The 71,452-nt window shown below is 48.1% G+C and overlaps 1 protein-coding gene across 4 annotated transcripts; it reads right to left on the bottom strand.

Annotated features, from left to right (window-relative positions):
• Positions 1 to 22,514: 22,514 nt before the first annotated feature.
• On the bottom strand, positions 22,515 to 63,068 carry LOC123373371 (urea transporter 2-like). Of its 4 annotated transcripts, XM_045022383.1 has the most exons (11): positions 61,200 to 61,470; positions 44,513 to 44,583; positions 42,342 to 42,520; positions 38,938 to 39,097; positions 38,007 to 38,196; positions 37,278 to 37,406; positions 34,588 to 34,780; positions 26,607 to 26,754; positions 25,605 to 25,739; positions 24,068 to 24,117; positions 22,515 to 23,155 (listed from the first exon to the last, which is right to left on the bottom strand). In XM_045022383.1, exons 3-11 carry the CDS (start codon positions 42,513 to 42,515, stop codon positions 22,535 to 22,537), a joined length of 1,800 nt encoding a protein of 599 aa, XP_044878318.1. In that variant the 5' UTR covers positions 42,516 to 42,520; positions 44,513 to 44,583; positions 61,200 to 61,470; the 3' UTR covers positions 22,515 to 22,534. The 4 variants fall into 4 exon arrangements, with proteins under 4 accessions (XP_044878318.1, XP_044878320.1, XP_044878319.1 ...); XM_045022385.1 differs by lacking the exons at positions 42,342 to 42,520; positions 61,200 to 61,470 and adding an exon at positions 63,018 to 63,068; XM_045022384.1 differs by lacking the exon at positions 42,342 to 42,520 and having other exon boundaries at positions 61,200 to 61,466.
• Between the last annotated feature and the right edge of the window lie 8,384 nt (positions 63,069 to 71,452).

Here is a 71,452-nt window from a genome sequence, read left to right as displayed (position 1 = left end):
TCTGAAGTCAGTTAGGCACTTTTGAAATTTTTACCCTATGTTCTTTTTTATATAAATCCTCAAGCCAAGCTAAAGTATTTATAATAAAAGGAGGATTTTATAAACCAAAAACATAAATTCTGGAACCCTTCTGAAAATATGTGAGAGGCACATTCATGTTTAATGCTTTCCTAGCCATGCTACTTTTTGTGATAGCTAACTCTGAGTTCAAGAAACCTAGACGTTGTGTAACTATCATGTTTCACCTTAGAAATGGCTGTGTTTTAGTGGTCCCTGGATATAAATTGTATATCAGTTTATTAAGGATTCTTTTAAAATGCATTGGCATCAAAGACACTATATAATTATAGGACTGGAAGGGACCTTCAGAGGTCATCTAGTCCAGTCCCCTGCACTCAAGGCAGAACTAAGTATTATCTAGAGCATCCTGACAGGTGTTTGTCTAACCTGCTCTTAAAAATCGCCAATGATAGAGATTCCACAACCTCCCTAGGCAATTTGTTCCAGTGCTTAACTACCCTGACAGTTAGGAAGTTTTTCCTAATGTCCAATCTAAACTGCCCTTGCTGCAATTTAAGCCCATTGCTTCTTGTCCCATCCTAAGAGGTTAAGGAGAACAATTTTTTTCCTTTGATCCTTGTAACAACCTTTTATGTACTTGAACACTATTATGTCCCTTCTCAATCTTCTCTTCTCCAGACTAAACAAACCCAATTTTTTCAATTTTCTCTCACAGGACATGTTTTCTAGACCTTTAATCGTTTTTGTTTCTCTCCTCTGGACTTTCTCCAGTTTGTCCACATCTTTCCTGAAATGTGGTGTTCAGAACTGGACACAATACTCCAATTGAGGCCTACTCAGCGCAGAATAGAGTGGAAGAATTACTTCTCATGTCTTGCTTACCACACTGCTGCTAAAATATCCCAGAATGATATTTGGTTTTTTTGCAAAAGCATTACACTGTTGACTCATATTTAGCTTGTGGTCCACTATGACCCCCAGATCCCTTTCTGCAGTACTCCTTCCTAGGCAGTCATTTCCCATTTTGTATGTGTGCAACTGATTGTTCCTTCCTAAGTGGAGTGCTTTGCATTTGTCCTTTTTGAATTTCATCCTGTTTACTTCAGACCAGTTTGTCCAGATCATTTTGAATTTTCATCCTATCCCCCAAAGCACTTGCAACCCCTCCCAGCTTGGTAATGTCTGCAGACTTTATAAGTGTACTCTCTGTGCCATTATCTAAATCATTGATAAAGATACTGAACAGAACCAGACCGAGAACTGATCCCTGTGGGACCCTGCTTGATATGCCCTTCCAGCTTGACTGTGAATCTCTGATAATTCCTCTCTGGGAACAGTTTTCCAACCAGTTTTTCACCCACCTTATAGTAGCTCCATCTAGGTTGTATTTTCCTAGTTTGTTTATGAGAAGGTCATCTGAGACAAAAAGCCTTACTAAAGTCAAGATATTCCACATCTACCACTCCCCCCACATCCATGAGGCTTGTTATCTTGCCAGAGAAAGCTATTAGGTGAGTTACCATTATTACTGTCTACTTCATAGGTGTGTGCCAGGCTTAGTTGAACAATAATTCAAAGGTAGTCTGAGATCTTTGTATGAAAATCACTCTAGAAGTCCACGTTATGGATCTGATCCTGAAGCCCTCACTCAGGAGAGTTGTGTGTTTCATCGGACCACCTCACCGACTTTCAGGGGTAGTAAGTTGATAGGCATCTTATAAGTAGCTAAATCAGATCAAATTAAATGGATTATCTTAGGTAGATAGATACAGTGACCATAGGGCCCATCCACAATTGTAGGAGATGGGCCTTGGCTTGCTCCTCAGGGCAGAGAGTGGGACCATGTCTTCCTGTCTGTTTCTAGAGCTGTTTTTATTGCACAGTGGAGCACCGATCCCGATGGTGGCTTTCCGTGCCTATGCCTTCCTCCTCCCCTTCCCTCACTCCATGTAGGAAGTAGCATCTGGAAGGAGACTTTACATCAGCACTTACTTAGCTCAAGCTTGGACTCTGGATTCCACCTTCCCTTTCCCCTTTGCTATATTATCATTGGTTGCTGGCCCCCTTCATCCCACCCCTCTCCTACCTCCACATCCCATCAGCTGCCCAGCCTTGTTCTCCTGCCCATTTACCTCTCTCATATCAGTTTCTCTCTCCCTTTATCCACCCCCTCTCTTCCCAGCTCCCCAAACCACACAGTTTAATAAATATGTCTGAAACCACCAAGATTTTAAAGAATTATGCCTCGTGCCTAACTCCCCTCGGCACTGTGCTTGCTTGTCGTATCCTCTTCTGTCACCCCAACCTAGGGGGTGTCTTTCCAGATTGCAAGCTCTTAGGGGCAGGGACCATGCCTTCCTATGTGTTTGTACAGCACCTAGCACTGTGGGGCCTCAACCCTGACATGGGCTACCATGCATGCTCGTGCTCTCGCGCTCTCTAAAATAACAATATCTCATTACCACAAAAGCAAATTCCATGTTGTCATGAGTCAGGAGTCTCATTCCAGCCCAACTGTCATCTCTCTACAGTATTCCTACCCCTTATTTCCCCATGTGTGTATCTTCTACTTTTCCCCACTTCTGCTCTTCGCTCATACACTCATAGGTTTTTTTTTTTAAGGCCAGAAGGGACCATTCTGGTCATCTGGTCTGACCTCCTGAATAACACGGGCCATAAAACTTCCTGTTTGAACTAGAGCAGATCTTTTAGAAAAAACATCCCATCTTGATTTAAAAATGTCCATTAATGGAGTTCATGCTAACCTATTTCAGTCACAGCCCTGTGTCCAGCCAGCAATTCCATGTGCCTTAAATGATGTCCCAATTGGGACCCTCTGGCTGGAGCCTGCTCGTCGTTTGTTTACCCAACTTTATTGCAAGAAGTAATGTGAAACAGCATTGGCTGCCAATTCCCATGAACTTTCCTCTGCAGCCATTCCCAGGAATGAACTGGGCCATCAGTTCTTCGGTAACAGGTTTGAACTTCCCGGCAAGTCTCAAACTCTGCAATAGGTTAAATCAGAGGTGACTGTGTGGGAGGAAGAAGAGGGCACATGGGGGGGGGTCACATGCCCTCCACCCCGCAAGTTGCTGCTTGGCTTGTACCGATCATGCTTGCACGGACTGAGTGTGCTCAGTAATGTCCGCTGAAGCCGCTGCCCTCACTTTGCCAACCCCCTCCACCCACTGTTGGCAGGTACATGTGGTCTCTGGGTGAAATCAAAATCCCTGATACAAACAGCCACAAGCTCTGGGGAAATTGTGATCTGGATTGAAAGTCAGTGGCTTGGGCCTATCTCTAACAAATGCAGGATGTGCGCTTTAGCACCCAAATCCTCGAGAGAGCACAGACCCCAAGCTAAGAGGAGGGGATGGCGGGACTTAAGCCATGTTTATGTTGCATTGATTCCCACACACCTGCCTTCTTACAGAGGTTCTGAACGTGGGATTCCCGAGGATAGCCTCTTGGTTTAAAAGTTCTGGTGTCCAGGTCCTGTGAACTCATGCTCCCTCTGGATTAAATCCATCCACTGATGGGGAGCATGTAGAACAATCCCGTTTATGCTGCAGAGCCTCCATGGTACTTATGCACGGGTGGGTCTCCCTGGCTGAGTAGCCATGGAGGCAGTCCTCCATATTCCTTGCCTGCCTGGCAGGGGCATGGGCAGGCTACACCCTGACTTTGACAAGTTACGACAGAGAGGACTAGTGAAGACGTGTGGGGGAGGGAATGTCACAATTGGAGCCTTCCTTTCACAACTCTAATTCTAGGAACTGCCGATAACAGGAACAGCTATCCTGAAAGCTGCACTGCCAAAGGGGTGTGTGTGTTGTGTTGTGCATGCGTGCGTGCATGTTTCATCACCTCAGTGTCTGATTCCTTGAGTTCTTTGTGGGAGTTGAGTGTTCCTCTCTTTTACAGCAGTGCTGCTAAGGCATGTCTATGCCCTGTGCATGTCAGACTCCCTTTGATTTTACTGGGAGCTTTGCACCAGGAGGAGTTGCAGGATCAAGCCCACAAGGGCTGGGTAATAAACCTAGGGCAGTATCTGGACTGCAGGGTAAGAGCCCTGTTGAGCTTGTGCAAGGGAACTGGGTTGCAGACCTACCAGTACTGCAGGCTTCCTCTGTAGGCTCATGTAGGTCTGTGGGGAAGCCCATCCAGCTATGAGGAAATTGCTGCCCTCCCCCAGAAATGAATCCTGCTGTGGAGTGGCTACAATACAGAAGGGTCAGCTCTGTCCCCCAGAGCCCTGACTGGTGAGGGCACGGGCAGACAGGGGAGCTGGGCCTAGAGGAGACGGTGGAAACACCACCCACTGACTTCTTGCTGCCCATCAGAGGGGAGAAATCTCTCTCCAAAACAAGGACAGGGCACTGGCTGCAGGGCATTGGATTGGCTCTGGGTAAATTGGCTGGATCAGGGAGCAGGCTAGCGAGTGAACACAGATGCTAAGGTCTGAGCATATGGGGTGGTTGTTTGCTGTTGTCTTGGGGGGAGCAGTCCCAAACACAGCCTGAACCTGCGGGGAGGGGATTGACCAAGAGAACAGACCGGGGGCAAGGCTGCAGCTGGAGTCCAGGAGTCCTGACCAACAGGTGACCATGGGGGTGGAAGCCAGTCACTGGAGCCTGGACCAGACCTCGGCGCTCTGTGCTCATGCCTCAGGCAAGTGCCACCCACACCGCCTGCACATGCCATTTTATCGCGTGAGAGAGTTTTGGCTGGGGCTGGTCTCACGATAATATGAGACGTGTCAGTCCACTAGTGACTCTGGGCCCTCTGATTGGTTGCCCTCCTGGGGCAGAGTAACCAATCAGAGCTGCAGAAGGAAGGGCTCGCTCCCCATAGCAATTTGAAGTCAAACTCAGAGGGCAGAGCAGGAATCGCCCAGCAGCTCTGGGCAGTTCTGCTCCACCCCCATCCTTTGAGCAATAGGGACAGGATGGTTCCTCTGCTCCTGCCCCTCCTCCCCTCACTACAACACCCACCCGGGAAGGGGAGTAAATAGCCCCTGGAGCTGCCCCACCCTGGAAGGGGGGAGAGGTGTGACGGGATCCCCTGGGGGGCAGCCTGGGACACTCAGACCACTGTGCCCCTTATCGCTCCAGCCTGGGCTGTCTCTCACAATGCTCTGCTAGTGACAAGCAGCAAACCCCTCCAGGCCCTGTGATCACTCAGCCACCAGCATGTGGAGCTCCACACCCAGCTAGATTGCATGAATGCTCCAAGAACCATTCATGAATCAAAGAGAAAGGCACCAGCCAAATCCCCCTAGCTCCCAGCCTTGTACCCCAGGAATGTACTGTCGTGCACTGCTCAAGACGTGCAGCGCAAATTTATGAATAGGTTCACCACTTCATCAATGGAAAGTGGCTATACACCAGCCTTTGCAGACCTGAGCAGATTTACCACACACTTCAGGCCAACTCACTGGTAAAGAAGTTTATTGACTACAAAAGATAGATCTTAAGTGATTATTGTTATGTCCTAGGGGCAGCCGGTGTAGGAAGCAAGCACTTGAGGCCAGAGAGCAGACAGCTAACCAAAACCTCCATTTTATTTACAGACACAGAGAGCTCACTCAGCCAGTTGAAACCGGCGGAGCTAACCCATAATAATCTAACTCAGTTGCCATAGCAACAAAAACCATGACAACAAAATACACAACATATTCCTCCCCCCCAATAAGAACATCCCCTAAATAAAACACACACTAGACTAGAGAAGGAGGGTAGACTGCCTCCATTCCCGGCTAAACCCTGGGGATTATTTTGCCCCATAACCGTGGGTTCGCCCTAGCTAAAGATCCAGCCGATGAGGAGGCCTTCTTTCTCTAGGTGGATTACGGTGAACTTCTGGTGTTATTGCACCCGAAAGCACTAGGGGCTCAGGGTCCGCAGCACGAACAGGTGAGGAGGTGGTATCAGCTCGTGCTGGGCAAAGGGGTATCTCAGCCGCCGGCAGTAATGGAGGAGAACAGTCAGGAACAGGTGACTCGTGATTCGGTCCCTCACCAGAAGAGGTGAAGTCAGACCCCTCAACTGCAGATGGGTGCTGAGGACTGGCATGACCTGGCAACAGCTGATCTACATGTCGCCGCCAGGTAAGATTCTCTGCAGTCCGGACTGTGTAGGAAACAGGTCCTGTTTGAGTGATGACTGTGGCTGGAACCCATTTAGCTCTGGAAGTATAATTCCGAGCCAAAACTGGCTGTCCCGGCCTAAAGGTTCGGTCTTTTGCTCTGGGTGCCCGTCTGATGACTTGATATTGCTGCTGATGTTGCACAATTTGTCGGGGTTCAGAAGGTTTCAGCAGATCAAAGCAAGTGCGCAGCTGTCGTCCCATCATTAGAAAGGCCGGAGATGCGTGGGTCGTAGCATGAGGTGTGTTTCTGTAGGAAAGTAAAAAGGTATCCAGACGCTTTTGAATGGAGGGTTGTCCCCTTGCTGATTTCAAAGCATTTTTCATTGTCTGCACAAATCTTTCAGCTAATCCGTTGGTGGACGGATGATATGGTGCTGACGTGATGTGGTGTATCCCATTTGCCTTCATAAAATTTTGAAACTCCTGAGAAACGAACTGCGGTCCGTTGTCGCTCACAAGTTGTTCTGGCAGACCAAAACGACTAAAGAGTCCTCGTAGTTTTTGGATAGTACTCTCTGCAGAAGTGGACTGCATTATAGAGACTTCTGGCCATTTAGAATGGGCATCTATTGCCACCAAGAACATGCTTCCTTCAAGGGGGCCAGCAAAGTCAACGTGAATACGTTGCCACGGGTTTTCAGGCCAGTCCCATGGGTGTAGGGGTGCCCACTGGGGTGCATTCCTCACACCCTGACATGACATACAAGCTTTTGCCTTCTCTTCAATAGCGCTGTCCAGTCCAGGCCACCAAAAATAGCTTCGTGCAATTTCCTTCATGCGCACTATTCCACAGTGACCGGAATGTAGCTGTTCTAACATCTGTGATCTCAGTGGTGGTGGAATAATGACACGTCTCCCCCACAACAAACAACCAGATTGGACCGATAACTCCGTCCGCTTGGACATGTAGGGAACAAGGTCAGATGAGACCGGAGAGGTTTGTCGAGATTTTCCATGCATCACCAGGTCCATAACGTGGGACAATACTGGGTCAACGCAAGTTGCCTTCTTTATCTGAGTAGCAGTGATGGGTGTATTCTCTACCTGTTCAAAGTAGAATATTTCCTTTCGGGCACTATCTTGGTGTTTGACCGGCAAAGGCAACCTTGAGAGGCCATCTGCATTGCCGTGCAGAGTGGATTTCCGATATTTGATTTCATATGTGTGTGCTGAAAGTAACAATGCCCAACGTTGCATACGACTAGCAGCTAATGGGGGAATGCCTGTGTAGGGTCCAAAAATTGATGTCAGAGGTCGATGGTCTGTGAGAAGAGTAAATTTTTGCCCAAACAGGTACTGATGAAACTTCCGAATTCCAAAAACAATTCCTAATGCCTCACGTTCGATTTGGGCGTAGTTAGTTTCTGCTTTGCTTAGAGTGCGTGAAGCAAAAGCAATAGGTCTCTCTTCTCCTGAAGGCATAATATGTGACACGACCGCTCCCACTCCATAAGGGGAGGCATCGCAGGCCAATTGCAGTGGTAAGGATGGATCAAAGTGCGTTAGAACTTCAGAATTTAGCAATGCATCCTTAGCTTTGTTAAATGCAACATCACAGGCTTCAGTCCACTTCCAGGCCTTGTTCTGCCCAAGGAGCTCATGAAGTGGTTTTAGCAGTGTGGCTAACTGTGAGATGAACTTTCCATAATAGTTCAGGAGTCCTAGAAACGAGCGCAGCTGGCTTACATTTCGAGGTGGGGGAGCCTCCACAATAGCTTTAACTTTTGCAGGGGCCTTATGAAGACCTGCAGAATCAATGATGTGTCCCAAATATTCAACAGAGGGCTTGAAGAATTCACACTTGTCTTTGCGAACTCGTAGGCCATACTCTTCCAGTCTTTGTAGGGTAGCCTCTAAATTCTTTAAGTGATCCTCTTCATTTCTTCCAGTGACCAGGATATCATCCAGATAGCACTGAACTCCTGACAAGCCACACAAGATCTGGTCCATAGCCCTCTGGAACAGGGCGGGAGCCGATGTGATTCCGAAGGGTAGGCGACAGTATCGATAAAGCCCCTTATGAGTCACAATAGTCAACAGCTCTTGGGACTTTTCATCGACGTGCATCTGTAAATATGCTTGACTCAGATCAATCTTACTGAACTTTTGTCCCCCAGCCAGGCCTGCGAAGAGGTCATCGATGCGGGGAAGCGGGTATTGCTCTGCACACAACACTGGGTTGACAGTGACTTTAAAATCACCGCAAATCCGGAGAGAGCCATCTTTCTTCACTATTGGAACGATAGGAGTGGCCCATGAGCTATGGGTAACTGGTATTAGGACTCCATTGGTGACCAGGCGCTCCAGGTCTGCTTCAACTTTTGGCCTGATGGCATATGGCACAGTTCGGGCTTTCAGATATTTTGGTGGACTGCCAGGTTTAATGTTCAATGTCACAGTGATTCCCTTCATACTTCCCAAATCATCTCCAAAAACAGCAGCATGTTTCCTTAGTATAGGGGTTAGACTGGTTTCTTCTTTAGTCATCCGGTGCACTTCTGCCCAGTTCAGTTGAATCTTCCCAAGCCAAGACCTACCCATTAAGGCTGGGTAGTCACCTCTCACCACAAACAGTGGCAATTTAGCCGCCTGTCCATTGAGCTCCACCTTAACATCAATAGTGCCCAACATGGGCACAGCTTCACCTGTATACGTCTTCAGAACAGTTTTTGTTGCCTTAAGCGGAAGATGCTGTAGCTTTTCCTTATACACAGTCTCAGGAACCAGCGAGACAGCTGCACCGGTGTCTAGTTCCATGCGTATAGGTTTGCCCTCCAATAAGGGGGTTACCCAGTATTCATGTGAGCCCGCTGCCAAAGACAAAACATGCAGTGGCACTTCCTCTTGTGAGGAGGTGTCACCTTGATCATCCTGGGTCTGCTCTAGGGTATGCAGGGTTCCTCTTTTTGTCGGCCAGACCACAGGCCTCTTTTTCTTTTGTTTACAGGCATACTCAATGTGTCCCTTTTTGCCACAGTGTCGACACACCAGGTCCTTACACCAGCATTCCGATGCCTGGTGACCCGGCTTACCACAGTGGTAACATTCTTGACTCTGCACCGTTTTGTGGGTCAGTTCTTGTGACACTTTTTGCACCCTAGGGGATGCACCGATGTATTGTGCCTCCCTTGTAGCCAGTTCCATGGAGACAGCAATATCAACAGCCTTCTGTAATGTAAGCTGAGCCTCTGTCAGTAGGCGCTTCCGTATAGCTTCACTGCAGAGGCCACACACTAACCTGTCACGCAGGGCATCATTTAACATCTCTTTAAATTCACAGTGTTCTGCTAGCTTTTTTAAAATGGCTACAAATTGTACAACTGTTTCATCTTCCTTTTGGTCTCTTTTGTGGAACCTATATCTTTCAGCAACTACCAGTGGTTTTGGGGAGAAATGAGACCCCAGGATTTCCACAATGTCACTGTAAGATTTAGTCTCAGGCTTAACAGGGAGTAGTAAGCTGCGTAGCAGAGAGTAGGTTTTAGCCCCTACAACAGTTAAGAATATTGGCACCTTCTTCGCTTCTGCAATGTCATTTGCAATACCAAAAAGCTCAAAACGCTCAGTATACACATGCCACTGCTCTGTATTCTCATCAAAAGGCTCCAGGGGCCTGGTCAGAGTAGCCATGATTTTTAGTTTCACTTTCACAGTCAGTGCAAACAAGCAGCTTTTTTTCTTTGTTTGGTCTTTACCTTGACTTCTACTTCCTTCTGTTACTGGAGCAGCACCAGGATCCCACCCTCGTCGCCAGTGTTATGTCCTAGGGGCAGCCGGTGTAGGAAGCAAGCACTTGAGGCCAGAGAGCAGACAGCTAACCAAAACCTCCATTTTATTTACAGACACAGAGAGCTCACTCAGCCAGTTGAAACCGGCTGAGCTAACCCATAATAATCTAACTCAGTTGCCATAGCAACAAAAACCATGACAACAAAATACACAACAATTATAAGTGACAGGCAAAACATCAGAGTTAGTTGCCAAAAGAAAAGAAAATAGAAGCACGCAGTCTAAACTCTCAACCTATTAGACTGGGCAACATCTAGATTAAGCAGTTTTTCTCGCCCTACTGGTTACTGCAGTTCATAGTACACAGGTTTCACCCTTGAAACCTGGGCCAGTCCCCTCTGTTGAGTGTTCAGAGTGTCCTCGTTGCTTGCAGCATAGGTGGGGGAGGGAGAAAGGCCAATCATGTGGCCACTGTGTTCAGTTTTATACCCTCAGTCCCATGTGCTTGGAGAACACAAGTCCAGGCATAACTGGTGGGCATTGCTGAGTCCCCAGGCAAGGTTGAACAATTCCCCTGGTGTGGCCTTATGCAGGTGAGTCATTGAATTGTAGCTCCTTTGCTGGACAATGGCTGTTCAGCAGCCACCCGGGTGCTGGTTACCTCCCTTGTCATTGTTTCTGGAGAGCTAGTATCTGGACACCTCCCAAACTCACAGGGTATTTTAGTGACAACCATACAACACATTCTCATAACTTCATATGCGTTGATGATATACATATTTAGATAGAAAAAATGATTTTCAGCAGATCATAACCTTTCCCCTGATACCTCACACGGCCTGCTTGATATGTAAGATCAGTTACCGTGTATATAAATGAGGAATATGGGGGTTACAGAGCACTCCCCCAAGGTATAGAATGTCACAAGAAGACCCTGCTGCACCTCCCCCCTGACCTGGGAATGGGGGTGAAGAACCTCAGTAGGAGCAGAGGTGAGGCTGTCAGGGAGGGGAGGGCTGAACGGACGAAGGGCAGCAGGTAAGCTGATCAGAGAGAGCCTGGGTGGGAGCAGAATTATTTACTGGGCAGGAGATGGGCAGATGTGGGGGTGAGAGCTCCTGCAGCAGGAGCTGAAAATGTCTTGACTCAATACATCTGGACACGTGGGCACCAGTGACTGGCAGCCAAACCCTTTGGAGCTGGGCAGGGGGAAGTTGAAAATCAAAAGATAGTCCAAAAAAAATGCAACTTCAGGTTTTCTTTATTTTTTAACCTAAACTCATGATTTGTGGTGTCTGGCTCATGTCTTTTGAGAGTTTGAGGTGTCAACATTGCTTCTATGGCCAGTTCCTGGGCAGAAGATGCCCTGTTTGGGGCTGAGAGACTGGGGCTGCTGGTAATATGGACTCCTATGACAATGAGGGTCCAGACATCCCAAAGGGAGGACCCCAGGAATTAACCTGGGGCAGGGAGTGTTAAACCCCAGGAATAATCAGTTACATCAACTGATTACATGTGGTGATATTATATTATTAAGGTATCGGGGGTAACTGTGTTAGTCTGTATCCACAAATACAACAAGGAGTATGGTGGCACTTTAAAGACTAACAGATTTATTTGGGCATAAGCTTTCATGGGTAGAAATCCACTTCTTCAGATGCCTGGAGTGAAAATTACAGATGCAGGCATTATTATACTGACACATGAAGAGAAGGAAGTTACCTCACGAGTGGAGAACCAATGTTGACAGGGCCAATTCAATCAGAGTGGATGTAGTCCACTCCCAGTAATTGATGAGAAGGTGTCAATTCCAGGAAAGGGAAACTTGCTTTTGTAAAAGCAGCAAAGAATCCTGTGGCACCTTATAGACTAACAGACGTTTTGCAGCATGAGCTTTCGTGGGTGAATACCCACTTCTTCGGATGCACTTGCATTCACCCACGAAAGCTCATGCTGCAAAACGTCTGTTAGTCTATAAGGTGCCACAGGATTCTTTGCTGCTTTTACAGATCCAGACTAACACGGCTACCCCTCTGATACTTGCTTTTGTAGTGAGCCAGCCACTCCTAGTCCCTATTCAAGCCCAAATTAATGGTGTTAAGTTTGCAAATGCAGCAAAGAATCCTGTAGCACCTTATAGACTAACAGACGTTTTGCAGCATGAGCTTTCGTGGGTGAATACCCACTTCTTCGGATGCAAGTAGTGGAAATTTCCAGGGGCAGGTATATATAAGCAAGCAAGAAGCAAGCTAGAAATAACAAGGTTAGATCAATCAGGGAGGATGAGGCCCTGTTCTAGCAGTTGAGATGTGAAAACCAAGGGAGGAGAAACTGGTTCTGTAATTGGCAAGCCATTCACAGTCTTTGTTTAATCCTGAGCTGATGGTGTCAAATTTGCAGATGAACTGGAGCTCAGCAGTTTCTCTTTGAAGTCTGGTCCTAAAGTTTTTTTGCTGCTGCAGGATGGCCACCTTAAGATCTGCTATTGTGTGGCCAGGGAGGTTGAAGTGTTCTCCTACAGGTTTTTGTATATTGCCATTCCTAATGTCTGATTTGTGTCCATTTATCCTTTTCCTTAGAGACTGTCCAGTTTGGCCGATGTACATAGCAGAGGGGCATTGCTGGCATATGATGGCGTATATTACATTGGTGGACTTGCAGGTGAATGGACCGGTGATGGTGTGGCTGATCTGGTTAGGTCCTGTGATGGTGTTGCTGGTGTAGATATGTGGGCAGAGTTGGCATCGAGGTTTGTTGCATGGATTGGTTCCTGAGCTAGAGTTACTATGGTGCGGTGTGCAGTTGCTGGTGAGAATATGCTTCAGGTTGGCAGGTTGTCTGTGGGCGAGGACTGGCCTGCCACCCAAGGCCTGTGAAAGTGTGGGATCATTGTCCAGGATGGGTTGTAGATCCCTGATGATGCATTGGAGGGGTTTTAGCTGGGGACTGTATGTGATGGCCAGTGGAGTCCTGTTGGTTTCTTTCTTGGGTTTGTCTTGCAGTAGGAGGCTTCTGGGTACACATCTGGCTCTGCTGATCTGTTTCCTTATTTCCTCGTGTGGGTACTGTAGTCTTGAGAATGCTTGGTGGAGATTTTCTAGGTGTTGGTCTCTGTCTGCGGGGTTAGAGCAGATACGGTTGTACCTCAGTGCTTGGCTGTAGACAATGGATTTTGTGGTGTGCCCGGGATGGAAGCTGGAGGCATGAAGGTAGGCATAGCGGTCGGTAGGTTTTCGGTATAGGGTGGTGTTAATGCGACCATCACCATTATAAGTGGGTGGGGTTGGATAGGCATGGGGTCCTGCGGGGCCTGATGGGGATGGGGGTGTGGATAGGGGTCAGGTGACTGGGAACAGGGGGGTTGGATATGGGGTGGGGTCCCGGGGGGCGGAGGTCCCGGTAGGGGGCGGTCAGGGGACAAGGAGCGGGGGGGGTTGGATGGGTTGGAGGTTCTGAGGGGGGCAGTCAGGGGGCGGGAAGTGGGAGGGGGCTGTTTGGGGAGGCACAGCCTTCCCTACGCGGCCCTCCATACAGTTTTGCAACCCCAATGTGGCCCACCCCCGGCCTACTGGCTTCTGTATATTACCATCCCTGATGTCCGATTTGTGTCCATTTCTTCTTTTGCGTAGAGACTGTCCGGTTTGGCCGATGTACATGGCAGAGGGGCATTGCTGGCACATGATGGCATATATCACATTGGTGGATGTGCAGGTGAACGAGCCCCTGATGGTGTGGCTGATGTGGTTGGGTCCTCTGATGGTGTCGCTAGAGTAGATATGGGGACAGAGTAGGCAACGAGGTTTGTTACAGGGATTGGTTCCTGGTGAGTGTTTCTGTGGTGTGGTGTGTAGTTGCTGGTGAGTATTTGCTTCAGGTTGGGGGGCTGTCTGTAAGCGAGGACTGGCCTGTCTCCCAAGGTCTGTGAGAGTGAGGGATCATTTTCCAGGATAGGTTATAGATCGTTAATGATGTGCTGGAGAGGTTTTAGCTAGGGGCTGTATATGATGGCCAGTGGTGTTAACAAACCTCGTTGCCTGCTCTGTTCTGATGAAACTGTTCTGGCAGCCTTTGTTTCGGGGGCTTATTCCTGCCTCCCTAAGCATAGGCACGGGAAATAGGGCTGCAGGGGGTGCTGCAGCACCCCTAGGTTTTATGCAGGGCCACTGGCCCTGTGCCCCGCTCCCCAGCCACTGGCTCCGCACATAAAACCTGGGGGTGTTTCCTGTGCCTATGCCCTGCTCCTGGTCCTCCGCCCGCACTCTGCTCCCCCGCCCCTCATTTTATGTGGGGCTCGGGTCCTGGCTACCGGCTCCACCTCCCCTCCCAGGTCTTTGCTCCCACGGCCCGCCCCACTCCCGGCCCTGTGCCCGGGTCTCTGCTCCTGGGGCCTGGGCTGCAGGCCCAGCTTCCCGGCTGCTGGCCCTGTGCCCGGGGCCCTGCGCCCGGCTCCACAGCTGGGCCTCTGCTCTTGGCCCCGCACGTGGGGTCCTGGCTGCCGGAGCCTGCCTGGGGCTCCGCTCCTGGCCCCATGCCCGTCCCCAGCTGTGGCCTTGGCCCCCTTTCCCCTGTCTGAGTCCCTCCCTCCCCGAGGCATAGCCCTGCTCCCAGCCTGTGGGTGGGGGAGGGACAGGGGTAAGGGGGCTGGCTTTTAGCACCCCCGCTACTAAAAATGTTCCAGTGCCACTGACCCCAAGGGCTGTGGATGGGTCCCAATGGGGTTCAGGCCAAGTCAGAGGCAAGTGGAGTTCTCAGGCATGGGGCATAGGACCCACTTAACCAGCCTGGATTGTTTCTGGGCTTATGGTACTTCCCAAGGGGTAGATTCCTGCCTCAGCAGGCAGAGCAGGCTATTTCCTCTTACATGCATGCAAAGGGCTGGCGTGCTACCAAAACACTAATCTCTGTATTCTCAGAGCCTGCTGTGTTCCTTGCTGGCTCTGTGCCACTCACACTCAATAACACCCAGTGCCTTCACCTGCTTCTTGAAATTCAGGTTGTGACGTTCCCCTCTGGTGTTATCTGGACTGTGATGTGTTAGGTGACTCCAATCCTTGACTCTGGGAGCCAGCCTTACCCTGCTCTGCTGTGAAAACCTCCACTCCCCACAGCCTCTGGCATGTAAGTTTCTTCTTGGACTGTGCAACCAAATGACATTAGCCAATATCTCTGGTCCCAGACACGATCCTAGGAACCTCCATCTGGCAGTGTCCAGTTATGCCCGCTGGATGCTGCAAGCTTATATGAGTTCATCAATTTAACAGAGAAATTGATATGTACCAGGCTTGTTATCTCAAGGGGAGTCTCTGACATGCTTCAAACCAAACACACTGCTTCAGGTAGAATAAACAAACATATTTATTAACTACAAAAGATAGATTTTAAGTGATTATAAGTCAAAACATAACAAATCAGATTTGGTCAAATGAAATAAAAGCAAAACACATTCTAAGCTGAGCTTAACACTTTCAGGGCCCTTACAAACTTAGATGCTTCTCACCACAGGCTGGCTGGTGGCCCTTCAGCCTGGCTCTCCCCTTCGATCAGCGCTTTAGTCGCTTGGTGGTGGTGTCTGTAGATGTAGGTGGAAGAGCCTGTCAAATGTCTCTCCCTTTTATCATGTCCTTTCTTCCCTCTTGGCTTTGCCCCCCTTCAGCATCAGGTGAGCATTACCTCATCCTAGTCCCAAACTGACCAAAGGAAGGGGGGTGATTCACCTGAGAGTCTAACAGATCCTTTTGTTGTTGCCTAGGCCAGCATCCTTTGTTCCTGGGAGGCTGGGCTGGGTTTGTCCCATCCATGCCCTGACAAGGTATGAACTGCCCCTCTGTTAATAATAATTGGAGATATACCTATCTCCTAGAACTGGAAGGGACCTTGAAAGGTCATTGAGTCTAGCCCCCTACCTTCACTAGCAGGACCAAGTACTGATTTTTGCCCCAGACACCGAAGTGGCCCCCTCAATGATTGAACTCACAACCTTGGGTTTAGCAGGCCCATGCTCAAGCTACTGAGCTATCCCTCCCCTGTTCTTGGAGAAGTTTTGCCTGGGCTTGCTTTAAGCCATGAGGATACATTTTCATCCTCATAACTATATACATGACATTATAACCTATAACATCACTATAAAAACCATCCTCAGTGCACCATGAGCCTTCTGAAGACACCCAACATGACAAACTTTACATTGGATACCACACAATCATTTTACAAGGATGAACATGGGGGTGTTGGGTGCCCCGAGGTACAGAGCATCGCTGTCAGTGGAGTTCCCAGGCGCGAGGTGTGGGATTTAGGAACCACTTAACCAGCCTGGGTGGTTCCTGCACTTACAGTACTTCCCCAGGGGTAGATTCCTGCCTCAGCAGGCAGAGCAGGCTATTTCCTCTTACATGCATGCAAAGGGCTGGAGTGCTACCAAAACACTAATCTCTGTATTCTCAGACTCAGCTGTGTTCCTTGCTGGCCCCGTGTCCACTCACGCTCAATGACTGTCAGTGCCTTCACCTGCCTCTTAAGACTGGGGGCGTGGGAAGAAGTGTCCCCCTTCTTCTGAAGGAGGTTGGATGTTTGTTGAAGAACCGCCAACTGACAGCAGGAGCGGTGATGTGGTGGGTGACAGAAGCAGATACTGGTTTGGGGGAGTCACAAATCTCATTGATGTGGGGCTATTGTCTAGGATGGGATGCAGAGATCATTTATGTGGGGCTGGGAGCAGGGTGAGGTCTCAGAGGTAGCTGATCTGACAGCAGAATTAAACTGATGTAGGACAAGAGCCAGGGGGGAACATGTGAGACTGAATTAGGGGACACACAATTAATTAATTGGCATCCGTGTTTTTTGAGAGGAGATGGGAATACTTTTGTCATCAAGCAGAACTTGATGCAAAACATTCTAATTTTATTCAAATGCCACTTTTTAATGCAGCTGGGGGGTTTTGTGATGTGATATTGACAGCTATGGGGGCTGTGTAAGAAGGAGTAGAACAGAAAACTCTCAGTGTGAACAGCTCCCAATGTCCCTGGAGACATTTCTCACAATTCCAGAATTGCTCATATTTCAGTGTCAAAAAATGAGAATGCAAAAGGCAGCTTGAAAACTCGCACAATTTGTGAACTCCAAGTATAGTTTATTTGGTATAAATGACACAGAGAAATGTAACAACGTAGCTTCAATAATAAGGTAAGTTACTTCTGTAAGTAAGGATGGAGCTGTTTGTTATCCTGGGAAACAGTGACAAAATAGGTTTCAGAGTAGCAGCCGTGTTAGTCTGTATCCGCAAAAAGAACAGGAGTACTTGTGGCACCTTAGAGACTAACAAATTTATTTCAGCATAAGCTTTCGTGGGTTACAGCTCACTTCTTCGGATGCATAGAACGGAACACACAGACACACCATACAACATAAACACTAACCCAGGAACCTATCCTGTCCACCATCATAGGACCTAATCACATCAGCCACACCATCAGGGGCTCGTTCACCTGCACATCCACCAATGTGATATATGCCATCATGTGCCAGCAATGCCCATCTGCCATGTACATTGGCCAAACCAGACAGTCTCTATGCAAAAGAATAAATGGACACAAATCTGACATCAGGAATCATAACATTAAAAAACCAGTGGGAGAACACTTCAACCTCTCTAACCACTCAGTGACAGACTTGAAGGTGGCAATTTTGCAACAAAAAAACGTCAAAAACAGACTCCAAAGAGAGACTGCTGAACTCGAATTAATATGCAAATTAGATACAATTAACTTAGGTTTAAACAGAGACTGGGAATGGTTGGGACATTACACTAATTGAATCTATTTCCCTATGTTAAGTTCTCCTCACACCTTCTATGGGTCATCTCGATTATCACTTCAAAAGTTTTTTTTCCTCCTGCTGATGATAGCTCATCTCAATTGATTAGACTCTGCCTGTTGGTATGCGTACTTCCACCTTTTCATGTTCTCTGTATGTATAAATATCTCCTGTCTGTGTGTTCCATTCTATGCATCCGAAGAAGTGAGCTGTAGCCCACGAAAGCTTATGCTGAAATCAATTTGTTAGTCTCTAAGATGCCACAAGTACTCCTGTTCTTTTTAGTGACAAAATAGGTATGTGTAGATACAACAGTGAATGGCAGGGATTCCTGGATAACATTTCTGTGATAACTTGTCTGAAATTAAAGTCTGTCTAATATATACAGTGTGGAGTAGACTGTTTTGTCATAGTGAGACAAATGCCAGTTCTGTATTTTATATATATCATCTAAGGCACAATTCACTATAAGCAACATATAGGATCTTATGAATGACTTAAGACAACACACTTCGTTTCTTTTTTTTCCCTATTGACTTGCTTCAGTATTGCTGTAATAACCCTGATTCTCAGCTGGTATAAACTGAAATAACTCCATCAAAGTCAATGTAACGAGGCTGATTTCCACCAGCTGAGGATCAGGCCTTTAAAATGTATGCTCCATATAACTCTCTAGATTTTGCAATATCAGTGAAATCCGGTCTTCGCCTTTCCTCTGTGGTTTTTACCTTCTCTGGCGCAGATTGCCTTGACAAGGTAGATTTCAGTTCAAACAGTGATAGCTAACATTTTCCATAGGAATATAGATATACAGAGAAATATAAACATACACATCCTCAGGACAAAATATGACCCAATCCAATACCCATTGAAGGGACCTGTTGACTTCAAAGATAATTGGAGTGGACTCTTATGCCCTGATATTAAGGACCTCATCTCAGCCTCCCGGTCTTCAGGCACAAAACTGTGCCGTCAGCTAACTGTGTTCACAGCTGCAGGTGCGAACACTAGAACTTGGGCAGCTAATCATTGATTTGTGTGGCACCGTTGTAATTTAGATGCAATTCATTGCAGATGTAAATTTGCACGAGCACAAATAGAGTCTGCGTTGTAAAATCAAACCCTAAATATTGCATCAGGCATTGGCTACAATCTCCTAAAAATCTGGAAAGCCGCTGAGTTTTCTGTTGCTTGTCTTCACATAAAACTTACTTCTCCAAGCTCTTTTTAGTCTATTTGCTATCTTTACAATCCCTTAAACAATGTGCACCTTTGGAAAAAATGCTGCGACTAAACAGAGAAGGAAAATGCATATATGAAACCCTGAAACCTAGATGTGCAATTTTTTATTTACACCACACAATGCTGTGCAGAGCTTCAGCAAGTAAAACATGGCAAACGGCATTATGTCTCAAGTGATTTTTGAAGCATTGTTCATATTTAAATATTCCAGTTTGAAAAATCAATACAAAATTTGCAGGAAAATACTGCCTGGTCACCGTGACTATTTCTCTTTTGGCTCTTGACTTTTACTTGCGTTCACTTTCAAGGCCCTTCACAGCTTAACCCCACCCTACCTCACCTCTTTCATTCCCTTTCAAGATGCTGAGTCTTGCCGCCAGTCGGCCCAAGGTATCAGCCTTCTTTGCCCACTTGCTACATTTTCAAATACGTTTGTGCTCTCTCCCATGTGGCCCCCTCACACCTGGGAGAAGCTCCTCATAAAAACCCACCAGGTGTGGGTGAGCAGGATCCAAGTGCAGAGAGACTTAGTGGGGGGGGATCCAGGTGAGGGAAGGAGAGTTCTCTGCGGGGCAGTCTGGGTGCGGGCGGCTCAGTGGGAGATCTGGATGCACAGAAGCTCATTGAGGGTTCCAGGAGCAGGGGCAGTGGGACTCTGCAGGGGATCCAGGTGAAGGGGTTTGGGGCTCAGCGGGAAGGTCAGGGGAGGTGCGGCTCACTTGGGTGGGGGTGCGGGTGGTTGGGACTCAGTGGGTCAGTGGGGAGGGTGTCTTGGGGGGGGCTCATTGGGGTGCTACAGATGCAGGGGAGGTGGGGCTTGTCAGGGTGAGGGTTCGATGGGCCTGCTTAACAGGGGAGCCCCAGCTGCTGCCCAGGGGATCTGCATGCTGGGCTCCAGCTTCCCCCTCAACCCTCGCTTGCCCCATCCCCTTCTCTTCCCCATCCCATGCCCCTTCCCCACCGCTCCATCTCCTCCTCATCCCGCCCATTTCCTTCCCCACTGCCTCCTTCCCCTGCTCCAGCTTCCCCCATCCCCTTCTCCTCCCCATCCCACCCCCTTCCCCACTGCTCCATCTCCTCCTCATCCCGCCCACTTCCTTCCCCACCGCCTCCTTCCCCTGCTCCAGCTTCCCCCATCCCCTTCTCCTCCCCATCCCACCCCCTTCCCCACTGCTCCATCTCCTCCTCATCCCGCCCACTTCCTTCCCCACCGCCTCCTTCCCCTGCTCCAGCTTCCCCCATCCCCTTCTCCTCCCCATCCCATGCCCCTTCCCCACCGCTCCATCTCCTCCTCATCCCACCCTCTTCCTTCCCCACCACCTCCTTCCTCCTGCCCCCACTTCCCCCATCCCCTTCTCCTCCCCATCCCATGCCCCTTCCCCACCGCTCCATCTCCTCCCCATCCCGCCCACTTCCTTCCCCACTGCCTCCTTCCCCTGCTCCAGCTTCCCCCATCCCCTTCTCCTCCCCATCCCACCCCCTTCCCCACCGCTCCATCTCCTCCTCATCCCACCCTCTTCCTTCCCCACTGCCTCCTTCCCCCTACCCCCACTTCCCCCATCCCCTTCTCCTCCCCATCCCACCTCCATCCCCTTCTCCTCCCCATCCCACCCCCTTCCCCACCGCTCCATCTCCTCCCCATCCCGGCCACTTCCTTCCACACTGCCTCCTTCTCCTGCTCCAGCTTCCCCCATCCCCTTCTCCTCCCCATCCCATGCCCCTTCCCCACTGCTCCATCTCCTCCTCATCCCTGCCACTTCCTTCCCCACTGCCTCCTTCTCCTGCTCCAGCTTCCCCCATCCCCTTCTCCTCCCCATCCCACCCCCTTCCCCACTGCTCCATCTCCTCCTCATCCCGCCCACTTCCTTCCCCACCACCTCCTTCCTCCTGCCCCCACTTCCCCCATCCCCTTCTCCTCCCCATCCCACCCCCTTCCCCACCGCTCCATCTCCTCCCCATCCCACCCTCTTCCTTCCCCCTGCCCCCACTTCCCCCATCCCCTTCTCCTCCCCATCCCACCCACTTCCTTCCCCACCGCCTCCTTCCCCCACTTCCCCCATCCCCTTCTCCTCCCCATCCCATGCCCCTTCCCCACCGCTCCATCTCCTCCCCATCCCACCCTCTTCCTTCCCCACCACCTCCTTCCTCCTGCTCCAGCTTCCCCCATCCCCTTCTCCTCCCCATCCCACCCCCTTCCCCACTGCTCCATCTCCTCCCCATCCCACCCTCTTCCTTCCCCACTGCCTCCTTCCCCCACTTCCCCCATCCTCTTCTCCTCCCCATCCCATGCCCCTTCCCCACCGCTCCATCTCCTCCTCATCCCACCCTCTTCCTTCCCCACCACCTCCTTCCTCCTGCTCCAGCTTCCCCCATCCCCTTCTCCTCCCCATCCCACCCCCTTCCCCACTGCTCCATCTCCTCCCCATCCCACGCCCTTCCCCACTGCTCCATCTCCTCCCCATCCCGCCCACTTCCTTCCCCCTGCCCCCACTTCCCCCATCCCCTTTTCCTCCCCATCCCATGCCCCTTCCCCACTGCTCCATCTCCTCCCCATCCCGCCCACTTCCTTCCCCACTGCCTCCTTCCCCCTGCCCCCGCTTCCCTTGCCTGCTTCTCTTCCCCATCCCATGCCCCTTCTCCTCCACATCCCACCCTCTTCCTTCCCCACCACCTCCTTCCTCCTGCTCCAGCTTCCCCCATCCCCTTCTCCTCCCCATCCCATGCCCCTTCCCCACTGCTCCATCTCCTCCCCATCCCGCCCACTTCCTTCCCCACTGCCTCCTTCCCCCTGCCCCCGCTTCCCTTGCCTGCTTCTCTTCCCCATCCCACCCCCTTCGCCACCGCTCCATCTCCTCCCCATCCCACCCTCTTCCTTCCCCACTGCCTCCTTCCCCCTGCACCAGCTTCCCCCATCCCCTTCTCCTCCCCATCCCACCCCCTTCCCCACTGCTCCATCTCCTCCCCATCCCGCCCACTTCCTTCCCCACTGCCTCCTTCCCCCTGCTCCAGCTTCCCCCATCCCCTTCTCTTCCCCATCCCATGCCCCTTCCCCACCACGCAGGGCCAGCTCCAGACCCCAGCGCGCCAAGCGCACGCTTGGGGCGGCGTCCTGCGGGAGGGCGGCTGCGGTGGACCTCCCGCAGACGTGCCTGCGGAGGGTCCGCTGTTCCCGCGGCTCCGGTGGAGCATCCGCAGGCACGTCTGTGGGAGGTCCACCGCAGCCGTGGGACCGGCGACCGCCAGAGCGCCCCCCACGGCGTCCTGCCCTGCTTGGGGCAGCGGAAATCCTAGAGCCGCCCCTGCCACCACACCATCTCCTCCCTTCCCCCTGCCCCCACTTCCCCTATCCCCTTCTCTTCCCCATCCCATGCCCCTTCGCCGCTGCTCCATCTCCTCCCCACCCCACCCCCTTCCTTCCCTCCTGCCCCTGCTTCCCCCCTGCTCCCGCTTCCCCCATCCCCTTCTCTTCCCCATCCCATGCCCCTTCCCCACCGCTCCATCTCCTCCCCAGGCTTGGGGGGCAGGGGGTAAACCGCCACCCAGCACGAGCCAGCGGAGCGGAGCGGGTTGGGGCTGGGTCGCTCTACTTCCTGCCACCCGGTGATTGCAGGGTGGGCCCGACCCCGCGCTCACGGGGTGGAGGAAAGTGGAGTAACCCGGCCCCCACCCGCTCCGCTCTGATCCCCTGACTCCCAGCCTTGGGATTTGTGGGGTAGGGGGTAACTGCCACCCAGCACTCACCGGCGGCATGGCTGGGAGCTGGCGGAGTGGAGTGGGCTGGGGCTGGGTCACTCCACTTCCTACCAGCCGCTGAGTGCAGGGTGTGCCCGACCCCTGCTGCAGTCCCCCGGGATGCATAGCTCAGGGGAGGGGATGGAGTGGGGGCAGGGCTGGTGCGGATCAGGGGTGGGAAGAGGTGGGGTGGGGCCGGAGCAGGGGCAGAGACAGCTTTCCTGGCTGGCTCAGCTGGCTGGGGGATCGGGCTGGCCGGGGCCCCTTCTGAGTCTGGGCCCGGTGCCATGGCACCACTGGCGCCATCGTAAACCCGGTACTGCTTCTTCATTGTGAGGTAATACACTCGGTTGGCTTCTGGGTAAGTGACTTTGGCGACAGGTAACTTGTAGATGGCGGAGATGTTTGTGGTTAGTAACAAAAAGGTGAGTGCAGACAAGCAGAAAGGCCAGGTAAGCGATGGTAATCCGAACTGAAAAGAAGAGAAAATTCATCATTTTAATCATTCTGTGACCCTTCTTAACTTAATCCTCCAGCCTTAAACATAATTCAAAGCTAGGAGGTCTGCGATGAGCTTTCTCAGCGGAGTCTTGTTTCCCAAGTGGGTAGCTGCCTTTTTCCTCTTTACCAAAGCATAGCCATTTGCTTGTGGGATGATAACAACATTATGGGACCTGATGAGCACGGGCTGCACCAAGAATGGTGTATGACGAAATCCTTCCCTCTGTCACACCTATGCAACTCCAGTGAGGTCAAGTGTGAAGCAGGGCAGAATGTGGCCAGCAGGCTATAGTGCTGAATGCAGGAGTAAAAGCCAGGAAATTAACTCTGCCCTGGTTCTTGCACCAACACCTTATGGGCAAGTTGTTGTTGTCATCATGACAAATCCCAAAGGGACCTGGCTTCCTTGCAAATGGAGCACCATCTGGGTCAATCTCTGGCTAGGTCCTTAAGGTGGTCTACTTGGGCAAGTCACTTAGTCCTATATCCTCAAAGGCATTCAGGTGCCTAACTCTCATTGTGGGAGTTAGGTGCCTACATACCTTTGATGAGCGGGGCCTTAGTGACTTCAGCTGTAAAATATGGCGAATGAGCCCTACCTTGAGGGATGATTAGTTCATGTAGCGCCTGCACTTTGAAGATGAAAAGTTCTAAGTTATTTATAATATATTTTAATGAGCAGTGCAACTGTCCCAGGTGGCAAAACCTGTTCCCGCTCTGGCGGGATTCCGGGATGCCTGCTCAATGGGATGGGATGGCTCTGTATATAGAACCTGTTTACCCCACACTGGAGATTAGGAAACTAAATATTAAGGATTTAAATCTGTCTTCAGAAACAGATCTCACTTTCCTATTAGTTGGCCCCGAGCTATTAAAAACTTACCACGGAAAACATATTGGCTACAGTTGCTCCCAGATAGGCACAAAAGAATGCTGTGAAAAGACAGACAGACAATTCCTGGTAAATATGATTACTCACAGCACTGAAGACATGAGTAAGGACAGCGCTCTTGGGCAAGCCCTGCCACTACACTTTACAGTCGCCTCCTCCTGTGATTCATGAGAGCATAAGGTTTAGTCTCATTCTGAACGCTCCTTTTCACAGAGAGTGAACCATGCAACAGGCACAGTAGGTCGTGCCTAGCAATAGAAATGAAACAATGGAAAGATCTAATCTACCTGGATTTCAGGAAAGCAGTCCCACATGGGGTATTATTTCTTACATTGGAGAAGAGGGGGATTAATAAGAGAATTGAAAGGTGGGTAAGGAACTGGTTAAATGGGAGACGACAATGGGTCATGAACTATCAGGCTGGAGGGAGGTTACTAGCGGAGTTCCTCAGGGATCAGACTTGCCACCAATCTTATTTAACATGTTAATTAATGCCCTTGTCGCAGGGTCTCAACTGACTGCTATGTTTGGGATCGGGAAGGAATTTTCCCCCAGGTCAGAGAGACTGGGTTTTTTTCACCTTCTCCATAGGGTGGGTCACTTGCTGGTTTGAGTTCCCATAAGTAGTGGCTTCTCTGTAACTTGAAGTCTTTCAATTGAGATTTCAGGATTTTAGTAACATAGCCAGAGGTTATAGGCCTATTACAGGAGTGGACGGGGGAGGTTCATGAGGTGAGCAGGAGCTCAGACTAATGATCACGACGGCTCCTTCTGCCCTTAAAGTTTACAAGTCTCAGAGTGTGACTATGGAAAGAGAATCACTGGAAACGTGTCTGCAGGATGCACCTCGAAGGCTGGTATGAGATGGAAAGCACTGTTTCCCCCTGTATCTCTTCTGTCTTAAGGACACAGCCAGACTATAATGGGAGCCAGTGAAGAAATCAAATCTCATTTATTGAATGAGCAAAGGGTCCATTCTGAGATCTACATGATGCAGATATACTGAAACCTGACCTGGAATTGCTTTATAAAGGCATTTCTGAAAGAACTCTGTGCTAACTCACAATTCCACTCTCCATTTAAATAGGGATAGGAAGTTGTGTAATGTAGTTTCAGGTAGAGATGGATCAGTCTGGTGCTGATTGTCTCCAGAGTTTAGGCATGTCCATATCTGGGGAAATAGTTTGGGTTCATCCCTAGTTTCAGCTATACCAGCATGACATGTTGAAGAGCATTGAATAGATACATTTTATACATCAGAACATCTATTGATAAGTCACAGTCATTAGATAAACAGCTCTTCCTTTGGCATGGCTGAAGGCAAAGGTATTATTTTTGTTTTGACAGCATAAATTAGAGGGATGGCCCCTAATCAACATCTTTGATGGATAATCTTCAGCCTTGCCTAAGTTCATCTGCAGACCTAGCTGTGAACTTTGTGGCTTCACTCCTCTCTAGTACAAAAGCCTCCTGTATTTTTGTTTTCATAAGGAGTCACCCCAGCAATAGACACCCATCAGGTACATACCACAGGCAATTGCTAGCAGGTGGGTCTGCCATGTCAGAGCATAGAACATGCCCCCGATAGCGATGCATGCCAGGCAACTGTTGTAGCCCCATAAGCCAGCATAGATATTGCTAAAAGGTGCTGCTAGGCTCAGTGCTGTAAAGGAAGTCAGAAAAATGTCACTGCTGGGCTTAGGGGATAAAATAAGTTAAGAACTGGAATGAATCAGACTTGTAAAGAGTTCAGTTCTGTGCTCAGGGGTATCACTCCCATTGGGCCAAGCTCTGATTTCACTCCCGCTGGTGTAAATTCAGAGTTCCTCCACCAAAGCCAGTGGAGTTACTCTGGACTTCCTTGGGGTGACTGAGGACAGAATCCCTGCCTCTAGGAACTCAGTGGAAGTTGATGAATGAAGGCAGATTTGGATTGTGAGGTATTTAGGCACCTAACACCCAGGGGAAGTTACCCATCTAGGTACCTTTATGAATCTGGGCCTAAATGCTTTCCCAGCCCTACATTTCAGAACCACAGAAATCTCTTCTTCTTTGTGGAGCTGGTCAAAAAGGTCGGTACATGTCTTGATTTTTTTTTGTTTTATTTGAACTTTACCACAAAATATATTTCATGTTTTCAATGAAAAATTTCTAAACAAAATTTAAAATCAAAGACATTTGAAAAATTGTGTTTCATTCTGGTGTGTAAATATCATTGGTGCTCTCTCTCTCTCTCGCTTGTTTTTTTTACCTGTTTGTCCATTGATAAAGGGGAGAGGAGAAGTGAAAAAGTGAAAGTAGCTTTCCCCCCCTCACTGCAACAAAATGGGGTTTTTTGAAATCATGAAATTTTTCATCACAAACTCAAAACTTCAACCAAAGTGCTTTTTGAAAAAGTTTTCATTTTTATCAAAAAAGCCATTTTTCCATCAGGAAAACCATTTATAGATTGCAAATGTTTCCACTGGCTTTAATTCTTTTCATTCTAAGTGATCGTGTATGACATCTGTAAGAGAGAAATCTGTAATACCTGCCAGCATCCCCACTGCTGATCCAATTGCAGCATGCAAGCAAATGAGAGGAGAAGAGATGACTAAAGCAACCAGGAAGATGCCACCAGTCCAGGGGTTATCACAGCCATACACCTGGCCGACGCCGACTGGAATGGATAGTAACAGCTACAGACATTTTTAAAGGAGAGGTTAGTATACGGTACATAAGAACATAAGAACATAAGAACGGCCGTACCGGGTCAGACCAAAGGTCCATCTAGCCCAGTATCTGTCTACCGACAGTGGCCAATGCCAGGTGCCCCAGAGGGAGTGAACCTAACAGGCAATGACCAAGTGATCTCTCTCCTGCCATCCATCTCCATCCTCTGCCGAACAGAGGCTAGGGACACCATTCTTTACCCATCCTGGCTAATAGCCATTTATGGACTTAGCCACCATGAATTTATCCAGTTCCCTTTTAAACAATGTTATAGTCCTAGCCTTCACAACCTCCTCAGGTAAGGAGTTCCACAAGTTGACTGTGCGCTACGTGAAGAAGAACTTCCTTTTATTTGTTTTAAACCTGCTGCCTATTAATTTCATTTGGTGACCCCTAGTTCTTGTATTATGGGAATAAGTAAATAACTTTTCCTTATCCACTTTCTCAACATCACTCATGATTTTATATACCTCTATCATATCCCCCCTTAGTCTCCTCTTTTCCAAGCTGAAGAGTTCTAGCCTCTTTAATCTTTCCTCATATGGGACCCTCTCCAAACCCCTAATCATTTTAGTTGCCCTTTTCTGAACCTTTTCTAGTGCTAGAATATCTTTTCTGAGGTGAGGAGACCACATCTGTACGCAGTATTCGAGATGTGGGCGTACCATGGATTTATATAAGGGCAATAATATATTCTCAGTCTTATTCTCTATCCCCTTTTTAATGATTCCTAACACCCTGTTTGCTTTTTTGACCGCCTCTGCACACTGCGTGGACGTCTTCAGAGAACTGTCCACGATGACTCCAAGATCTTTTTCCTGATTTGTTGTAGCTAAATTAGCCCCCATCATATTGTATGTATAGTTGGGGTTATTTTTTCCAATGTGCATTACTTTACATTTATCCACATTAAATTTCATTTGCCATTTTGTTGCCCATTTTGTTGCCCGGTATATTGTTTGCAGTGTTGTTGTACCCATGTTGGTCCCAGAATATAAGAGACAAGATGGGTGAGGTAATATATTTTATTGCACCTACTTCTGAGGTGTTAATGCCCACTTCATTTTGAATATTTTCTTGCAACACGTGTTAACTTCTTATGCTTAACAATCAGGTCCACCTTGTATTTCGCTGTGACACTTGGGGTTTGTCTGCACTGCAGTTACCGTATTTATCGGCGTATAACACGCACAGGCGTATAACACGCACCTTCATTTTAAGGGGGAAATTTCAGGAAAAAAACTTAAATTTCAAATAAAGGACTTTGAAGCAAAATAAGGGTAGCTCAGAACTTGTTTTATTAATATTATTACCACTTATAAGGTAAATAATGTAAAAGGACAGTAAAAAAGGCCGCTCGGGGGCTCGGGCCGGGCCGGGCCGCGCCGCTCGGGAGGGGGGCGGGGGCTAGGGCGGTGCTCCGCGGGTTAGGGCCGCTCGGGGGGGGGGGGGACGGGGGCGGGGGTCTCGGGCCGCTCGGGAGGGGGGCGGGGGCTAAGGCGGCTCTGGCCGGGGCCGCTCGGGAGGGGGGCGGGGGCTAGGGCCAGGGCCGCTCGGGGGAGGGAGGGAGGACGGGGTCTCGGGCCGCTCTGGAGGGGCGCGGGGGCTAAGGCAGCTCGGGCCGGGCCGCTCGGGAGGGGGCTAGGGCCGGGCCGCGCCGCTCGGGAGGTGGGGGCTCGCGCAGGCCGGGGCTCGGGGCTCAGGCCCCGCCGCTGGGGGGGGGGGAGAGGGCGGGGGCTCGGGCCGCTGGGGGGGGGGCTAGGGCCGCGCTGCTCGGGAGTGGGGCAGGGGCTAGGGCGCCGCTCCGCGCCGCTGGGGGGGGGGCGGCGCTTTTCTTTTCTGCCTGGGGCAGAAATCCTAGAGCCGGCCCTGTTAAGGTTATATCGGCGTATAACACGCACACATCATTTGCCCCCTATTTTCAGGGGAAAAAAGTGCGTGTTATACGCCGATAAATACGGTAAGTGCCTGTGGCTGGCCCAGATCTGATGACTTGGACTAGGGGTGCTTGGGCTATGGGGCTGTACAGGGGCGGCTCTAGACATTTCGCCGCCCCAAGCACGGCAGCACGCCGCGGGGGGCGCTCTGCCGGTCGCCGGTCCCGCGGCTCCGGCGGACCTCCCGCAGGCACCTCCACCGAAACTGCGGGACCAGCGGACCCTCCACAGGCACGCCTGCGGGAGGTCCGCTGGAGCCGCGGGACCAGAGGACTCTCCGCAGGCGTGCCGCCGAAGGCGGCCTGCGTGCCGCCCTCCCGGCGATGGGCAGAGCGCCCCCCCGTGGCTTGCCACCCCAGGCACGCGCTTGGTGTGCTGGGGTCTGGAGCCGCCCCTGGGGCTGTATACCGTGTAGACATTCAGACTTGGGCTGGAGTCTGCGCTCTGGGACCCCGCAAATCGGGAGGCTCTCAGAGCCCAAATGTCTACACAGGAATTAAACAGCCCCGCAGCCCGAATCGGCCGACTGGGTGCAGCTGAAGGCGGTTAATTGCAGTGTAAACATGTCTGCTAATTACCTTTCCCAGGTCTGAGAAAGAACCCTGTGGTGCTTGAAAGCATATCTGTTTCACCAAACAGAAACTGGTCCAACGATATTATCTCACCCATTTTGTGTCTCAGCTTGTTAAAGAGTTTGTTATTTCATTTTTCTGAGCATACAAACAAAACCCAAATGCATGGGGATTTCCCATAGTAATGATACAGGGATTAGGAGGAGGAAATCCTCACTGTTAGGGCCTTATGCATCCAAGAGGAAAGCATTAGTAGTGCTTATGGAGTGGAGTAGCAGATAGAGCCCATATTCATCCCCCCCCCACTCATTTTGTGGCCCCATGAATCTGCACTGGACTTGTACCTCCAATAATGGAAAGGTTCTGTACAATTTAACAGGGATGAAGCTAATGGGATTCAATAACAAGCCCTCCAAATACTTATCAAATTTAATAAAAATGCCAACCTGTTTCTATGCAGTGGAGCTGTAGCCAGGTCGGTCCCAGGATATTAGAGAGATGCGGTGGGGGAGGAAGAAGCAGCCGTGTGTGGCTGGAAAGCTTGTCTCTTTCACCAACAGAAGTTGGTCCAATAAAAGACATCACCTCACCCACCTTGTCACTCTAACAACCTGTTAATAGTTTATTTTTTAATCAGCCTACAAAATTCTATAGCCTGGATATAGTTTTGGATCATCCTATAGAATTCAATAGAAAACATCTGTAGAAAATGTATCTATTAAATTCTACAGGGATTTTCCATAGTGAATGGCCACACTTCTGCCCCATCCACTTCCTTTAACCCCTGTAATGAGCCATGTAATTTTTAACCATGATGCACAGAGGATAGGATTTTGACTTTATCTGTGCTGGGTCCTCCTTTATGCAGCAGATCTTCACAGAGACATAGATTTTAAGACTGGAAGGGATCATTATATCATCTAGTCTGCTCTCCTCTTTATCACAGACCATAGAATTTCATCCAGTTACTGCTGAATTGAGCACAATCACTTGTGTTTGACTAAAGGCCTCCAGTCTTGATGTGAAGACATCAAGATACGGAGAATCCACCACTTTCCTTAGTAGTTTGTTCCAGTAATTAATCAACCTCATTGCTAAGAATTTATGCCTTATTTTTAAGTGGAGTTTGTCTGGGTTTAACTTCTAGCCATTGATTCCTATTATGCCTTTTTCCACTAGGTTAAAGAGTCCTTTACAGTCTGGTATTTTCTTCCCATGAAGTGACTTATACACCACGATCAAGCCATCTCTTGATTTTCTTTTTTGATCAGCTAAACAGATTGAGCTCCTTAAGTCTCTCATTGGAACTGCTGCTCTCAGTCTTAATGCAACTGCTTCAGTGCATGCTGTGTTGTTATAGAAAAAGCACCAGAAAGCACCACCCCCGCCAAAAAAAAATTCCATATGAAAGTTTATGGGAGAGTTTAGTCACAGTGAAATCCTGGCAGCAAAGCTGAAACTTAAACAGTGGAGTATTTCAAAGCCAGATCTCAGGCTTTCCCAGTGCTTACTACCAGTCTATGTTCCATGGCTGCCATCACCTGGATCTCTTGGGGATTTTAAATTTCATCTGATAGCATAGGACCTGATCTATTTCCCATTATAGTCCATAGGAGTCTTTCCATTGACCACAATGAGCGTCAGATCAGGCCCATGGTCCCTGGAGTTGAAGAAGGCTGTTTGTTGTTAGTCCCTCCCTTGCCCTGGAATTTCTGCATTCTAGGTCAGCACCTCAACATTCTCTTTGGCCTTTTGTTTCTTCTGCACGGGAGAGAAATTATCCTAGTGTAAATAGGCCAAAGCTCCTTCAGACCTCCTGTCAAATTCAGGCTCTGTGATTTCATACTTATCAGCCTCCTTTCACTTTGGGACAATGCAGTTATTTTGGGAATTCTATTCAGGCCGTGCCAGGGGGCTGACATGCCTGATCGTGACTCTGTCACTTACGCATGTGCCTCTTATTGTCCTGCAGGGTTTTTCGCTCTGTGCAAACCTAACCAAGGGATGTGTTAATCAGTAATCCAGAAACGAGCCACATGGACAGTGAGCTTTGGTAGTCACCTGTTCAAAAGCACTGACAGCTTTCACTTTATTTTGCTTTAGTCTGCGGACTTAGATATTGCAAGGCAAAGTCTCCAACCTAACATTTTTTTCCACGACTGATGTGTTCAGATATCGATAACAGAATAAACTGAAATCTGATGCTTTGGCCTCCCCCACCTCCCCAAAAGGCCTCATTTTAATGAGCATCAGTTCCATGGAAATGGCTCTTTCTGTCAGCAGATATAGAACAGGAATACTTGTGGCACCTTAGAGACTAACAAATTTATTTCAGCATAAGCTTTCGTGGGCTACAGCTCACTTCTTCGGATGCATAGAATGGAACACACAGACAGGAGATATTTATACATACAGAGAACATGAAAAGGTGGAAGCACACATCCCAACAGGAAAAGTCTAATCAATTGAGATGAGCTATCATCAGCAGGAGAAAATTTTTTTTTGAAGTGATAATTGAGATGACCCATAGAAGGTGTGAGGAGAACTTAACATAGGGAAATAGATTCAATTAGTGTAATGACCCAACCATTCCCAGTCTCTGTTTAAACCTAAGTTAATTGTATCTAATTTGCATATTAATTCGAGTTCAGCAGTCTCTCTTTGGAGTCTGTTTTTGAAGTTTTTTTGTTGCAAAATTGCCACCTTCAAGTCTGTCACTGAGTGGTTAGAGAGGTTGAAGTGTTTTCCCACTGGTTTTTGAATGTTATGATTCCTGATGTCAGATTTGTGTCCATTTATTCTTTTGCGTAGAGACTGTCCGGTTTGGCCAATGTACATGGCAGAGGGGCATTGCTGGCACATGATGGCATATATCACGTTGGTAGATGTGCAGGTGAACGAGCCCCTGATGGTGTGGCTGATGTGATTAGGTCCTATGATGGTGTCACTTGAATAGATATGTGGACAAAGCTGGCATCGGGCTTTGTTGCAGGGATAGGTTCCTGGGTTAGTGTTTATGTTGTATGGTGTGTGGTTGCTGGCGAGTATTTGCTTCAGGTTGGGAGGCTGTCTGTAAGCGAGGACTGGCCTGTCTCCCAAGATCTGTGAGAGTGAGAGATCATCTTTAAGGATAGGTTGTAGATCTTTGATGATGCATTGGAGAGGTTTTAGTTGGGGGCTGTAGGTGATGGTTAATGACATTCTGTTATTTTCTTTGTTGGGCCTGTCCTGTAGTAGGTGGCTTCTGGGCAAATTAGATACAATTAACTTAGGTTTAAACAGAGACTGGCATATGGTTGGGTCATAACATAGGGAAATAGATTAGTGTAAAGTTCTCCTCATACCTTTTATGGGTCATCTCAATTATCACTTCAAAAGTTTTTTTCCTCCTGCTGATGATAGCTCATCTCAATTGAGTAGACTCTTCCTGTTGGTATGCATACGTCCACCTTTTCATGTTCTCTGTATGTATAAATATCTCCTGTCTGTGTGTTCCATTCTATGCATCCGAAGAAGTGAGCTGTAGCCCATGAAAGCTTATGCTGAAATCAATTTGTTAGTCTCTAAGGTGCCACAAGTCCTCCTGTTCTTTTTGCGGATACAGACTAACACGACTGCTACTTTGAAGCCTGTCAGCAGATAATTCTTACAGTTTTGGGTAGCCAGCTGGCATTTCTAGATGATCTTCTCTTTCACCTTTCAAGTCATTTGTGAAGATAAGAAGATGTTTCTAATTCTTTCCTTTAATATTAATAAATCTCCACTGAAGCCGGGTTTATGTGGTCTCTAATGAAGGTATTTTCCAAGTAAAGACCCAGGCCAAATTCTTTGCTGTCATAAATTGGCCTCCTTCTATTCACTTCAAAGGAGCTTTACTCACGTCCCTCAGCAGAGAATCTGTTCTTTCCTTTGCACCCCAAACTCTCTTTGGAATCAATAGGCATTTGAGGTGTGCAAGGAACGCAGTGTTGGGGAGGTCACTGGCCACATATAGAGTATCGCATATACTTGTTCATTAGCCCGTTCGTTTATAAGCCGACCCCCAAAGATGGTTAGGTAAAAATAGCGAAACCTTTACGATCCTTTCATAAGCCGACCCTATATTTCAGGGGTTGGCAAACTTTAGCTCCTGGCCTATTAGGGTAAGCCGCTAGCGGCCTGGACATTTTGTTTACCTGAGGTGTTCACAGGCACGGTGCCCCTCAGCTCCCAGTGGCTGCGGTTTGCTGTTCCTAGCCAATGGGAACTTCCCGCAGCTCCCATTGGCTGGGAACGGTGAACTGCGGCCACAGGGAGCTGAGGGGCTCCATGCCTGCAGACCCTCCAGGTAAACAAAACAACAATGTATTAGATAGTCAATGATTCCATAGAGTTTAAAATCATAAATTTTTGGTGTAGACCTGTTTATAAACCAACCCCCGCTCTTTGTTGCGGCATTTTTTTACCAAAAATATTTGGCTTATGAACAAGTATATGTGGTAATTTTCAGTTTTGGCTTGGTTCTGTGGCTCTCGTTTGATGATGTGCCCTGTGGAGTTGTACTTTGTTTTATTGCTCTCTATATATTTTAAATTCTTGTAAGACGCTTATAAATAACATCTGTCATCATTGGGTTGTTTTTTTGTTTGTTCTCCACTTGGCAAAGGTTGATTTCCTTTTCCTATCTGTCTTAACAAGTTTAAAATGGAAATACCCATTTCTACAAGCTTTTTTTATACATTGGCATTAAATAATGATGGCAGCACAACTTTGGAAATAGCCCTGGTTGGTTATTAGTAGGATGGCCACTAGAGTAGAAAAGATTGTTTTGGTGTAGCTCCAGCATAAATATTGGCTATAAAAAAATCTGCATGTCTGCCTGAACATGAGTTTCTAATCATCCCCTTGTGATAGTGTCTGTGCCAATTTCTTAACAGGAAGGTGATTTTTAAAAAACTTAATAGACTATATTAATCATATGTGATACAAAGGTGTAATCCCGGCATTACATGAAAATTGGAACAGAACTATGGAGCCATGCCCAGTGTCTCCATGGTAATGGATTATTAGAATCCAGAGAGATTCACTGTGGATTATAACATGTATTTAGGTCCAGTTGTGTGCTTAAGATACTTAGAAACTCTAAAATTGAAGTCACAGTTACCATAGTAAAGTATTACATATCGGTTACTTGTTACCATGGAAATACAGAATTATACTGTGGGGCTCTGTCTTTGTCATATAAAATAAAAGGACATGGCTCTTTATTGGCTTACTGTGTAACAGGCGTGGAACGTTTAGTGACTCTTACCTTTGGCACATCAATGGTGGACCAGGTGATATTGGGCACTGCTGTTGCAGGCTTGATAAGGACTGTAGGGAAGAAAAGGTTGTAGTGTCCAGTGGCCGCAGAGTATAATGTCACTGCTGCGTTGAAAGGCAGGGTGAAAACAGGAAGATCCCACTTACTGAAGATTGAGCCTAAAGCACTGGAGAAAACTGGGCTTAAAGAGAAAAACAAAATGATCTCATTAGAAGCTTGTGAAGATTAATTCCTCAGATCGCTTGGCCAGGCAAAAACTATCCATTATCCTGACAAATAATATGGGAAATGCATACTCTTCCTGCCTTTTGGTTTTCGTTAGGAACTGTTTGAGTTCCAGAGGTCCTTCTGATACAATCAGATTTATTTTAGGTTATCTTGCAAGTCCCACGTCCATACTTGTGCATTGCAATCAGCAATACACAGATTTCCTCCCTGCTTTCATTACCCTAAACATATTTAGGGACAGATCTTCAGTTGGTGTGAACTGGTGAAGCTTCATTGACTTCAACGAAGCTGATTTACACCAGCTGAGGATCTGGCCCTTAATTTATTAGTGCTAGAGAGGGGCCCAGATCAGACCAGAATGAAGCCCCTGGGAAAAAGCTTGGAGTCTATCCCGGTTTATGGGTTGGGACCCTGGATAATTAAAACAATAGACAAAGCCTATGACCATTTGAGTTACAGCAACAAAACTGGTTATAATTCACCACCTGAGCTTCAGGCAGATGAGAATCTATGCGTTTCAGCCCTTTCCAGCAAAATGTCCTGAGTTCAAAAGACCGATTGCCAATCTGCCTGGGCACATCGTTGTTTGATAGGCCAGTAAAATATCATTAGTTGTTTCCATGATCATCAATTATCATGGTTAAGGGCAGGTGAGTAGGTTCTGTGCCTGGGCTGGTAAATTTTTATAACATTTTTACAATACCCATTTATACAAGTAAAAGAAAAAATGAAAATCTTGTGGTTTACAAGGGCAGGGAAATGGTGAAAAGAAGGTTGCTGTTCATATTACAGGGGGCAACTGACATGTGGCTAACATTTAGGACATTGAATTAATTTCAGTTAAACATGGAATTTACATGTAAACTGGGAATGCATTTTAGAAAGGACTAATCTAAAATGTATAAAGGTAAATAATACTAAAAAAATCACTGCTTTAGAAGCCAATGCATGTGTGGTATCCTCCAGAGGGAATTCTGCATCCCTCCCCCAAAATTCTGCTCACAATATTTTAAAATGTTGCAATTTTTTTTCAATAAATAAATGTGGTGGCTCCCACATGGCCGTGGGAAACAGAGGCCACTGGCTGCACAGAGGTGGGAGATCACCCTGCAGCCCCCGGCCCTGACCCTGGACTTGGTGGTGATGCTGCACCCGACCCACCTGCTCCTTCACACCAGGTGCACCAGGTGTGGCTGGGGAGGCTCAGCCTGGCAGGATCCAAGTATGGAAGGGTTTAGTTCGGGGGATACAGCTGTAGGGTGAGTGGGTTCTAGGTAGGGAAATCTGGGTGTGGGCAGCTCAGTGGGTGGGTCTAGGTGCAGGGGACGGATCTGGATGCACAGAGGCTCATTGGGAGACAATGAGACCCTGCAGAGGGAGTCAGGTGAAGGTGGTTGGGGCTCAGCAGAGGGGTTCTGGGTGTGGGGGACTTAGGGAGGGAGTCAGACTTGGTAGGGTGGGGGTCCGGATGCAGCTGGTTGGGGCTTAGTGGGGTGAGGGTCCGGGTTGTCCAGGTGCAGGTGGGGTGGGGCTCACCAAGATAGGTGTTTGAGTGCAGGGAGGTCAGTGGGGCATGGTCTGGGTGCAGGGGTGGGGGTCCAGATGCAGGAAGGGCGGGGATCAGGGGAGTCCGGCTGGGGAGGTGGGGCTTGGTGGGGGATCTGGGTGCAGGGAGGCTCTGAATGCAGGAGGTGAGGCTTGGTGGGGTGGGCGGCTGGTAGTGAGGGTTCTGGATGCGAGGAGAGTCATGGTTGAGGAGCGATTTGGGCAGGAAGCACGTGTGTGTGCATTCGTGCAGCATCCTGCCGCCTGAGTTGGTTTCTGGGGGTGGTTCTGACCCAGCCCTAGCCGCTCCTTGCAGGGGAAGAGGAGTCATGCCTGGCACAGGGTAGGAGCCACCAACCAGGGCGTCTCCACCCCTGCACTGCTGCAGTGATTTACTTCTCTACCAGCTGTTCTAGGTGGCTGAAACGACTTGCCTGCACTGCTGGGGAGGGGCGCATGCCCGCTCTTGTGGCTTCCCTTTGCTTCCCTGTCAGAAAGTCATTTTTCTGCAGAGAAGCAAAGAAATGTGTGGGGGACATAAATTCTGCATGTGCACAGTGGCCCAGAATTCCCCCAGGAGTAGTAGTAGTAGCATGATTTCATTAGTTTAAAAATCTATGCAAGACAACATATGACAACCAATGTCTCAGGAACAGAAGGAATGAGAATCTAAGCACTGGTGCACCTCAGTCCCTCTTATTCTTTGCCTGTGGCATGTAGGAGCCTAGTCTGTGGTGGCTGTAATATTTGGGTCTCATTTCAGTTGTTGGGTTTAGTGGGTGGGTGTTGGTGGTCTATGATATGCAGGAGGTCAGTCTAGATGATCTGGTGGTCCATTCTGCCCTTAAATTCTACAACACAGAAGTGTTTAGGCTTTCACAGAAGCCTAAAAGTGTGCGACTTACCATGTCATGGATACCGCAGCAACAGGCAGTAGAAGCCACCAATAGAAGTCTCCCTTGTCAGAGAATACTGCTATGAGCAGTCCCACCAGGACCCCATTATAGCCATGCAGTCCCGCTGCTATGGATGATCTGTGGGAGAAAGACAATTGACTTGAAGGTTTTGTTGTTGAAATGCATCATCACTTAACTCTGTCCCTTCACTTGCGGTGAATCAATGCTTCCTGTGCTGGAATGTAATTTCCAGGCGTGCTGTCTATCAGTGGAATTATACCAGTGTAAGAGAAGAATCAGGACCTAAAAGACCTGGCTCCCAGTTCCTTGGTCTTGTGGTTAAGGTACTAAACTGATCCTTGAGAGATCTGGATTCAAGTCCCACCTATGATACAGGCTTCTTGGTGACCAGAGGCAAGTCATTTAACTTCCCTGGGCTTCTGTTCTCCGTTTGTACATATCCTAACTCCTGGGCTTGTTTTGCCTCAGTTAGGATTTCATGAACTCGGGTCTTGAAGGTGTAGGAAAAATGTATTTCTTAGTGAAGACAGCATTCCCCCGCGGTTATGTTTCAGAGTATAACAACCTATATAAGAATAGGTTAGGAAGCACATTTTCTTTCTATTGATATGTTAAGCTAAGGCAATACTAGCTACTCAGCACATCAAAGGCCAGATATTTGAACGTGGATCTTATTTCTCACTTATCACAATATTTTAAATCACAAGACAAACCTACCTGTCCTGATTCAGAAGAAGCGCTGTTAACATTGAGACAACTGTTCCTAAACAGCCTGTGATCGTCCACCAACGATTCTGGACAAGGAACCCAACTATCATGATAAGCCCACTGAGAGGGTTATTGACAAACATCACCTGGGATATCCCTCGCAGGAACCAATCGACAAACTGAAACGGGACTGGTTTATCTGAAAGAGATCACATTGTAAACACTTGATAAATGAGATGGTCTGTCCAGGATGGTTTTCTGGAAATGCATGGAGAAATGCAAGGCTGCCACATTTCTTGGCAGCAAAACCAAGGCCTGTATCAGCGAGGCTGTAAAACTCGACTCAGATTTTATGATTGCCTGTAAAATCGTTTGCAGCTGAAAACCTAACTGAGACTAACAGTGCAGCTGTTAGAGTTCCCTATTCTAAAGCATACTGAGCCAGATTCATACAAACTGGCTTATGTATGATGTCTGCATCTTGGATGGCAGATTAGGTGAGTATCTCGCTGTTGATTTATTGAGCGATCAAAATCCGTGGATGAATGATTTATTTTCACACTGGCATTTGGGCATGACAAACATTAGTCTATGGAAAGAAAGGGGAGCATGACAAGGAACGACCCAACATTGAAATAAACATCCTCTGTTACGCTCCCAAGATGAAATCCCCTCCTCTGCGGAGGGGCTGGCACATGGGGTGAATTTCAGCTTATGCACCCTCTGGACTTGGGTGGTGGATGAGCCTTGGGCTGGCTTTTTGCACAAGGGGGCATTTCCCCTACAATGTAGGAATGGTTCAGTATTATCATTTCTGTTCTGCAGTTTAGTAAGCCAGATCATCCTTGAATTAGTTAATACAGATGGAACACACTGGTTGCTATTTATTAGCCAGTGCTTTTCTGATGTACTCTAATTGGCTCAGTTGAAATGGGCTTACCTTGAAGCCAGACTCCAAACTGTTTCATGTCTCCTGTGATATAGCCCACGGCTTTGCAGACTTCCTTCCCACATTTTCTCACTGGAGTCTGGTTTTGTGTTTTCTTTCCCCCTTTTGTTTCTCTCTTGACTTCAACCCCCTCCATGGGTGCTTTCAGAGCCTTTGAAGGAAATTCAGGAAAGGAGACAATGCATTACGATGCCCCAATATGTCTGTCATTTATTCCCTCTGCCACTTAGTATTTATTGCACACTGAAACTGGGAGCAATTCGAGAGAAGGTGGAACTAACTACTATGGAACTATCTGCTTTTCTTTAAAGTATCGCTCTTCATTGGCTGAGAAGGTCATGTCTTTAATCTCTGTCAGGTTCTCTGTATTGCCCCTCACCACAATACCCAAGGTCCAGATTTTCATAGTTTCTTAAATCTGAAGGCCAGAAGGAACCATGGTCATCTAGAATGACCTGAGGCATAATCCGGGCCATAGTTTCACTCAGTAATAACATGTGGTTCAGCTACAACCTACCTTCTAAAACTAAATCAATTCTTGATTTAAAGGGTGAAACCATGGCCCTATTGAAGACAATGGGAGTTTTGCCATTGACGTCAGTGGAGCCAAGATTTAGTCCCAAAACTCCATGTTATGGAGAATCCACCACATCCCTTGGGAAGCTGTTCCAATGGATATGAACACTCACTGCTAACATTTTTTTCACCTTATTTTTGGTTTGAATTCGTCTAGCTGTTTCTTCCAACCATCAAAAGTGAGTGCTTAAAGTTAGGACCACATGTCCATATTTAATCACTTAAATGAAGTCAAATACAGCAAAGCACAAAAACACAGGCCTAACACCACTATTCCCTTGCTTAAAGATAAGCTTTTTCTTATATGTTTGGCTGAATTAGGGTCTTAGGTGCAGATCCTCAAAGATAGGTAGGTGCCTACTTCCCATGGAGATCAATGGGAGTTAGGCATCTAAATGGCTTTGCGGATCTCGGCCTGAATGCCTGATTTTCTAAAGTGCTCAGCACTTATTTAAGAGACTAGGGGCCCGATCCGAGACCTGTTGATGTCATTGGAAAGACTTTATGAATGTAGGATCCTAATCGCACACATTACTTTTGAAAATCTTGTCTCAAGTGCCTAGGGGGCAATTCCTAATTTAGCACCATGAGCTCAAAATCCCCAAAGCTTTCATTGGAATTCACTCACTATTTTGAGCGATAGGACCCATCCAGGCCAATTGTTGAGGAAAAGAAGACATTGCAGTGAATGGCAAACTAAAGCTACATCTGTTCTGATTGGTGGACTATTGCCTACACAGGAAGCAAAATGTAGTAGGGCACCCCTACTGGTAAGACTGTGAGTAGATAATTTAAATATGGCACTAGATTTTACACACAAAGATTATAAGAAGTCTATAGCCATTTAGACTTATGCTGTACATTATGGTCATTTGGAGCTTCATGGCAGCAGTAGGGATAGAACTCATGCTCCAAAAGTACAGGCCCTATTGCTTACATTAAGGAGAATCTCCCTTAGGTGTAGCAGTTTAGGGCCTATAACACACATCTGAGCAGTTCTGACTCAGTCTGGAGGAACACATGGTTACATGCACACACTGGCCACCAGTTTACTGCCATAGACCATGGCACAACTTTGAAAAAAAGTATAAAAATCAATTTTTGCCCAGACATACACAAATAACTTTATTTTTTTAAAAACCAAAACTATGCTAGTGTAGGTGCTGCACCAAAACAAGTGCAGATGTTATCCCTGCCCAGGAGAGCGTACAATCTTACTTCAGGTGCAGGACCCAACAAATAAGGGGTATCAACAGACAAGTAAGGGGAGCGAAAAGGAAGAAAACGATGACAGTAATAAGATCATGTGGTTACTCAGTGCAGCACGGCCTGTACATACATATCTCAATGGTTCTGTTGCTCATTTTTGTTTTGTTTAACCTTCCTCACTTTCCTAGGCATAATCGCTGCAACAAATGCTTTGTACTTTTATTATTTTTTAAATCTTTCATTTCAGAATGGGGGTGTACTTGGCCACTTCCAGTATAAAAAAATCAAGTATCGGAATTTTCCATCCAAGAAAAGTGCTTGTGGGCAATGGTTGAATGTACAGACAAATGACTCAGCATTTAAAAAAAAGAATGATTTTTTCCCTGTTAATTATTATGCAGAAAAAAATTGGCTAATTCATAAAACCAATAGAAAGTGTGTTTTGGGTTTGGCAGAAAAATGTAATCTGTATTCAGCGCTTAGCATACCTCACGTGCTTCCTTGCATTCTGATTGAGTAACTAGGTATTTGTGTACATGATAAGCCAACTGATAGGGTTACTGACGAACATCACCTGGGATGTCCCTTGCAGGACCCAATTGACAAACTGAAACACGAGTGGTTTCTCTGAAAGAGATTGTGCTGTAAACACTTGCTAAATAAAATGGTCTGTCCAGCACGGGTTTTTTAAAACACACGGAGAAATACAAGGTTGCCACACTGCTTGGCAGCAAAACCGAGGCATGTGCCAATGAGGCTGTAACACTCAGATTTTACGATTGCCTGTATAATGGTTTGCAGCTGGAAAGCTAATTGAGATTGTTTACATCATAGTAATTTGGAAATGTTACACAGTAGGGAACATAATGTCCCAGTGAAGAAGGTTCTGCATACCTGGTCAGGTAAATTGTATAGTAGAGATGAAAATGGTACATGCTTAATGCCGAAATTCAAGATAGCACATATTTAACTCTCTGTACATGCATGAATCCATTCTTGTTCAGTAAGGAATTTAAGATTTGGCTTATTCCATTGACACCAAAAAGGGATTTAAGTGTTTTGTTGAATAGGGGACTAAATTAATAGCGAAATTTAAACTTTATTGGTGCTTACTTTCTATGCAGAACCTGCCCTGTGATGAAAAAATGAATAGGGCAGCTTCCACTAGTTTCCTCTCTGTTCAAAGGAACACTTGCCCTGGGCTATAGATTAACGCTGGCACAGTAATCCTTTAAACCTCAGTGAGATACAGAGTTCTAAATGTAAGAGAGTGTGTGTGTGAATGCCAAGAGGACCTAGTCATTATGTTATTCGTCAGTTCATGTATTCTGAAACGCTTAAGGGGACAGTCAATTAGTTTAAACACAATGATCTTATGGGACAAATTCTGCTCTCCGCTATGCAGGTGTAAATCGGGGGGACTCCACTGAATTGAGTGGAATTGCTCTGGATTTTCATGGGCCTAATTGAGAGGAGAAATTGCCTCAGTTCTCTGTGAGGGGCAGTGAGGCAAAGTGAGAGGAGAATGTGACATTTGTTTGGACGTGCCCTTCCACTGTTCTGGCCTGAACTTCATCCTCAGAAGAAGGCTGCATTAAAGCTATGCCTACCTGGTCTTCCAGCATATCCAAAAGCGGCACTCTTGCTGGGAGGTCTGGAGAGTGTGCTGGCCAGAGGTGGTGCTTACACTCAGATTCGTTAGGCCTGTGTCCATCAAGAGGCGAGTCGGCCGAGAGGGGCCTACTGGAGATGTCACAAACATCGCTCAGAGCACAGCTGTTCATTCTTCCTAGCGTGTCATGTGTGATAAAGGGTAAGCATAAGGAAATCAGTAGGAAACATGCCCACAGCAGCATGGCTTGCAATAGGCAGAGTTCATGATTAATCTCAGGAAGGGTCATGGGATTATTAAGGGCCAGATCCTGTTCTCATTGACTTAAATGATGCAAGATCACAGCCTGGCTTCCGAATTACTGGCTTATTCTTGTATGTAATGGCTCATCTATCAAAATAGCTATGTAATGTATCTCGGCTTTCTTGTCATGATATTAGCAGTATGCTTGCTGCCGGAGGATGGGGAAATCAGCTTATTTTGCCCAAGAGTCTTGTATGATTTGGTCTTTATATTCTTATAAACAAATATATTAATAAAGAACAAGATGAGCCTCTCTCCTACTCCCTCAGCAACAACCCTGCCCCTACCCAAAAGGACAGAGAACTCTGTACAACCTGCAAGGTGTAAGCTAAAATGTGATGATTCCATCTAGTGCTCAAAGGAAAGCTGAAGTGAGATCTGACCCATTGAAAAATTGAGGCTGACAGAGGAGATTTTTGAATGTTTTTAATGAAACGGCAGACTTACAGAGGTTTTCATTGCAGTCTACGATACTATAAGGTAATGACATGAAATCTTATGTTGAAAAATGTGCTCACAGGGCCACATTCTGATGTAGGTTACATGGGAGTAAATCTGGAGTAAGTCTCTTGAATTCATAGTAGTTACTCAGGCCCGCAGTTCGTTCTTTAAAAAATAAATATGCTATTAAAGTAAAATTAACATTGATTTCCACTCTTCTAAAGAGTATTTTAAATTAGAGGTGGGGAGGAACTAGAAAATGTACACCAGGGGACAATTCTACAGTGACATGTGACTGGAATAATTGGCTTCAATTTCTTTTGTCTCTGAGTTCTCATGATTCTGTGAAATTTGTGTGTGTGTGTGTGTGTGTGTGTGCGCTAAGATTTCAGTTAAGGGTTAAATTATTTTCTTGATTATGCCCCTGTAACTCCAGAGTAACTCCATTAGTCTCTATGGATCTACAATGACAATTTATAACATGTGCTCCCTACTGGTTTGGTATGAAACCATTTAAAAAAAATCTGCTGATTGATCTATAGAACCTACAATGAAAGTAGATGAGCTAAGGAATATTCCTGATGTGTATTTTGTGGGAGTTTCATTTTGAACATGATACAATTCCATGTATGGGTCTGCTCCAACTTTTATTTTATACAGCTCAAGAATGAGAGAGAAACACCCAAGAACTGCATTTAGAAAGCGATCAGGATGCAAGGAACTGTCCTGTCAAATTCTGACCTGTCACATCACAGAGTTACTCTATTTACTGCTGATTTACACAAAGTAGGTGCATTGTTTACATTATCCAATAATTCCAACTGCTTTTTTTTGATTCCTCTTGCCTTGAGAATTTTGAGCTGTCAGATAAGATATCTCACTGTAGCCTTAAGTAAATTATAGCCTTTAGAAGAACAATACTGTTTAGTTAAAATATTTCATCGTTATAATGAAATAGCCTGTTGGAAAGAAAAAAAAACCTACATGAATTTCAGATGTACAAAAATTAAGCTACAGCAGTGATTCTTCTTCAGTGAATGAGAAGCCAGTTGATTGTTCTCTCTCATCTATCCAGAGCCAACATGTCTTATAATGGAGCTCTGGGTATTGCATAAATATATCCTCTCCCCAAATCAAGTCAATTCCATTCTGCTGTACATTGCAACCATAGCATTCTGCTGCCACCACACCTACAGTAATGACCCACTAAAGCTGAAGAGTGGTGAAGTGGATGCTGGGGTTTGAATCTTGGAACAGCTGGCATGGGCTGTAAATATTATTTCACATGTTGAAATAAAATGGTACATCTAGGACTCCATTAATTAGAAAATATACATTATAATACACTACTTCTATTTACTTGTATCTACTTGTAGCTGGTAAAGGACCAGAGACTTTCATTGGAATTATTAGCTCAATACTCACAGATAATGCTGATTCCAACTTCTCTCCTGTGTGTTTGGGGGGGAGGAGGGAGTTGATTTTCACCTACGAGTCTGCAGATAGAAAAGTAATCAGGTATTCTCTTCTCTACACTAGAATTTCTCTTGTTGCCAATGTGACCCTGAGGATTTTCAAGTTTCTGTATAATTTTAAGAGGATTTAAAGCCCCGTGCGGTCCTTTTTTATTCCAGCAGATTTCCGCATTCAGTTACATTCATTATATCTGACTTCTTCCAGGATTGTTATTGTGAAAGATTTTGAGCTGGCATAAATAAATGCAGCTCCATTGACATTGATTAAGATCTGTTCCCATGTATCTAAGGTTCATGTTGCTCAATATTAAGTACAAAATGCATATTTTGTGATGTGCATGCGTGTGTGCACGCACACAATCCCAAATGTTGGCAAGCTTCTAATGCATTTATTATGCTTGTTAGACATGCTCCACTGTGTAGGATAAATGCGCAATTAGAAAATTAGAGTTAGCTTGCGTTTGGTTAAGAAAATAACCTATTTGCATTATCGTTTGTGGCTAGTAGGGAGAAGGCCCCAACCAGCAAGTAAAAGAAGGCCGTGAGAATAATAACGAATGTTACTTGGAATGTGGGAAAGAGGTATGATTCCAAAACTCACGAATAAAATAAAGAGCTGCATTAACAAGACAAAGGGAAATTGTCTTCAAAGAAACAAGCCCAAAGCAAGCAAGGATGGGGAGAGAAATAAGAAAGGAAGGCCTTGGAGGAAGGGACTTAGCAAGGATAAACTGCTTCAAACTGGGTTTTTGCTAAAACAAACAAGTTAGCTGAAGAGTATAAAGGGAGCCATGAAACTGTAGGTTCTTGGTCAGACCCTACCTGATCATGCTGGAATACGCCAGAATGAGATGGTCATCCCTAGGTTTGGCCTATTTGTAAGTATACTGCTCACAAACTTAAGAATACTATATTGGGTGTGGTGACTGCTTATTTTTAGGCTATTAGACATGTTTAGAGCAACTGCATAAAGTACCATTTGGGCTTTGGATTTAATATAAGAATTTATGGTTAAATTCGTGGTTGGTGATGTCTCATATTATTCATTATGCCAACATTTTGGTGATACATGAAGGGACCGCAGACATGAATTTCAGGTGCTGCAAACCCCCAGAGTGAAGGGGTAGGGATCTATCCTCAGGGGCCATATAGAATTCTCTCCTAAAGAGAAATTCAGTAACACCAGGGGAACAGAGGGAGGGACTTTGGATACCGTTGTAAAAGAATGCCTGGCAGAGCATGGCTGAGGTCTGCTGAAAGAACCCTGCAAAGGTCTGGTGAATGCTGTAAATAGATACATTATTGGCAGAGCACAACAGCGGTCCATTAAATGCCGCTGAAATTTTAAAGAATAAGACCCTTGGGTGACCCTGGAGACAAATATCAATACTGCCTTCTTAAGCAATCCGAAGGTAAAGAAAGCACAGATTAAGGGAACTGTGTTTCAGGGACTGTACGCGGTGGCTAAGTCTGCCGTGCAAAAAAGCCCAGAAATAAGTTCAGTGCCGCTGAGAGAAATCGTCTGGTGAAGGCCTGGTCTACACTACGCGTTTAAACCGGTTTTAGGAGTGTAAAACCGATTTAACGCCACAACCGTCCACACTAGGAGGCACCTTATATCGATTTTAATGGCTCTTTAAACCGGTTTCTGTACTCCTCCCTAACGAGAGGAGTAGCGCTAGTATCGGTATTACCATATCGGATTAGGGTTAGTGTGGCCGCTGATCGACGGTATTGGCCTCCGGGCGGTATCCCACAGTGCACCACTGACCGCTCTGGACAGCAATCTGAACTCGGATGCAGTGGCCAGGTAGACAGGAAAAGCCCCGCGAACTTTTGAATATTTCCTGTTTGCCCAGCGTGGAGCTCCGATCAGCACGGGTGGTGATGCAGTTAAAAATCAAAATAAAGAAAGAGCTCCAGCATGGACGATGCGGACGTGATCGCTGTAAGGGCAGGCAAATCTGTTCTATCAGCGCTCCGTTACAGAAGACGAAATTCAAAATCATTTTTTAAATATCTCCAGACAGACGCCATAGCAGGGACTCAGCGCACTGCTGCGTGGCAAGCGTAACGGAAAGCCAAAGAATCAAATGGACGCTCATGGACTGGAGGACTCAAGCTATCCCACAGTTCCTGCAGTCTCTGAAAAGCATTTGCATTCTTGGCTGAGCGCCAAATGCTTCTAGGGTCAAAAACAGTGTCCGCGGTGGGTCAGGGCATAGCTAGGCAATTTACGCACCCCCCCACCCACCCCCAGAAGTGAAAGGGAAAACAATCCTGTCTTGACTCTTACATGTCACCCTATCTTTACTGAATGCTGCAGATAGACGGGATGGTGCAGCACTCAACACCAACATCCTTGCTCCCCCCGCCATGGGTGGCTGATGGTACAATAAGATTGATACCCATCGTCATCATCAGCCTATTAGCACATGGGGCAGTGCAAAAGGACTGGTAACCATGCGTACTAGCATCTGTCAGGTCGATCAAGGGTGCCTGGTCCTAATTTTTCCTGGTAGATGGTGCAGTATGGCTGATATCCATCATCGTCATAGCAACAGGGGGCTGAGCTCCATCAGCCCCCACCCTTCATGTGTAAAGAAAAGATTCACGTGCCCCTGAACTAGCAGAGGGATGCTGGGCTCCTCTCCTACACACTCCTTACTGTCCTGTCTGGACTATCATAGCAGCTGGAGGCTGCCTTCACTAACAAGTCACTGTGTCTTATTCCTGCATTCTTTATTACTTCATCACACAAGTGGGGGGACAATGCTACGGTAGCCCATGAAGGCTGGGGGAAGAATGAAATGAACAGGTGGGGTTGTTGCAGGAGCACCCCCTGTGAATAGCATACAGCTCATAATTTCTGCAGGATCTGACACAGAGCAGCTGTGCTCTCTGGTTCTCTGATACAGTGGTTCTCTAGTACACTTGCCCATATTCTAGGCAGGACTGATTCTATTTTTAGATACCAAAAAGGAGGGATTGATTCAGGGAGTCATTCCCAATTTTGGCTTTTGCGCCCCTGGCTAAGAGCAGCCAGGGGCACTTATGACAGCAGCAAATGGAACAGTGCAAAAGGACTGGTAGCCATGATCATCTTATTACTAATTTATGGATTGGTAGATGGTGCAGTATGGCTGATAACCATCTCTGCTGTCATGCAAAAGCAAAAGCAAAAGCATGCTGCTGTGTAGCGCTGCTGAATCGCCTCTGTCAGCGGCATCTAGTACACATACGGTGACAGTCACAAAAGGCAAAACAGGCTCCATGATTGCCATGCTATGGCGTCTGCCAGGGCAATCCAGGGAAAAAAGGCGCGAAATGCTTGTCTGCCGTTGCTTTCCCAGAGGAAGGAGTGACTGACGACATTTACCCAGAACCACCCGCGACAATGATTTTTGCCCCATCAGGCACTGGGATCTCAACCCGGAAATGCCAAGGGGTGGGGGAGGCTGCGGGAACTATGGGATAGCTACGGGATAGCTACCCACAGTGCAACACTCCAGAAATCGACGCTAGCCTCGGACCATGGACGCACACCACCGATTTAATGTGTTTAGTGTGGCCGCGCGCACTCGATTTTATAAAATCTGTTTTACAAAACCGGTTTATGCAAATTCGGAATAGTCCCGTAGTGTAGACGTACCCTGTGTGTCTCTGTGGGAGACAAGTAAGAGATTTAAGGAAAGAGAGTGAGGAGTTAAAAGGAGCTTTTGCACAAGTTAACACTACAGAGTTTGGAGGGAATTAATGATTTGGGGGTTGTGGAAATAGTAGAGTGAAAGTGTTATAAGAAGAGAATGGTTGGTTTGATAATAAAACCCAGTTATGGCAGTACAACTCGGGACAGTCATGCCAGGTGGAGCCCTGGCAGGCAAACAAATTATACGGGAAGGGAGTGGAGAGGTTGCGGGAGGCGAGGAATGACCACCACTATGCTTTTGTCCCCAGGAATCTTTCCAGCTGTTCTGAAGGAAAATGGGGCCTTTTCCGAAAGGAATCGCCTGTAAATAAACAATCGTAAATGGCGGCTGCAGGCAGAGAGACAGTCTGATTCGTGTCATTTGACTATGGACGATTTCGTCAAAGTCACTAAAAGGAAATCAGGGTTTTCCATTGAAACTTGACTGCCTCTGAATGTAGAAGAAGGGCAAGTAATCTGGGAACAACAGTGTAAAAATAATTAGAGTGGAGCCAGGGATGTTAAGCAAAAAAAATATTTTTAATGTGAAACTCTATTTGTGTAAATATGTAAGCTTTTAAGGACCCAAAGCAACACATCAATCAAAACCCCATTTTGTATGTTTAAAATGAATTGGCTTTTTTAACAATGCCACTAAAAATCCACTTGAATCTTTCATTCAAAGTTGCAACACTGATAGACACTTTTTGCCAAACACAGGTAGCTAGTGTTGTTTGGCTTTGTTACTTAGCATTTAACCCTTTGGGTATCTCAGTGTTTTTATAAAGTTCAGTGGCTCAGTCATGGCTGTGGCAGGGGCAGCCAGACCCAGGAGAGCGGGGAGAGACTCTGAATCCTTTTTCAGTAATAAAACAGCAGTTCAGAGCTGCAGGAGAAGAATGAAAAATTAAAACAACAGTGCCCCTCTGGAGCAATGGCAGGGGTGAGGTACACAGGCGATGCAATTAGCAGGGGCAGCTCTAGGAATTCCGCTGCCCCAAGCAGGGCGGCGCGCAGTGCAGGGCGCTCTGGCGGTCGCCGGTCCCGCGGCTCCGGGGGACCTCTTGCAGACGTGTCTGCGGAGGGTCCGCCGGTCCCGCGGCTTTGTTGGACCTCCCGCAGGCACGCCTGCGAATGCTCCACCGAAGCCGCGGGACCAGTGGACCCTCCGCAGTCATGCCTGCGGGAGGTCCGCCGGAGCCACCTGCCGCCCTCCCGGCAAAATGCCGCCCCAAGCGCACGCTTGGCGCGCTGGGGTCTGGAGCCGGCCCTGGCAATTAGGAACACTGGGCCTTAAGGTGACTCTGGGTAATCAGACAGTCATGTTGATAAGGGTTTATGGAAATTCTGTGAGCACAAAATAAGCAGTTATACTTCATGTGAATATTGCTATGGCTATTATAATCTTACAGCAAATAAACAGTGTATGGTAAATTATGGAGGAATGTACATTTCCCTACAGCATATGCAGGGGTAAAAGAAATGTAAACAAAACATACAACTTAATTAAAGTCCCATGAGGGCTCCAGAGAGGAGTCATGATAGTGAAGCAGGAGGTTTCCTTCCTGGGAGTAACCCTGCAACCCAGCCAGCAAGCTCTAAGTCAGTGTTTCCCAAACTTGTTCCGCCGCTTGTGTAAGGAAAGCCCCTGCTGGGCCGGCCGGTTTGTTTACCTGCCGCGTCCGCAGGTCCAGCCAATCGCGTCTCCCACTGGCTGCGGTTCACTGCTCCAGGCCGATGGGAGCTGCTGGAAGCAGTGGCCAGTAATGTCCCTCGGCCCACGCTGCTTCCAGCAGCTCCCAATGGGAGCGGCGAATCGCGGCCAGTGGGAGCCGCGATTGGCTGGACCTGCAGATGCGGCAGGTAAACAAACTGGCCAGGCCCGCCCGGGGCTTTCCCTGCACAAGCAGTGTCCCAAGTTTGGGAAACTGCTCAAGACAAACAAAATATTAAAGTGATTTTTGGAGCTGCCCCGTCCTACCTCAGAAACAGCACTCAGCTTGACACGCTTTTGTTGGGATTTTTGTCCCTAACTACCTCAGCCTTTGCAGCACACACCCCGCTCCCTGCTGCAGCAGAAAAAGCTAGAATGGGAATGGAGCCTCCAGCAAATCCAGGCAGTGTATCATTTCAAAGAGGTGACACCAGCTCCAGTCCCCCATGCCCCATATTATATAAAACTTTCTGGACTATTTGTAGCAACCAAGGACCCAGCCATTTCAGCCGTGTTCACTCAGGGCCATCTATCACGGCAGAGAAAACCCTATTGCTTAGGCTTGCAGAGTACTGAACGGGAGTTGAAAAGCAGTAGAGCCTCTGTGAAAAACACGCATTGGCTGTGCAGTGGGCCGGGACACGTTTCAGATGTCTGGTGGGCTTGGGACACGTGAAACTGTAATGCCGGGCCAGTATCTAGTCCTAGTTTAACACAGCCGCTGGCTGCTGAGAGCAGCAAACTGCAGTCTGGCCTCTTAAAGACCCCCTCACCTTTGCAAGCATGGGACTATTAATTGATGGTGCTCCAGAGGAGTGTCCTGGAGGAATTCCTTCCCGGGGGAGGGAAGGGGGGACTTACCTTTTTATCCCACTGCAGTACAGAATCTAAGTTCTGAAGGGCTGCACCCTGGTAGGCTGGGACCCACTCACAGAATTTGCTCAATGCTTAATTTGTAATGAAAGAAGGGGCTCAAGCAATTAGGGGCTGGGCCCAAGCAATTCTTTTGCTTTCATAACTGACGCCACAAGCCCAGAGGTGCCGGGCTATGACCTGCCAAGCTGAGAGGCGCTGGGGCTGAGCCCCAGCACAATTAAGCCCGGGATTTGCTTTTTGGGTGGGGCCAGCCCCTAATTATCCAGTCCCTGCTGGCACCACCTGAGCGCAAGCAGAAAACAGTGATATAGTAACATTGCAAGAGTCTGATCCAGGGCTATCCACTTTTACACCCAAAGTAATGCAGGGGGAGCTAAGCCAGCTGAAGGGTAAATGTCTCCTTGTCAGGGAAAACTTGTTGCTTCGTGAAGGGGATGATTTACACGACACTGTCTGGATTCCACCACTTCCCCTTCAAAGGGAAATGTTAAGACTGGTGCATGATGTGCCATCGGGGGCCCCCAAAACGCTGATTCCACTTATCAGCGACTAAGTAAGGTGGCCCAATAGTAAAACAAATGTAAAACTTCATGTTTTGTGCTAAAAAGAATCCATCAAGGAAAACAAAAGGTGGATTTATCCAGGCCCAGCACTTCAGGGATCCTTGGAAAGATTGCCAGTTGACTATGCAGAGGAGTTCCCACTTACAAGAAGCGGCAACCAATATTTACTTGTGGCTATGTACACACAACAGCATAAGCCGGTATAAGCAATGTCATGCAGGGGTGTGAATAAGCCACATAAGTTACATTGACATAAGCGTCGGTGTGGATGGCGCTATGTTAGTGGGAAAGCGATTGTTCATTGGCTTAGAGCCTCTGCATCGGCAGTGCGACAGCGGCACAGCTGTAAGCGCTGTAGCGTAGCCATAGCCTGTGCGTGTTGATGCCTTTACTAAACGGATAGGAGCCTGGCCTACTAGAAAAGCCACTGCACCTGTTACAGCAAGCCTATTGGTGGTGCATGTCTTCTCTAGGTGGGAATGTCCCGGGCCGTAGACAGGGATCGAGGAACAACTTTCACAGGGACGGTAATGAAAGGTGCTTTCATAGTGCTGGGAAAAGAGCAAAAATGTCACATACCCTACCAGCCTCAGGCTTCTGGCTTGGTGGAAAGGACAAACAGAACAATCAAAACAAAATCAGGCAAAGACTGGGATGAAAAGTGGCCTTTGATTCTTATGGATTTAAGAGGGGGAAGCCGAAGTAAACCAGCCGGTGTCACTCCTTTTATTGCCAGGATGGGTGGAGAGATGAGATTCCCAGAACATTTGTTCACTGACCCTGTTGCCAAACCTAATGAAGGAAGGGTTGGTCACCGATCAGCCAGTAAGACTGCTGGGAGAAAATGTATGCAACATCTCTGTATTGCACAGCAGCGGAGGCAGGATCATGCTTTAACAAACAAGCCCAAAATGTAGATTGGCAAGCAGGGGACAGAGTGATGGTGCAGTTAACCCCAGACAACCCCTCCATTTTTGGCATCTGGATGGGGAGGTCCATACTATATAATACAAGAACTCAGCCCTGCAGTTTATTTGGTACAAATAAAAGCAGGACCTAAAAGCAAGGATCAATGGCTACCTGCTACTCAATTAAAGTTGCACAAAGGTTCCCACCAAGAGAACACCAGAAATTGGGTTGGCTTTTTCAAGCTACTGTCAGTGTATGGTGAAGCTGGTGTCATCGCGCATAAGAAGTCTACTGCTGCGGTATGTGGAAAAAGCAACTAAATAAACACAGAAATAACAATCTAAGTTTGGGGCTCTGAGGAAGTCTCTGTCACTGAGGTGAGGGCCAGAAGCCCGTGTCAGTTGTGGGGTGAAATAAACAATGCCACTGGATATCGCATTCAATTATGTAAGTGGTCTAAGAACAAGCAAACCATGATAACTGTGTAAGAATTGACAGTTGTCGCATCAATCCCTATTTAGGGAATGGTACCTTGAATTTTCCATATGGGTATGCTAGGCCTGAGGGACATTATATAGGTTTTGCGTTTCCTGTAAAGTTTACACAAACAAGGGCTTATCAATATGTACCTTTCTGGGCATCGAAAAGGGTCGAAATAAGGGTGGCACAAAGGTACATTGAAAAGAAAAACTCAGAGTGCTTCAAGCAGGGGCGGCTCCAGGCCCCAGCACGCCAAGCGCGTGCTTGGGACGGCATGCCGCAGGGGTCACTCTGCCGGTCGCCGGGAGAGCGGCAGGCGGCTTCGGTGGACCTCCTGCAGATGCTCCACCGAAGCCGCGGTGCCTGCCTGCAGATGCTCCACCGAAGCCGTGGGACCAGCGGACCCTCCGCAGGCACCTCTGCGGGAGGTCCACCAAAGCCGCCTGCCACCCTCCCAGCGACCGGCAGAGCGCCCCCCCCGCGGCGTGCCGCCATGCTTGGGGTGGCGAAATGGCTAGAGCCACCCCTAGCTTCAAGGCAGAGGCAGGACCCGGGAATGGATTGGTATTAAGGCCCCTTAAAGAAGTGCTGTGCAATGATGTTCAATGTAGACATGTACCTGCGTTGTTTAATTTGATTTCATTGCCTTTGCCAAAAGGATTCTGTCTGCCGGAGCTTGGCTAATTGTATGGCAAAATGATAAAGGACTATTGGGAAGACTTTGTTGATACAAAGTAAAGGCACCCGAATCAATTCAGAGGTGAAGCCGATGGAACCTATCTGGAGTGATGTAGCACAGTGGTTTGGAGCCAGAGCATCAGTCTGAAACCAGGCAGCCATTGAGCCCTTGTGGAAACATGGCCAAGCATTCCAACGCCAGGACAGCCTGAGCCCAAGGACTGAGCACAGGAAAGAACTCATTAATCACTAACTTTTGAATGTATATAATATGCAGTTTGTTTAAGGAAGTACAGCACAAAGTCAATGAACAAGCCTAACCAACCCAATTAAGGTTATCAAAGCGGGGCAGTGGCCAGGGCCATACCCTGTTCTACGCCGGGAGAGAATGTACTAGACAAAATCAAGGACACTCTCACTGATATGGAATAAGGGAAATTGCCCTCTTTTATAACCTCAGAGAAACTGAAAATGTGATGAGTCTGATTGGTGTAAAACTATAACAACAAAACCTCTCCAGGCTCCAATACCATGAGAAGAATACAGGACTCCTTAACCCACCTACGCTACCCAGCCCAGTAATTGCAGAACATCAGGTCATTCAAACCCTTGTTAAACCTCTCAGAGTACTGGAAGATACGGCAACTCATAAAGTTTGAAAAGAGTTTTGTTTCTCCTCCTCAAATACTGTTGCAAGTTAAGGACAAGGTCTGGAAAGCCCTGGAGTTGTCCTGTTGCTCGCCCTTGGGAGAGACCCACATATGCCCGTGTAATATCTTACAGACAGAGTTGCTGGCGTGTGAGTTCACTCTGCAGGAGCAATTGAGATGCTGGGGACCTGGTGAAGTAAAAACTGCTTATGCTGGGAATGGTACATATTGCTTGGTGGCTGGAAATAATCACTTTCGGTATAGATTCAAAAATTGTTATTCTGATTGGCCATGTTTTGTACCCCACCAAAATTCACTGCAGTGATAAATGGAAAGACTTTACATCCCATACCCATTTTCCGTAATGTAACTGAATGACAGGCTGAATTCAGATTCAGGACGATGCTTTAAAAGCAATACCAAAGTTTGGGCATTCTGTCCTCACTAGAGCCTGGATCTTAAAAGCTTAATAGCCAGGCACAGAGAATTCGGCAGTTAATTAGCTCCACCTGGTGGGACCAAGCACGTAAAGTGGAATTACATCCAGGGTGATGATTGTCATTCAAAGCTGTGATAGTTATCAGCGCGATTGTGGTAATTGTAATCTTGATTTTGTATCGTCAGGTTTGTTAGTTGTACGAGATGTTGCAAAATCATAGATGTATGTTTAAAATGCTTGTACTCTGTAGAGTTTTAAGGTGATGAATGTAGGATAATTATGAAATTAAACCATTAGAGTTAGAATAAGTTTGGTTAAGAAAATAATGTAATTGCTTTATGGAGTCTGGCTAATATGGAGAGGGCCTCAAAAATCAACTAAAAGCATGCCATGAGAATAATTAGTGAAATTTGTAATGTGGGAAGAATGCTGTTTTTGCCTCTGTCTTCACAGACAAGGTCAGCTCCCAGACAGCTGCACTCTGCAGCACGGTATGGGGAGGAGGTGACCAGCTCTCTGTGGAGAAAGAAGTAGTTCGGGGCTATTTAGGAAAGCTGGACGAGCACAAGTCCATGGGGCTGGATGCGCTGCATCCGAGGGTGCTAAAGGAGTTGGCCAATGAGATTGCAGCGCCATTGGCCATTATCTTTGAAAAATCATGGCGATCGGGGGAGGTCCCGGATGACTGGAAAAAAGCTAATGTAGTGCCCATCTTTAAAAAAGGGAAGAAGGAAGATCCAGGGAACTACAGGCCAGTCAGTCTCACCTCAGTCCCTGGAAAAATCATGGAACAGGTCCTCAAGGAATCAATCCTGAACCACTTAAAGGAGGGGAAAGTGATCAGGAACAGTCAGCATGGATTCACCAAGGGCAAGTCATGCCTGACTAACCTAATTGCCTTCTATGACGAGATAACCGGCTCTGTGGATGAGGGGAAAGCAGTGGATGTACTATTTCTGGACTTTAGCAAAGCTTTTGATACAGTCTCCCACAGTATTCTTGCCAGCAAGTTAAAGAAGTCTGGGCTGGATGAATGGACGGTAAGGTGGATAGAAAACTGGCTAGATGGTCGGGCTCAACGGGTAGTGATCAATGGTTCCATGTCTAGTTGGCAGCCGGTATCAAGTGGAGTGCCCCAAGGGTCGGTGCTGGGGCCGGTTTTATTCAATATCTTCATTAACGATCTGGAGGATGGTGTGGACTGCACCCTTAGCAAGTTTGCAGATGACACTAAACTGGGAGGGGTGGTTGATACACTGGAGGGTAGGGCTAGGATACAGAGGGACCTAGACAAATTAGAGGATTGGGCCAAAAGAAATATGATGAGGTTCAACAAGGACAAGTGCAGAGTCCTGCACTTAGGACGGAAGAATCCCATGCACTGCTACAGACTAGGGACCGAATGGCTGGGCAGCAGTTCTGCAGAAAAGGACCTAGGGGTTACGGTGGACGAAAAGCTGAATATGAGTCAACAGTGTGCCCTTGTTGCCAAGAAGGCTAATGACATTTTGGGTTGTATAAGTAGGGGCATTTCCAGCAGATCGAGGGATGTGATCATTCCCCTCTACTCAGCACTGGTGAGGCCTCATTTGGAGTACTGTGTCCAGTTTTGGGCCCCACACTACAAGAAGGATGTGGATAAATTGGAGATAGTCCAGCGGAGGGCAACAAAAATGATTAGGGGGCTGGAGCACATGACTTATGAGGAGAGGCTGAGGGAACTGGGATTGTTTAGTCTGCAGAAGAGAAGAATGAGGGGGGATTTGATAGCTGCTTTCAACTACCTGAAAGGGGGTTCCAAAGAGGATGGATCTAGACTGTTCTCAGTGGTAGAAGATGACAGAACAAGGAGTAATGGTCTCAAGTTGCAGAGGGGGAGGTTTAGGCTGGATATTAGGAAAAACTTTTTCACTAGTAGGGTGGTGAAGAACTGGAATGCGTTACCTAGGGAGGTAGTGGAATCTCCTTCCTTAGAGGTTTTTAAGGTCAGGCTTGACAAAGCCCTGGCTGGGATGATTTAGTTGGGTTTGGTCCTGCTTTGAGCAGGGGGTTGGACTAGATGACCTCCTGAGGTCCCTTCCAACCCTGAGATTCTATGATTCTATGATTCCAAAACTAACAAAGAGCTGCACGAACAAGACAAAGGAAAATTGTCTTCAAAGAAACAAGCCCAAACTTTTCCACTGTTCTGCTGGCAAGCAAGACTGGGGGGAGAAGACAAGAAAGGGAGGCTTGGAGGAGGGAAAGTGGCAAGGATAAACCGCCTCAAACTGGGGTTTTGTTAAAGCTATCAAGTGAGCTGAAGGGTATCAAGTATCAGAGGGGTAGCCGTGTTAGTCTGGTTCTGTAAAAGCAGCAAAGAATCCTGTGGCACCTTATAGACTAACAGACGTTTTGCAGCATGAGCTTTCGTATTCACCCACGAAAGCTCATGCTGCAAAACGTCTGTTAGTCTATAAGGTGCCACAGGATTCTTTGAAGGGTATCAAGAGAGCCATGAATCGGAAAGTTCTTGGTCAGACCCTACCTGATCATGCTGGAGTTAGGGCCGGATTAACCTTTTGTGGGCCCAGCACCAAACATCTTTGTGGGCCCCCATCGGGGCAAAGGAGCATGGCGTGGGGAGGTCGGTCCCCAGAGCGAGGGGCCAGCCCGGGGCAATGGGTCATGGCATGGTGGGGCTGGCCCCGCTCCACTCAGCCCACTGCAAGGGCACTGTATACACACCGGCGGTTGCCAGACACACACTGGCCCGCCCAGCCCTGTGCTGCCAGCATGCCCCTTCCCCTCCGGGGTGGGCCCATGCCGTGCCACACAGCCCCCGACTCCCTACCCAGCATCCCCCACAACTGCTATGCCAGCAGCCCCGCCCCCACACAGATCCTCCACCACAAATGCACAGAGGCCAGCACCCCCCGCCGCTCAGTACCCCCCCCAACAGCCGCACCACTACAGCCCAATGCACTTCCCCACAGCCCACCACCACAACTACACAGCCCCCTACTCAGACCCCCCACTGCCCAGCATCCCAACACACAGACCTCCTCCAACCTCCAGAGACCCATTCCTTGCCCCCTGGCCACACTCACTGGCCTTGCTGGAAGGTGACAGTGTCTGCCAGGCTGAGCGGGCAGCGTGGCCAGGGCCGGTCCCGTGCCAGGGCGGGGAATCACTCCGGCCTCTCGGGAGTGGCGTGATTAGCCTGGCCAGGGTCTGTCCCCACCCTGGCCGGATTCCCTCAGGCCCCACTTGCCTGGAGATAGGGTGACCATACATCCCCGTTTGGCCGGGACAGTTCCCTTTTTAAGCTCTGTCCCTCCAACCTGACTTTTTTTGACAAAAATGGGCATTTATCCTGTTTGCTCTTGCCAGCTGATGAACAAATGCCCAGTTTACCAACAAAATTGGGTGCCCCCCCCCGAAGGGCCTGGAGGAACGTGTGTGTGTGTGCACGGTGGCGATGCGAGATGTCAGGCAGCAGGGCTTGGGGGGGGGGTCAGCCCCAGCCCCAGCCAGAATGGAGCTTGGGGAGGTTAGGGGCCAACCTCAGCCCCTGGCAGGGGCAGGGCCGCCCAGAGAATTCCGGGGGCCTGGGGTCTTCGGCGGCGGGGGGGGGCGCCCCTTCCGTTCCGGGACCCGCCGCCGAAGTGTCCCGAAGACCCGCGGCGGAGCCCCCCCGCCGCCGCCGAATTACCGCCGAAGCGGGACCCGCCGCCGAAGTGCAGCCCGGTCTTCGGCAGTAATTTGGCAGCGGGAGGCCCCGCTGCGGGTCTTCGGGGCACTTCGGCGGCGGGTCCCGGAACGGAAGGGGCCCCCCACCACCGAATTACCGCCAAAGACCGAGCTGAACTTCAGCGGCGGGTCCCGCTTCGGCGGTAATTCGGCGGCGGTGGGTTCCTTCCGCCCCAGAGCGGAAGGACTCCCCCCGCCAGCGAAGACCAGGAGTGAAGAAGCTCCTGGGCCCGGCCCCGCAAGAGTTTTCCGGGGCCCCCGGAGTGAGTGAAGGACCCCGCTCCAGGGGCCCTGAAAAACTCTCGTGGGGGCCCCTGCTGGGCCCAGGGCCTGGGGCAAATTGCCCCTCTTGTCCCCTCCTCTGGGCGGCCCTGGGCAGGGGTGTGGAGAGCTGGGGCGAGGGAAGGAGTCAGTCCCTGTCCTGGCAGTGGCATGCGGAGGTCAGGGAGGGAGAGGGGGAGGGGGTCAGCCCCTGGCTGTAGTATGGGGAGCTGTGGGGGAGGGGTCAGCCCCAGTGGCGGATTTAGAGTTAGTGTGGCCCTTTGCGCAGCTTCATTTTTGGGGTGCCTCCTTGGGACCCAGCCAAGAAAAAGAACATTCTCTCATCTCTCCCCCTGCCCCTGTTTTTCATTCTTTTTTTCTTCAACCTCCTCCTATAAGTGATAGCAAGTAAATGGAAATAAAGTGCGGTACCTTGACTGGTTTGTAGTCTAACTTATTTTTCCATAGACCACTTGAAAAAAATCGCTGGGGGGGTCTCGGCAGACCACTTAATGATCTTTCCAAATATTGGTGGTGCAGGGTCTGGGAGGGAGTTAGGGTGCAGGAGCAAGCTGAGGGTTGGGGTGCAGGGCCTGGCCAGGAGTTAGGGGGAGGGAGGGGGCTCAGGGTTGAGGCAGGAGGTTGGCATGTGGAGCGCTTACCTGGGGCAGCTCCTGTTTGGTGCGAGGGGTGCAGGTGGGGATGTGGCAGGGGGGTGCAGGAGCTCCCGTTTGGTGCTCAGGGTTGGGGTGTGGATGTGGGTGGCTGCAGGAGTCAGGGCATGGGGTGTGGGGGGATGGGTATGTGTGGGGGGGTGCAGGAGTCAGGGCGTGGGGGGCTGGGTATGTGTGGGGGGTGCAGAAGTCAGGGCAGGGGGTGCAGGGTCTGGGAGGGAGCTAGGGTGCAGAAGTGGGCTGGGGTACAGGGTCTGGCCAGGAGTTAGGATGCAGGAGGGGGCTCAGGGCTGGAGCAGGAGGTTTGGGTGTGGAGCGCTTACCTGGGGCAGCTCCTGTTTGGTGTGAGGGGTGCAGGTGAAGATGTGGCAGGGGGGTGCAGGAGCTCCCGTTTGGTGCTCAGGGTGGGAGTAGGGATGTGTGGGGGGGGCGGAGTCCGGGCAGGGGGTATGGGCTGGGGTCGTGGGCTGCTCCCAGCCCCCTGCCCTGAGTGGCTCACAGCGGGGTGGGGTATGTGATAGGGGAGTGCGGGGGCCCCACCTTTGCCCTGATCCTACCCCCTTCCCCAAGGCCCCGCCCCGCCTCTGCTCCGCCTCTCCCCCCCAGTGTGCTGCAGCCTTGCTCCTCCCCCCCCCTCCTGGAGCACTGGCAAACAGCTGTTCCATGGTGGGGGGAGCGCTGGGAGGGAGGGGTGGGAATGGGGCATGCTTGGGAGAAGGGGTGTGGGAGCTTCGCTGCTGGTGGAGCCCCAGGAGTCAGCAGGACCAAGCGTCCGCCCCCGCAGGGGAGAGCAGTGGGGGCGGTGGAGAAGAGCGTTTCAAGCAGAGCGGGCTGGGCTGGGGCCCTTTGGAGCCTGAGCCCGGCGCTATGGCGCCAGTGGCGCCATGATAAACCCGGGTACTGGCTGGAGCACACCAGAGTGAGAGGGTCAGCCCAAGGGCTGGCCTATTTGTAAGAATACTGATCACATACTTAAGAATGCTCTGTTACTGTATTGGGTGTGGTGACTGCTCATTTTTAGGTTCTTAGCTATAGTTAGAGCTACTGCATAAAGTATCATGTGGCCTTTGGATTAAATAAAGAACTTTATGGTTAAATTCGTGTTTGGTGATTTCCCATAAGAACGGCCATACGGGGTCAGACCAATGGTCCCTCTAGCCCAGTATTCTGTCTCCCGACAATGGCCAATGCCAATTCCTTCAGAGGGAATGAACAGAACAAGCAATCATCCAGTGATACAGCCCCAGTCAATCACACCCAGATTTCGGCAATCAGAGGCTAGGAACACTCAGCACATCGGGTTGCATCCCTGACCATCTTGCCTAGCAATCATTGATGAGCCAATCTTCCATAAACTTATGTAGTTCTTTTCTGAACCCAGTTATAGTTTTGGCATTCACAACATCCCCTGGCAATGAGTTCCACAGGTTGACTGTGCATTGTGTGAAGTAGTACTTCCTTTTCTTTGTTTTAAACCTGCTGCCTATTAAAAATTCCAGCACATTGCTCACAGATAAATGCCTTCTTAAAACACTCATTTCAAATGTAGCTCAACTGTGGCTATCAAACACACATTAAATCCATCCATAGTTCAACTTGCAAAGATCTGTCCAATATTAGAATCTCTCTGGCTTTGCTATCACAGACAATCCTGATCAGTTTTGACTGGTCATTTTTCATTTGCGAAATTAAAAGGCAGTAAACAGAATAGATAAGAGAGAAGCAATGCATTTATCAAAGGTACAATCAGTCGGGTTAGTATATGTAATTACAATGCCTAGCAGAAAACTGCTGGTAATGAATATGGTTGAGGCAGTCCCCAGGTGCTGTTTCACTTACTCTAATCTGTTTTATTTACTTTCATTTACTTCCATTCAAAAGTTTTTTTAACTGTCTGTATTTTCCTATTCGTGGGAAAAAATGCACAGATCTATAAGAAATTCAAGCTCTGCATTAAAACAAACCCTTCTTACCTTCCAGCTGAGTCCAGCAAGGCAGCTGTTGCTATGCAGTATCTGACTATCTATTAAAGAATGTGTGCTGAGCGAGAGATAGGAGCACAAGTGCCCCACCAGTTTATATAGCTAGAACAGCTCCTATCTTAACGCAACAAACTAGAGCACTCCTCCTACCATTTCATGTTACACTCTGGACAGGAAAGAAATGCTAGATGGTAGCCACCTGCTCCACCTTTGGTCTTGGTTTCTTGCCAAATATCTTAAGAAACTCCATCTTTCTTGCTGCTTTTCTGCATTTTCACCAAGCCTACGCTTTTCCACTCCACATTAAAATTCAATTATTTAATTGTGCAACTTTGCCTTTTAAGTCCTTAAAGAAGAATCCGGAGGAGTCTGAGCTGACTATTTCTATGGTAACTCTTTGGCCAAGAAATAAATGATTGTCCGTTTTAATGCATCAAAACACACACCAGTGTAGATGACTGCTTAGCAGAGAGGGGAGTCAACTGCAAAAATCTGAACCATCCAACACCCCCAAGCCTGAGGAGGGAATCGGAGCCAGGATTTCACTTTGGTCAAGTCCAGTGATAAGAACCAGTTACGATATAGGGATTTGGCTTTTGAAACCTTCCCACCCTAACCCTAAATTCTAAGGCCATATGAAACTGCTTTGGGCTCATATCTGCTACTCAGCAGCATTCCATGAGCCCAATCCTGTAACATGCGGCACCTCTGCTCCAGGTGCTTAGCCCACTTATGACCTTTACTTTGGGTTTTTCCAAAGTACTGGGTTTTTCCTAGTCACTTGAGAAATTCAAGTTATTTTTTTCACCGGGACCCCCTGGCCTGTGGGAGGAATCTAGCATAGTAGAACATTGGCATTTTTGAGACGTTTATAAGGCAAACATACATAGTTGTGAAAGGTAGAAAGAGGGTACCAGAGGGAAATCTAAGAAGGGTGAATAGTGCAAGAAAGGACAGTGAAAACCCCATGAACTTAGATCTTGCCAAAATGCAGGATTTGCAGTTCACAGGAAATTTTGCTTTGGTTCAGTGCCAAAGGGAATAAATCTATTATTATTATTATTATTTTTAACATTTCCTGCAAACTGGAAATCTCAAAAACAAATTCATTTAAGAAACACTGACACTTGGTGCTTCTGACACAAAAGCTACTCCCCACAGCTGCTGAGTGAAACTTACATTCTTGTGAATTTCACAGTTGCTGTTATCGAGGGCTAGTCTGCATGGTGGATTTGCCCTAGGAGAGCTGACCCTGGGAGTCCACCCCAGGGCTTCTGGTTCCTAACTTTATGTCAGGGAGCGTGAAAGCACTGCAAGTCCCCTCAGAGCTGCATTTCCTGGAAAACGGAGGTCCTGAGCACCCCAATGAGCTGACAGGTTTTCCATGGAATCGTCTTTGATTAGCTGAAGGTTTAGTGTTTGATGAATCAGCATTCTCTGACACTCTTAGTTTCGGATGTAAAATTCCAACCAGCTCTGCTTAGATATTTGTCATGCGAATTAAAGCCCCACTTTCATAGATCTGAAGGCCACAAAAGACCATCATGATTATCTAGCCAGAAGAAGACAGACCATAGTATCGCACCAGGGGATCCCTGCATCAAGCTCACCAGCTTGTAGTTGAAATATAGACCACATCTGGTTTTCTGGCTTTGCTTCCTAACCTGTAGAAATACAAGCTCTTGCTGTGCAGTAACTGAAAGGAGAGTATTCTATGTATATATATTGTAGATGCCCATCCCTGGAATGCCTACGAATCACATGCACCGTATTCTGACCAAGACATTTTTAATGGTAGAATGCACTTACTTTTTCTTAGCTGGGTCTACGCTCGCAGTTGTCAGCTTCAATTCATCAGTGTGAGCTGTCTCTGCTTAATTTCCCAGGCACCATCCTTGGGACATTGCCAGCCCATGCTGAAGCTGTGGCTCATAGCACAAATGTGTTATATAAGATAACATGATGTTATTCTTGGAAGTGCCCAGTAATAATTTTGTTTGCCTTTTCTCATTGTTTGTTACTCTTTTTGAACCCTTTACTTTTCTTTCCTGTTCAGCAAACACCAGGCGCTCAGAGGAAGGAAAAGGATTTGGGCGGACGGTCCTCATATAAAGAGTTTGACCCCGAAACCTCTGTTCCAGGACCTGACCTCTAAGCCACCTTTTATTTCCCACATTTTGGGGGTGTTCAAATGCAAACCTGGTTCCTGGTGTAATGTAAAGCAGGCTCTCTATTGCTCTTTGTTATATTTGCACTGCCCCAGGCCTCCTAGGTACTATGTGCTAGAGTACAAAGGTGCTGCAACCCCCTCCCTCATTCCCTTAGACTGCCCCTGCAGAATGACCCCAGACCCCCGAAGCCACGAGACACTAATTAGCATTAAGGCGGATTAAGAAGGAAATGCACTTCTCAACAAAATGTCCACAAGCTTCCTGGTCAAGTTCATCTGAACAAAAATCTCTAGGGCTAATTCGGACATACCATATTCAGGTCTTGCCGGGGCCGAAGGCACACTTTAAAAGGGGGAGTAACAACCTGGAAAGGGTTCAGAAAAGAGCTGCAAGAATGATCAGATGCCTGTAATACATGTCTTTGCAAGACTCGAGCTGTTTAGCTATCAAATAGAAGATCTTATCAAAGCGTAGCTTGATCGTGGTCTATACATTCCTTCAGAGGGAAGAGATTTCCGACAGTAGCCAGCTCTTCCATATAGCAGATTAAGATATAAGAAGATCCAGTGGCTGGAAGCTGAAGTTTAAGGAATTTAGACTAGAAATATGGTGCACAAGGAGAGTAATTAACGACTGGAACAATGTACCTAGTTGTCACGTGAGGTCTTTGAAGCAAGGGTGGATGTTGTCTGAAAAGATCAGTTTTTGCTCAGCCAGACAGCATAGAGTTGATGCAGGAAACACTTGTGGCCAGAACCTGAAAGGCCCTAGGTGCCTAACTCCACCGTTTCAGTACCACCGGCATTTTCAGAGCCATTGCCTAACCTCATAAACACCTAAGCCCTCTAGCTTTCTGCTGGTCGGCATTTTAACTTTCTACCGGTCAGACCTGGCAGCAGGGGGGCTGGATTCATGCTGCTGATTGATGGGGGCAGGGAAGGAGCCCAGCACCCACACAAAAGACAGCTGTAGGACGGGGGAAATGCATAGCGCGCATGATAGAGGTGAGAGGAGGGGTAGAATGGGGAGAAGACAGAGCGAGAGAGGACGACATTTCTGCTGGTAGGACATGGGCTACCTAAGGGTACGTACAGACTACCCGCCAAATCGGCGGGTAGCAATCGATTTTGCGGGGATCGATATATCGCGTCTCATCTAGACGAGATATATCGATCCCCGAACGCGCTCTCGTCGACTCCGGAACTCCACCGGAGCGAGTGGCGGTAGCAGAGTCGACGGGGGAGCTGCGGACGTCGATCCCGAGCGGTGAGGACGGGAGGTAAGTCGGGATAAGATACTTCGACTTCAGCTACGGTATTCCCGTAGCTGAAGTTGCGTATCTTACTTCGACACTGCCCCCCAGTGTGGACCAGGCCTAAGTGGCTGACCTGGTTTAGGGCCTAACTCCAGGAGAGGGTTCACAACTGAGGCTCCTGAGCAGAGGGAGATACCTAGCTCCAGCCCATCAGCCAGATGCACCAGCTCAGCCAGCTAAGCCTGTCTTCGCGGCACTGCATTCCTGGCTACCGTGGGTGACTCCCCATTCCGCTGGTTGGCTTTTGAGGAGCTCTGCCTGGTTGGCTAACTCTCCCCATGCACTGAATGGAGAGCCTGGGCACCTAGCTCTGGGCTGAAACCGCCGGAGGGCAGCAGGCTGCCTAGGGGTTAGGTGTTGCAATGCCTTAATACCTTTAAGACCCTGGGCCTTGGTGAAAGTCTGTGGCCTGGGTCATGGAGGAGGTCAGCCTAGATAACGATAATGGTCCCCGCCGGCTTGAAAAAGCCATGAATATGTGTTTAAATAAAAGATTTGCCAAGGTAAGGAAACTGTTTCTGTGTTTGTTTTATTTGAATAAAGATGGTTAAAAGCAGCATTGTTCGTCTGAACAGGGTGACCAGATGTCCCGATTTTATAGGGACAGTCACAATTTTGGGGTCTTTTTCTTATGTAGGCTCCTATTACCCCCCACCTCCCATCCTGATTTTTCACACTTGCTTTCTGGTCACCCTACTTCTTCATAGTAAAGAGTCAAAACTGAATTAAATCAATGTTCAGTTGTAAACCTTTGAAAGAACCAACATAATGTTTTGTTCAGAGTTAGGGACATTTCAGAGTTACCAACAACCTCCATTCCGGAGGATCTAGTGTAGTTAAACAAATATCAACCTTAAAGTAGTCTTGTTATGCTCTGATGTTTTGGCTCCCTCTGGTGGCATATTCCAAAAATGGCAACATGAGCCATTGTGAAATCCTTTGGTGCGTGGATGTGTAAATGCTGATACGCCATTCCTGGCATAGCCACAATTCCCATGCATACATATCCCTTGGCACAGGCCCTACTGAATTGCTATAACTTCTGTGACAGACCCAGACCAGTGGGGTACAGGAATCTGGTAGAGGGCAAATATACTGGTCACTGGACGAGTAGTTTTCTGTTCCCTGAGTGACCAGAGCAGGGGCTGCACTAGAGTAATCAGGAACCTGCTAGAACCAATTAAGGCAGACAGGCTGATTAGATCACCTGCAGCCAATCAAGGCAGGCTAATCAGGGCACCTGGGTTTAAAAAGAAGCTCATGCCAGTCAGCAGGGCGGAGTCAGAGGAGTGGAAGTGTGTGAGAGGAGCTGGGAGCAAGAAGTGGAGACTGTGTGCTGCTGGAAGATTAAGGAGTATAAGTGTTATCAGACACCAGTAGGAAGGTCCTGTGGTGAGGATAAAGAAGGTGTTTGGAGGAGGCCATGGGGAAGTAGCCCATGGAATTGTAGCTGTCATGCAGCTGTTACAGGAGGCACTATAGACAGCTGCAATCCACAGGGCCCTGGGCTGGAACCTGAAGTAGAGGGTGGGCCCCGGTTCCCCCCAAACCTCCTGACTCCTGATCAGACACTGGAGGAGTTGGCCCAGACTGTGGGGAAGATCTCTTAGGTGAGCAAATCTGCCAGTAAGCGCAGAACCCACCAAGGTAGAGGAGGAACTTTCACACACTTCTTACAAGGGCTGTGTGAACGAGTGTCAGCCTGCTTTTTATCATCCCAAGTGAGATGACTCATGGATGGGGTTGGTGGAAGTGAGTCTGGAATAACATCTTGGCTGAAGGAACCAGGTATGTTTTGTTTGTAAATGAGGTGATTAATGGGAACAGGCTGATAGCAGGCTTCAGATGCTTGAAAGTCTGCCATAAACATGGAGAAAAATTGGTCTCTTTTGCCACAGAGGGCAGGACAAGAGGCAATGGGTTTGAAGTACAGCATAGCAGATTCAGACTAAATGACAGGAAGCACTTCCTAGCTGTAAGAACAGTGGGACAATGGAACAAATGCCTCAGGAGGCTGTGGATGCCCCTTCACGGGAGGTTTAGCAAAGAAGGCTGGCGGTCTTGGATTTATTGAGAGCAGAGGTTCACACTACAAAAGTTTTGGTGGCCTCAGATTATGGCCACCAACTCTGGTGGGTGGCCGCTTTGACAACTTTTTCTAAAATACGTAATTTAACTCTAGGACAAACAAAACAAAACAAAAAATTGCACACAGACATGGCCAAATCATTGTACTTTATTTATGTACAGAGGCAGATTAGAGGTTTTTTGGGGTGCTGGGCCAGAGGAAGTGGAGGCCCCGCTCCTACCCCTTCAAGCTGCGGTCCCTACTCCCTCCCACAGCGGTCCTGCCGGGAAATAAAGTCAGGAGCAGGGTTGGGGCACGGAGGCTTCCCCCACTTGCCAGCAGGAGCACCGGATGGTCAGGACATGGGCGTGACCATTTTTCCAGTGGCTGCCCACTTGGCTTGGGCCACTGGGCATGGGTCCTGTTGGCCCTGGGGCTAATCTGCCAGTGTTATGTAGGTTGTTTGTTTACAGACTCAATAATAACAATACTGTATGGTTATATGTTGGTGCCCCTGGCCCCTGCTTCCCTCCCACAGATCCCCCTAGCCCTTCCCTGCCTAACGCCAGCCCCCCATCACTATCCTGGGCCCTGCTGTTCCCCACCATTGTCCTGAGCGCCCTTCCATGGCCTCGTAGCCCAGGCTCACCAGAACTGGGGCGGGCAGGGGACTTTTTATCAGCCATCAGGGTGAGTGATGGGGCGCGGGGGCAGAGAGGAAAGAGGGGGGGGGCTGGGGCCTTGGGGGAAGAGGCAGTGTGGTTGTGGGGCCTTGGGGAAATGGATGGTGTGGGAGGCAGGGCCTCAGGTAGAAACGGTGATGCAGGGGGGGGCAGAACAGGTCAGGTGCTAGTAGCCTCCCCCACTTTGAGGGACCTTCCGCTGCCTCTGACTCACCCCACTCCTTGCCTCTTGACCATGGTGCCATCTGAAGACCTGCTGCCAGAGCCAGAGCCCTATGGCTGGAGCTGGGAGGGGAATGGAAGGGGGTTAAGCCCGCCCCAGGAGCCCTGCGACTGGAGCTGGGGTGGGGGCTCAAGCCCACGGTTTGAGCCTTCTGCTGAAACGGGAGAGGGGGGAGGGGTGTTGCAGCCCACCCCCGGAGTCCCACAGCTGCGTCACCCTAACTCTGCAGTGTAGACCAGGGCTAAGTGATGTAGGGGCCTAATGAGTGTGAATGGCTGTTTGTTGGCCCAGCTGTGAGTAATTTACTCCTCAGAGAGATGGGACAGTAGGACAAGCAGCTAATGGGAGGGTGGGGGAAGGGCCGGAGCAAGGATACTTTGCGCCCTAGGTGAAACTTCCACCTTGCGCTCCCCACCTCTCCCCCCAGAGCATCGATTATAAACGTTCAAAAATGAATACTGCATAATATGGCATTGTTCATTAGAATTAATACATGTTCGGCTTGGAAATCTATTAATTTCATTGACTCTACATATTTAATGAAAATAAATTAATAACCTGAGAGGGTGCGGAGCTGGCTGGAGGCAGAGGAGGGGATGTGGCAGGGGCTGGCTGGAGGCAGGGCAGGGGGTGTGGGGCTGGCTGGGGGCTGGGCAGGGGGTGTGGGGCTGGCTGGGGGCTGGGCAGGGGTGCAGCAGGGGCTGGCTGCGGGCAGGGTGGCGGGTACCAGGCCAGTCCCTAGATATTCTGGGGCCCTATGCAGCCCCCCCCTGTGGGAGAGGGATGTGGTGCCCCGGCCTCTGGGGGGGAAAGGGTCATCAGGGGGGCAGGGGGGACCCAGGCTTCCGGGGGGGCAGGGCTGGCTTTGAGGGCAGGCTTGTGACTTTGCACTAGGAATAAAGAGGGAGGCTGTATCTAGCTAAGTGGAAAGGTTGTCGTGTGTGGCTTTGCAGAGGACAGTAGAAGAGGGCAATGGAGGGGTTTATTGGAGAAAGATTCCTGGCTCTGAAGATGACCAGGAGCACCCAAGAGACACCACTGGACTGGGACTTTATGGAGGACTCCTGAACTCTGAGTGCAGATGCATTGCTCGGTGTCTGCCTTTTCAGACCTTGTGTTGAATGTAATCCTGTTTTACCAACCACCTCATCTTTCCCCGTTTCTCCATTCATCCCTCTGTAAATAAATATTTCCCTTTTCTGTATTCATTGTATTCTTCCGCTGTGTGTGTTTGTAACACTGACAGACCCCAGTCGTAGGCGGGCAGGATCAAACTTTGGACCTCTGGAGCTTAGTGCACGAGCCTCTACTGCATGAGGTAAAAGCCATGTGGCTGGAATGCATGGGATCTGGGTATAATGCTGTTTTCCCTCAGACACCTTAAAACCCCTGTTCTTCACATTCCTTTTTTGGCTGAGGACCAGCTCAACCAATGTGACTAGGTCCTCAGATCAGGCATGTCTTCATTTCAGGAATGCTAGACTCAGGAGCCAGTGTTTGTTAACATCACTCTCCTTTGCTCTCATCAGAATCTTCAGGATGCCCATTATCCCAGTCACTCTTAGCTCTAGATGAGCCAGAACAAAAACACCAGATTCAAACATCCCCAAACACAGAGTGGAAACCCCAAAAGTCCCATCTGGGGTGCCATCTGTAGCCTGACCCAAAGTTGGGTGTATGTAATTGGGTGTATACAAAGTTGGGTGTATACAGTTGTAACTTGAGGATTAACAGGTGTATACAATTGTAATTTGAGAATTAACTGTTGTCCCAAGATTAGGCCAAGTTAGATTATTGTAAAATTACCATATAATTTGGGAACCCCGACATGCACAGGTGCAACACTTACATTATAAAAAGCAACAAAGAGTCCTATGGCACCGTATAGACTAACAAATGTAATACCCACTTTGTCAGATGCATGATGCATCTGATTAAGTGGGTATTCACCCACGAAAGCTCATGCTCCAAAACATCTGTTAGTCTATAAGGTGCCATAGTCTGGATCTGTAAAAGCAGCAAAGAGTCCTAACATGGCTACCCCTCTGATACTTACATTATAGGAACTCTTTATAAAGATATGATTTATTTAGCAAAGTTATACACACACTTAAACTTAAAGCAGACAGAGATAATACAGAAAATACATTTGGATGGCCATACTTACACCCTGGAATGTTAACTATTATCTTTTTTATCACCGTCACCATCCTCATCTTCCCCGGTGGCCATTATTCTGGCCCCTCCTAAGGTCTACATCTCTCTCCTTGCTACCCCCGGGATGTTACTTTTTATAGTAGGTTATGCTGATATTACCATGTTCAATGTATATTCAATAGAGGTCCTTATTTGTATTTCCTTCCCTTAAGATGTCAGTTTTCTATAGGTTAGTATATGTATAATGTTACCCTATTAGCATACACAACAATTTGTGGACATGGCCCCTTTTGGGTTGGATGTTCTGTCCAGAACCTTCCAGATACTGGTGTCAGCTATGTTCTGTGCATGGCTGATGTTGGTATTCTGGACAAAATTCCCCCTCTTGCATGCTACTTTCCGTTCCCTATAACCCATGAGTTACTCAAATGTATCTATTCCAAAGGTTATAGACCTCAAGCCTCACACTATCTGCTAAAGCCAAATCTTACAGATGAAAGCCTGTAGGATCCTTGCTTTACTACTAAATATAATAAAGCAGAATAACAAAGCAATGAATATAATACAGGTAAGATGACCCACTGGGCTACAAAGTGGAACCATGTGGAGCTGGGTTTTTTAACTTAAGAATGGGACCGAACCAGAAACATCAACCCAAGTAACTCTGAATTGCGAATTCAATGCCCCTCATCACAGAGCCTCGGTAGATTACAGCTGAGGATGCCAAATTCAGGACAAACTGCTGAGAAATAGGGCAGACTCACCTCAAACTGGTGGTTATTCTAGCATTTGATTATACCAAACCAGTAACAAAAGTTAACGCCTGTCTCACCACACTGGTTAACAAGAAGCCAAAAATGCAGTCTCCTTAGGTATTCCAGCTCTTGACTCACCAGCCAGACACTGGACTCTCTGATAAGTGGTAATTAAAAACAAATTTTATCAAATATCTAGTCCTAATCCATAGGTGCTGACTTTTATTTTTCCCTGTGGGTGTTCAACCCCCCTCCAGTGTGAACCCCGCCGCGACTCTGCTCCTTCCCCCTGTTGCCGCTCATCCACTGCTCTCCGCCTTCCCCGGAGCACAGCTGCCAAACAGCTGATCAGTGGCACCACTGAGCAGCCATGGCTGGTGGGTGCTGAGCTCCCACTATTTTTTTTTCCATGGGTGCTTGAGCTCTGGACCGTCCACAGAGTCGGTGCCTATACTCTAATCCCAAGAGATCAGCCATTTAGCCTGGTCAATATAGAACTCAGATCTTACCCAGTAATCATGCTGATATCAATCCTTTATAACTAAAAGGTTTAATAAAAAAGAAGAGAGTTAGTAATGGTTAATAGACCATATACATAAAAATAATTGCAAAGTCGTTATATCAGGTTTGTAGCAGGCTTGTAAAGTCTCTCTGGTAAGAAGGTCTTCAGTCCATAGTTCAAAATGCTCCCTTTTGGTGTACATCCATAGAATCAGGACAGGAAAAGAGGCAAAATGGAGATATCTCAGGGGTCTTTTGTATCTTCTGCCATGTATCTGGAAATTTACTATCTCAAACAAAGCTCACAGCCTTTGTTTGTGGAAAGTTACTGGCCCAAGATGGAGTCCAAGGTCACGTGAGCATATCACATG

Source organism: Mauremys mutica, chromosome 6 (genome assembly GCF_020497125.1).
Source record: "Mauremys mutica isolate MM-2020 ecotype Southern chromosome 6, ASM2049712v1, whole genome shotgun sequence".
Classification (NCBI taxonomy): domain Eukaryota; kingdom Metazoa; phylum Chordata; order Testudines; family Geoemydidae; genus Mauremys; species Mauremys mutica.
The sequence above is the reverse complement of the archived record's forward strand: the minus strand, read 5'-3'. Positions and strand labels throughout refer to the sequence as shown.

Bases quoted from the DNA above. Each gene is read 5' to 3' on its own strand.
- LOC123373371 (XM_045022383.1), bottom strand. From the start codon at position 42,515: ATGAACAGCTGTGCTCTGAGCGATGTTTGTGACATCTCCAGTAGGCCC. The intron at 25,740-26,606 runs GTATTACAGATT...CTTCCTTTACAG, and splicing joins AGCAGTGGGGATGCTGGCAG to CACTGAGCCTAGCAGCACCT. The intron at 23,156-24,067 runs GTAAGTTTTTAA...TCTTCTTTTCAG, and splicing joins TAGCCAATATGTTTTCCGTG to TTCGGATTACCATCGCTTAC.